This window comes from Nicotiana sylvestris, chromosome 1, assembly GCF_000393655.2.
Source record: "Nicotiana sylvestris chromosome 1, ASM39365v2, whole genome shotgun sequence".
NCBI classification, from domain to species: Eukaryota; Viridiplantae; Streptophyta; class Magnoliopsida; order Solanales; family Solanaceae; genus Nicotiana; species Nicotiana sylvestris.
The window spans coordinates 37927974-38000062 of NC_091057.1; the positions used below are offsets into that span (position 1 = coordinate 37927974).

Consider the following 72089-nt stretch of genomic DNA (forward strand, 5'->3'; position numbering starts at 1 on the left):
CTCGAGTTATATTACCAAGTGTGAAAGTATATGAAATGATTGAACCCTTTGGAGCGTTGGCTCAAGTGGTAAAGTGAGTTAAGAAGTAAAAGTGAAAGAAAGAGAAAGAGTTATTAAATTGCTCCCTTGTCGGGATGATTGTTGCTTTGTTGACTATCTCCCTTGTCGGGATTTAACTGTTTAATTGTGTTCCCTTGCCGGGATTTCTATTATTATTTGTTTACTCCCATGCCCCTTTATTTGTGATTGTTGTTTGGGTGAGGAAGAGTGTTAAAGCACGAAGGGTGATGTCGTGCATTGTTTGCTGTTGTGAGGAAAGAGTGTAAAACATGGAGGGTGATGCCGTGTCGTACGATGTACCATTCCGTACCGATTATCATTGACAATATGGTGAGGAAAGAGAGTAAAAGCACGAAGAGTGATGTCGTGCATTGTTTGTTGTTGTGAGGAAAGAGTATAAAGCACGGAGGGTGATGTCGTGACGTACGATGTACCATTCCGTACTGATTATCATTGACTATATGGTGAGAAAAGAGAGTAAAAACACAAAGGGTGATGCCGTGCATTGTTTGCTATTGTGAGGAAAGAGTGTAAAGCACGAAGGGTGATGCCGTGCACATTGTTATTATATGATTGATTTGGTGAGGACGAGAGTGAAAGCACGAAGGGTGATGCCGTGCAAATTGTTGATTTCTGATTCATGATGATATTTTAGTTATGTTGTTACTTTTATTACTTGATGCTTTCTATTCGGAACAGTTATTTCCCCTTCCCACATTTACTGGTTATTTCTATATTTTTCCTTTCTGCTGTATATAAATAAATTGCACAGGTTTATTTGGTAGTTTGTTCCTAGCCTCGTCACTACTTCGCCGAAGTTAGGCTAGACGCTTACCATCACATGGGGTCGGTTGTGCTGATACTACACTCTGCACTGTGTGCAGATCCCACAGCAGCTTACGGACAGTAGTTGGAGGGCTTCCTTCAGTCCACCTGAAGACCCAAGATAGACCTGCAGGCGTTCGCGGGCCCTGGCGTCTCCCTCTATCTCTATTCCATGTTTTATTTTCTTTCGTTTAGAAACAGTTTATTGTATTTTCTTCAGGCCTTGTTTGTAGTGACTCTTAGACAGTCTGTGACACTATGACACCAGGTTTTGGGTATTGAGGTTTTGAAAGTTGTAAGATACGTAGTCTTGAGTTATAAAAATGGCAAAATACATAAGTTGCCACCTGATCTATGGCCCAAATCCCCCTTACACACTTTCTGTGGACGATAATAATATTACACACGCAACCTTTCTAAAGTGTATCTAGTACACACCACATTTGACAGATGGCGCGTGCGTATTTTACACGTAAACAAGGCGGATGAATGTAAAACTTTTGGGTCTTAATCATTACTTAAACGCCATATGTCCAGCCTTTTTTACTTTTAAACTTTTTTTGAGTCAATTCTTATTTTTCTATTTTTAACTATTTCATCTCCAAATAATTTGGTCCCTTTTCCATACCCTACCACCCCACACGTTTTCCTCTTCCCCTGGCCACCCACTTTGTCTTCTCCATAGATTAAACTCTAAAACACAATAATAATTGTAGAGCTAGATCCAAGTTCTAAATTATTAGTCATCTCCTCCAAGATTTAACCCTCTCAGATCTGCTAATGAAATCAATGACTAGTTTCTCTATATTTTTTCATAATTTTATTTTTAGATCTGCTGATTCTTTCTTTGACTTCAATTTTTTTTAATTGAATGGGTTTGAAAAGGGGGTTTATAGTATTTGTGGATTTTGCTCTAAAAATTAATGGCGGTAGTGGTATTGTTATGACAATGGTGATTTTAATAAAAATCAACTTTTTTGTAGAAGAAGATGGGCATCTTTAGCTCTTATTCATCTTTAAGAGTCAAGCTCCATAGGCAATATTGAGAAAATGGGACACGGTGCTACTAACTATGACGTTAATGGTGGAAAGATTGTGGAGAAGATGATTAAGTGGGTTGGGGCAGGGGGAAGGAATTACTAAAAGCGGGAAAGGGGGATCTTTTTTATTTATTTTTTCTTTTTTTAAAGAAGAAATTTTAATTATGGTGTAAATTAGGTATTTTATTGTATTTTCTTTCTGTTTTGACACGTGTCACGATATTATGGTGCGTGATATTACACATATTTTGAAAAGCTGGTCAACAAAAAGATGGTGTGTACTAGATACACTTTAGAAAGGTTGCGTGTGTAATATTATTATCGTCCACAGAACGTGTGTAAGGGGGATTTGGGCCAAAGGTCAGGTGGCAACTTATGTATTTTGCCTATAAAAATTGTTAACTTTCGCTTATTTATTTAATTCCGTTGTTTTTCATGTTATCGCTGGTAATTGAAAAAAAAAATTATTAATAAGGGTTAGCTTGCCTATCTCTCATTAGTAGGTGTCATCACGATTTCCGAGGGTGGAAAATTCGGGTCGTAACAAATCTCCTACAAACTCTTTAAGATTGCCAAGTGACTTTATTGTAGCTTGCCACTTGGCTTAACCACAATACAAACTTTCTTGCTTTAATATATATATATATATAGAGAGAGATTTTTATTTTAATTTCATTTTCAAGGACCTTGTACCTCCTAATTGATCGGATTATTTCCTTCATCTCCTGCTTTGATATGGTGGGTCAACCATTATTTCTATTATGTAATTTTATACAAAATGTTAATTCTTCGATTCGGTCGACTTTCTATTAATAATTTTGGGAATCCTAAATGGTATAAACAATCGTGACCTTTCGATTAAAAAAACATGTACTTCGAAAGCTTGGTTCATTTGCATCTGTTAGGAATATGTAGCACATAGATTATTGTAGCTCAGAATAGATTATATTAGATAGACTTCCGATCCCCTCCTATTATCTAACTCATGATTATGTTTAATTTCAATTAACATCTTAACAAATTAAATTTCTTCTTCATTATATTTTAGCCTATATAAGAAATCAAACTCCAAAGTTTTGACCAACAGTCACCAAAAGAAATACACCAACGTACGCTAAGGAAAATATGCCTTTTTCACTCAAACTGCAAATGCCCATGTTAGTTTACCTCTTTTTCCTATCATCATTTTCCTATTATGCAACAGCAAACTTCTTCAATATAAATGTCATTAGTGAGCTGATCGATCCATTATACATCGATTGTATTGTTTAACAAAAAATCTGAGTCTTTGGTCAAAACTAGAAATAAAGAGAAATTCTGGTTATTGATAATCAGGAGACGGAAATAATAGAAGACTTCTGAGAATAATAAAGTAATAAGTAGTTTTGCATTTCAGTGTAATCTCAATAATATTTCGTGTACCTACAGATGTTGATTCCTTCTCCTTTTATAGTTGATTCTAGGAGAAGGTGTAATGTCTTTGTCTTAATGAGGCAATTATGAGCAATAAATGACATTAAAAGAAACGTTACACAATCATTTTTATTTAATTCAAATTTTCTAACGTATTTGATATTTAATGCTATATTTAAACTCTTTTACGTCATCAGATTCGTATCTTCAACTTCTTCCGATCTTCGGTCTTTAAATGACTCGAATAGGTACGAGACTCGTGTCATTTGAGTAACGGTCCACACCTATGTTGCTTTTCTTCTCCCCATATCTGTTGTCGCCCGTGCCTCTTGGCTATTTATTGCGTTTTGACCTTTTGACCAGTCCATGTGTCATGACACATCATCTTCAATATTTAGACTCAGTTTATTCCCAATACAGATAGTCCCCCCACTTTCCATTTATTTATCAATTAAATATTTGGGAAGTGGATCTTCACAAAAAAGGAATTTTTCCCGTAATCAATGCTATGACAGTACTGACGCTTCAGTTGTCTTTTCTATTTAATGCTCTGCACACGTGTCACCTTCTTATTGGCTCCGTAATTCTGCAGCCTTTTTTCAAGGCTTCTTCATCCCCTCTATTCACGAAGTGATAGTTGCCTTTATTATAGGCTTTCCATCATTACACTTCTTTATTTGACGGGTGCTATTATATACATATTTAACCTTTTTTCCTTTGGTTTATCCTTTCTCTGCAATGGCATCTCCGAATCCTAACCCTAAGAGAATCCCAATTCTTGATAGCTTCCCCAACGCCCCTGTAAGACATAGAAGGGGTAGAGGTGGCAGGCTTCATAGCCTAGGATCCGTTCGTGGTGGTTCCTCTGGTTCCATCACTCCTTCTAGTTTTGGCATTATTTCTAGAGGTTCTATCACTAAGAAATCCTCTCTAAAGGTAAAGAACTTTCTGAGCCTCTTCAAGAGCCTTTAGTTGAGGAAATAATACCCAATGACTTATCCTTTGAGAATGATAGAAAATCTCTTCGTGAACAAGTTGTTAATTTAGAGAAAGCTGACACTTTTCCTTCTCTAATCACTGAACCTTTGGTTTCTATTGTTCGTAAAGATTGCAACTGGAGAAGTGATCTTCGTATAGTGATCCCTAATCCAAATCAAAGAATATCTTCTTTTAGGATTGAATTTTCTTTTGTTTATACTTACCCCTTTACTTTGGGATTTTTTCCTACTATTGACCCAGTTATACTTGATTTCTGTCGTTTTTTCAAAATTTGTTTGGGACAAATTGGCCCCCTTGTATGGAGAGCAGTGACTTGTTTGAGGTATTTGTCCATAAAAGCTAATGTTAGCTTTACCATTCCCCACTTTATTCATCTTTACCACCCCAAATTATTCCGCCATGGGGTTTTTACTTTAACTGCAAAAAGTAAAAAGGTCTTGGTAAGCCCTGAAGATGACAAGGATCGTGGGTGGTACACTCGTTATGTTGCTGTAAGCACAGTTGATTTGGTAGATGAAACAAATATCCCCTTCCCTGAGAAGTGGAACTTTGCACGTACGTGTTTTTTTACTTACCGTACCTATCTTTAAGAATTTCAATTTCTTTTCTGATTTCGTCTCTTTTTGCTTTTCTGTAGCAACTATGAGAGATGTGGAACCCGTTCCTAATTTCCGTGGTTGGGTAGATTCAATCATGAAAGTCGTGCCTATGGAGGCGAGAACTTGGAAATCCATTTCCAATTTACATTGTTGGAAAGTGAAAACTCACGGTATGCATCTCTTTATGCTTTTTCGTATGTTAAGTCCTTTCTTGTTTTTAACTTTTTTCATCCTTCTTTTTGTCAGGATTTGCTATTCGAGGAATGAAAGCTGAAGTAGTTATTGCCCTTCGAGCCTCTTCTGGTACTTCACTCTATTTGAAGAGAGCTCAAGCTACGCTATCAAAGAGGAAAGTTGTAGAAGAGGATTTTGAGGATGATGAAGATGAAGACACCTCTTTGATAGCTAGACCAAGAGTTAGGAGACGCATCGTTTCCGAGGATGAAGCTGAAGTTACCCCTGTCCGTGCCTCTCTTACCGAACCTGTTCACATTCCTTCTGATGATGAAACCACTCCGAGGGACACCAATAAGTCTATTCAACGTCTCTTCGTTGGTGGTTTTGAAAGTGGAGAACTAGGTCCAGTTTTAGATGAAGTTCCTTTTTCTTCCTCTGTTCCCATTCCTTCTATTCCTCCGTTGGTTTCAAGTGCTTCCTTGCCCATTATATCTGTTCCTACTCCCTTATCTATTTCTGCTCCCTTGCCTGTCTCTGCTCCCTTACCTGCTTCGAGTCCTTTGACTCCTGTTATTTTCACTTCTTCTACCGCTCCTCCTTCTATAGCTCCCCTTCCTCTGTTCAACATGCAGAGGAGGGTTCCAGTAGCAGAAGCTTGGCTATAAAGAGCATTACACTTGAAGTTCCTGCTAATAATAGTCTTTTAAGGAAGTCTGGTGGAGCAGATGCCTGGCTTGGGCCTTTGATTGGAGATATTGAGAAGAAGAAGATGAGCAGTCACAGTTGCTTAACTCTGATGAATGACATAGCTCATTCTACTTTGAAGGTATTTTTTCTTTACTTACTAACAAGTTTTATTTTATCTCTAAATTCTTATTTCTATGAGTTGTCACTGTAGGCTAACCTCATTGGCACAAAATTAATGGGAAGAATTTCCCTTCTGGAAAAGAAAACTCGTGAGTCTGAAAAGTCTATCCACGAGGCTGAGGAAATAGCCAAGGGAGCCCAGCTAGAAGCAGCTAATTGGAAAGAGTAGTTTGAGAATGCTCAGAGAACTATAGAAGAATTGCAAGAAAGTAGAAATCACCTGGAGCAGCAAAAGCGAGGTCTGACTTCTGAGTTAGCAGTTGCCAAAGCTTCTTCAAGTCAATTTGAAAAGGACAAGGAGCGCCTTGAATGTTGCTTTTCAGAACAGTTATCAAAGTCAAGTGAAGAAATCAGAGAACTTAAGGCACTCTTGGACAAGAAAGAAGAATATGCAGGAGAATTAGTGCAGAACTTGACTCAAGTTCAAGCTGATTTAAAGATCTCCTCTGACAAAGTACGTGCCGTAGAGAGTTCACATGCCTCCCTTGATTCTCATTTAGCTCAACATCAAGTGTTAAAGAATGATCTTGCTATGTGGGAAAGGGAGTATGAACTTCTTGATGAGAAGTTTGATTTAGAGGTAAGTTGGGCTTTCTTAAACTCTCGTCGTGATGCTTTAATGGAGGCCAGTCAAGAAAGCTTTGACTTAAACTCAGAGTTGGCCAAAGTTTTAGAAACCATTGAAAGAGCCCAACAATCATTTGACTTTCCTTCTCCGGCAATTGAAGCTCCCGTGTCTAAGGAACCTGTAAATGACGAAGCCATTGCTGTGGCAGTTGAAGTTGAAGATGTTGCAATTCTAGCTCCCGAGGCTGAAATTTCTACGACTCAGTCTATGGAAGCTGAAACTTCCGTGACTCTTGCTCCACTTGTTGAACCTAACACTTCAAGCCAAGCTAAAACCGCTCCTGTTGCTGCTTCTTCAAAAGTTGCCACCGTGCCTATGGCTGTTTCTGGAAGTGAAATTAATATTGCAACTTCTGATGTGCCAACCCCTTCAGTGACCAGTTAAATTTCCAGACTTTGTTTTTACTTTCTTTGTTGGATGATGGTTTTATCCCTTAGTTATTTTTTAAGGGATTTTTTGGTGAAAGTCCCCAGTTATTATAATGGGGAATTTGTATAAACTTTTTGTTGACTAAGTTTCTACTTAGTCTTTTTAATTATATCAAGAAGTTTGTTAGTACTTCAATGTATTCTATTCTTGCCTTTTCCTTATCTATTTAGGACTTATAGAATAGTTTAGCATTTTTATCCTTTGAAAATGCTTTATGATTCTTCTCATGACTTATTAACATGAGGTTTATAAAATAGGGTCCTTTTATATATATCGACACTTAATGAAGAAGACGTCTCAACTTCATAATGGTGTTACAATACGATGAAAGAAATAGGAATACACATGTTTTGTTTGAAACAACTTTGACAAGTTTGTATTCATGGACTTGGACAAGCTTTTGAATATTACATGTATTAAAATACATCTATAACTTTCTCGTAACTGTTTTTCTTATAACAGATTTTTACAAAATAAATATGAAATAAACAAGGTTTTTCCTCATAACCCGTTTCAGTACATAGTCATGACCCTATCTTTATGTATTAAGAAGGGTTTTAGAGGTGACTCCGTTGTTCTCATGAGTGTGAGATGTGACTCTATTGTTCTCATGGGAAAAAACACTATGATGAATGCTGAAAACTCCATAACCTTTGCTCAACACTTGTCACTTTGTAGCTTGATTTTTCTCTTAAATCTTGCTCAATCTTGTTCGATTTTCGTATCTATTTTTTTTTTCCACGTACACGTATCTGTGTATATGTAGTCCCCAAGTGTTTGAGCGGTGAAGTATTATGCCTCGAGCACTTGTTTGTTTCTCTCAATTTGGTCCTTTTCCTGAAAACAGAAAAACATACGGGACTCGGAGGTGCGATTAAAGATGAAGACTGCCTAACCCGTGTGTATTTCCATCAGATTAATTGTAACCCTGGGCTTGAAATTTTAGAATATTCCATTTTGTCGTGCAGGTCGTGACTCATCATTTGGAACGGGTAAGGGTTTCTGCCTAGCATCTAAATTCGTTAGTAAAATTTTAACAATTCAAAGAAAAATTGTAACATAGAAAAACCTGACCGTGAGTACTTTCTCAAAAGTAGTATCTCTTTAGGTGGACAACATTCCAATGTGAGGGTAGAATCTTTCCATCCATTGTCTCCAACTCGTATGCTTCTTTCCTGTAATGTCACGAACTCTGTAGCGTCCTTCCCATGTTGGACTTAGCTTTCCTGAATTAGCAGCTTTTGTAGATTGGAACACCTTTTTAAGCACGAAGTCCCCAATTTTAAAGAATCTGAGGCGCGCTTTCCTATTATAATACCGTTCAATTACTTGCTTTTGTGCTGCCATCCTTATTAACGCAGCTTCTCTTCTTCCTTCGAGCAAATCAAGGTTCACCCGCATCTCTTCATCATTTGATTCCTCCGTTGCTTGAACGTACCGTGTGCTTGGTTCTCCTATTTCAACTGGAATTAAGGCCTCCGCACCATAAACCATTGAAAATGGTGTTTCTCCCGTGCTTGTTTTTGTCGTTGTACGATAAGCCCATAATACTCCAGGTAATACCTCAGGCCAATTACCTTTTGAATCCTGTAACCTTTTCTTCAAGTTGTTGATAATGACCTTGTTTGTGGATTCCGCTTGTCCATTACCCACTGGATGGTATGGTGTAGATGTTATCCTTTTTAATTTGCCAACTTTGAAAAAATTCTGTGATTTGAGCTCCTATGAATTGCGGACCATTATCACACACGATTTCCTTTGGTACTCCAAAGTGGCATATTATATTCCTCCAAATGAAGTTTTTAACTTCTTTCTCTCGTACCTATTTAAATGCTCCTGCTTCTACCCATTTAGTGAAATAATCAGTAAGTACAAGTAGAAACTTCACCTGACCTTTTGCTTGTGGTAATGGACCTACGATATCCATTCCCCATTTCATGAAGGGCCACGGAGCTATGACAGGATGCAGTAGCTCAGCTGGTCTATGCATATTATTGTCGTATCTTTGACATTTATCACACTTGGACATGAAACCGTTTGCTTTTTCTTCCATTTTAGGCCAATAATACCCTGCCCGAATCAGCGTTTTTACCAGCGACCTTCCTCCTGCGTGATTTCCACAATGTCCTTCACGTACTTCGCTCATCACATATTCTGTTTGGGAAGGTCCGAGACACCTTGCTAATGGTCCACCGAATATCTTTCGATAAAGATTTCCTTGATGTAAACAATAACGAGCAGCTTTTTTGCAAAGTGCATAAGCTTTTCTTTTGCCAGCAGGCACAGTTCCGCGCTGTAAAAAATCAATAATGTCGTTTCTCCAATCCCATGTTAAATGATTAAAATTTACCTCGTTCTTATCAGGTTCGAGAACGGAATGAAATAAATTTACGACTGAAGCATTTGCGTCGTTTGCTACGTCTGCTGCAGATGCGAGATTAGCTAAAGCATCTGCCTCCACATTCTCATCTCTTGGGATCTGCATTACTTTCCAAGTTTGGAATTGCTTTATTAGTTCCCGTACCTTTTCGAGATATTCTTGCATTCGTGTCTCCCTGGCTGTATAAGTCCCCAACATTTGATTGACCACGAGTTGAGAATCACTCTTGATTATAATCTGTGTTATGTCGAGTTCTCGTGCCAATTCTAGACCTGCAATTACAGCCTCATACTCTGCTTCATTGTTAGTTATAGAATAACATTTTATAGCCTGTCTAATAGTCTCACCCGTAGGTGGTATGAGAACTATCCCTAGGCCTGCTCCTTTTACATTAGACGAACCATTAGTGAATAAAATCCAAGTCCCCGGGTTTGCACCATAAAAAACTTGTAATTCTTTTTCTGCTTCTAAATGCATCCCCTGGCTAAAATCAGCTACGAAATCGGCTAATACTTGAGATTTTATAGCAGTCCTAGGTTGATAAATGATTTTGTATTCACTTAATTCTATAGCTCATTTTGCTAACCTCCCTAATAATTCATGTTTATGCAAAATGTTTCTTAACGGAAAAGCAGTAACTACAACAATGGGATGACATTGAAAATAAGGTCTTAATTTTCTAGATGTCATGATCAAAGCTAATGCTAATTTTTCTAGTTGTGGATATCGTGTTTCAGCATCTAGTAAAGACTTGCTTACATAATAGATAGGAGATTGTTTACCTTGGTCCTCACGGACTAAGACAGCACTTACCGCAACTTCTGACACGGCCAAATATATGAGTAGCTTTCTCCTTCCTTTGGTTTTGCCAATAGTGGTGGATTTGACAAATAAGCTTTTAAATTTCTAAGGGCTTGTTAGCAATCTTCGTTCCATTCAAAATGATCTTGCTTTTTGAGTGCGGAGAAAAATATAAAATATTTTTCTGAAGATTTGGGAATAAATCTCCCCAAGGCTGCAATTCTTCCCGTTAGCCTTTGGACTTCTTTTTTACTCGTAAGGATATCAAGGATCTCCTCTATTGCTTTGATCTAAGAAGTATTTATCTCAATACCACGGTTAGAAACGAGAAAACCCAAAAATTTGCCTGAGGCAACCCCAAATGCACATTTTTTTGGATTGAGTTTCATATTAAATTTTCGTAAAATTTCAAATGTAACAGATAAATGAGAAATATGATCATGAGAATGCTGGGTTTTGACGAGCATATCGTCTATATATACCTCCATGGTTTTTCCTAAATGTTCTTGGAACATTTTGGTGACCAACCTTTGATAGGTTGCTCCAGCATTTTTGAGACCAAAGGGCATTACTTTATAACAGTAAGTCCCCCTGTCTGTGATGAAAGAAGTTTTTTCTTCATCACTGGGGTCCATTTTAATTTGGTTGTACCCCGAATATGCATCTAAAAAACTCAAAAGTTCATGTCCTGCAGTTGCATCAATTAACTGATCTATATGCGGTAAAGGGAAAGAATCTTTTGGGCAGGCTTTGTTAAGATCTGTATAATCCATGCAAACCTGCCACTTACAATTTTTATTAGGTATAACAACTGTGTTTGCTAACCAATTAGGATACTTTACCTCGCGGATTGACCCAATTTTCAATAGCTTTTGGACCTCATCTTGAATCACCTGATTTTTGGTAGCTACTTGCTTTCTTTTCTTTTGCTTTGCTGGTGTGAAGGATGGGTCTTCATTTAGTTTGTGAGTCATCACATCCGGTGGTATCCTTGTCATATCAGCATGGGACCAAGCAAAACAGTCCACGTTAGCTTTTAAAAATTCAATCAACATACCTCGCATGTCTGAGCTTAAATTGGCTCCAACATAAACCTTCCGTTCAGGCCATTGCTCAAATAATATCACAGCCTCAAGCTCTTCAATTGTTGTTTTGATATTTTCATTCTCTTCAGGTTCTTGAATTGTATCAGGTCTCGAGTCTAAATCTGTCTTTTCTTGTTCAGTTGGGGTTTGATCCTTGATACCTTTAACTGTTTCCTGTAATTGCTATTTTTCTTTATTTACAGTGCTCGTATCTGTTACAGCGTTGATACTCCTGGCTGTCTGCTGATCCCCACGAATTTGGCAAATTCCCCACGGTGATGGGAATTTAATAACTTGATATAGAGTTGATGGGACATCATCCATATCATGGATCCAAGGTCTCCCTATGATCATATTGTAAGCCATTTCCATATCTACTACTTGAAATTTAGTTTCTTTAACAACACTTGCAGCAAAAGTTGTTAGAATTACCTCTCATTTTGTTACCACACTTGAATTGTCGAACCCGGATAAGGTATGCGCCTTAGGTATCATTTTGTCTTCAGCTTGCATTTCACGTAATACCCTTAACAGTATAATATTTACGGAACTTTCTGGATCAATCAAAACTCGTTTTATATTAGTATCATGTACAAGTAAAGATATTACCAGTGCGTCATTATGTGGGGTCATTACTCCTTCGGTATCTGTATCATCGAAAGAAATACTTTCGTTTTCTAAAATCTGCCGTACCCGTTTCCCTGTGTTATCGTTACTTTAGAAACCTTGTTGGAAGCCATATATGTTACACCGTGAAAATCATTTCCCCCACTTATAACATTCATGGTTCTCTTGGGTGAAGGGGGCTTTGGTGGCTCTTGCCTATTTTTCATATATGCTTGCTTACCTTTCTCACTAAATAACTCGGTGAGATACCCTTGTTTCAATAAATGATCCACTTCACTTTGTAAGAATTTACATTCTGAAGTTTTATGCCCGTGATCATTGTGGAATTCGCACCAATGGTCTGGATTGCGTCTATTTGGATTTTACCGCATCTCTTTTGGCCATCGTACCTTATCTCTCATGCTCCTCAAAACAGCTACGAGCTCGGAGGTAGTGACATTAAAGTTATATCCACCGAACCTTGCCTTTATACTTCTGTCATCATCTCGTGACTCTTGTCTATTTCGGTCATTTTTGAACCTTGATGAAGAACCAGATTCCCTGTTCCTCGATTTTTGATCATATCGTTGACTATCCTGCTTTGACCGTGAGTCTTTCCCTGCAGGTCCCATATATGGATCGTACCTGTTTTTACCTGATCTTTTTTCGGTTTCTGATCTTCTAGGATTGCTCCTTTCTTCATGATGAAACTGAGGTATGGTATCTTCCTCAATTCGCAGCTTCGTACTATACCTGTTATAAACGTCATTCCACGTGGTTGCAGGAAACTCTCGAAGGCTTTCTTTAAGTCTTTTCGTGGCTTCTGAACTTTTATCATTTAAGTTGCTTGCAAAAGCTATTGCGGCGCAGTTATCGGGTATACGAGGTAAAGTCATCCTCTCATGTTGGAATCTATCAACAAAATCTCTAAGCAACTCTGAGTCCCCTTGTTTAATTTTGAAAATGTCTTCCATTCTTTTTTCAACCTTTTGAGCTCCTGAGTATGCTTTAATAAAAGAATTTGCAAGCTCAGCAAAAGAGTTTATAGAATTTTCAGGTAAAAGAGAATACCAGGTTAATGCACCCTTAGTGAGTGTTTCTCCAAATTTCTTGACCAATACGGATTCAATTTCTTTCTTGGTCAAGTCGTTGCCTTTTACACCCGTAGTAAATGCAGTTACGTGATCGCGTGGGTCTGTGGTGCCATCATATTTCGAGATGTCAGGCATTTTGAACTTTTTAGGGATTGGAAGGGGAGCAGCACTTGGTTTCCAAGGTTGGTGTGAGTATTTATCCACATCCACTCCTTTGATTACAGGAGGAACTCCAGGGATTTGCTCGATGCGCTCATTCTGTTCCTTAAGCTGTTTCTGCAAAGTTAGTATTAAATTTTGCAAATGAGAATTATTTGAATTACCTGGTTCTTCTTCCTGTGGTTCACTGGGGGTTCCTCCATTTCCAGAATTAATAAGGCCAGAACGAGGATTCTCCAATGTATTATTATTAGGAGTAGGTGTGGGTGGTACAACAGGTAATCGACTAACTAGAGCCTGAAGAGCTTTGCTAACCCGTGCATCAATTACTTTTTGTAAAGCTTCATCTGCCCCTTCAAAATATTCATATTGCTCTTGTTGATCAGCACGAGATTCAGGAGCAGGAGTGCCTTCACGAGATTAACGTGGTGAATTTTGAGGGGAGGGAACCACGTCAATGTTCTGTAAATCTCCTTGATTTTGATGGATTTGATTTTCATGGTTTCCCAAGGTGTCTTCACTGTTATTGTTGTTGTTGTTATTGTTGTTTGACATGATGATAACAACGGATAGAATGTAGCTTAAAAGAAAAGATTATCAGATTCCCGGTAACGGAACCAATTTGTTTAACCAAAAATCTGAGTCTTTGGTCAAAGCTAGAAATAAAGAGAAATTCGGGTTACTGATAATCAGGAGACGAAAATAATAGAAGACTTCTGAGAATAATAAAGTAATAAGTAGTTTTGTATTTCAGTGTAATCTCAATAATATTTCGTGTACCTACAGATGTTGAGTCCTTCTCCTTTTATAGTTGATTCTAGGAGAAGGTGTAATGCCTTTGTCTTAATGAGGCAATTATGAGCAATAAATGACATTAAAAGAAACGTTACACAATCATTTCTATTTAATTCAAATTTTCTAACGTATTTGATATTTAATGCTATATTTAGACTCTTTTACGTCATCAGATTCGTATCTTCAACTTCTTCCGATCTTCGGTCTTTAAATGACTCGAATAGGTACGAGACTGATGCCATTTGAGTAACGGTCCACACCTATGTTGCTTTTCTTCTCCCCATATCTGTTGTCGCCCGTGCCTCTTGGCTATTTATTGCGTTTTGACCTTTTGACCAGTCCACATGTCATGACACGTCATCTTCAATATTCAGGCTCAGTTTTTTCCCAATACATATATAATGAACAATAATATTATCGAAGAAAAAGTTGGCCTTAAAGAATCAAATGTTCATAGATATCCTGTTGATTAGAACCAACTCTTTTATGTAACATGACTGCTGGTCCTAGGTATGGAACCTTTCTTCTTTTTAAATTTTACAGAGATGTACCTAGGTGTGATATTAGGCATAAAAGGTGCACTTGGAATATAATGCAAGATGGTTTATATCTCTATTTTAACTTCGAGCAAAATTTAATTTTCAACTGGTCAATGTCACCTATATCATTCAATGTAGATGTCATTAGTGAGTTGATTGATCCACTATACATCGACTGTAAAATGAACGATGTAATCGTTCCTACGGTCGGCCTTAAACAATCAAATCTTCATAGGTACATAGTTCCAGTTAATAATAGTGGGGCATTAGTACCTAATCTTTTATGTAACATGACCGCTGGTCCGAGGAGTGGAACTTTCCTTCTATTTGACTTGAATAGAGATGGAATAAGGTGTGAGGAATTGAGGTGCACTTGGAACATAATGCAGAATGGTTTATTTCTCTTCTTCAACAACTCAATCAATCTAGTTTACCAGTGGTCTATGGAGAGACTTGTTTAATTTGTAAAAAGATGACATTTTGCTATCAAATGGTTGTTAGGGATATATTAGATGCCCTAGATCCAATGTCATATTTGATGATTTGAACATATTTTTTTTGTGAATTTATTTCATATAAAATATATATATGGCATTTGATATTCTTTTATCATTGTTATTAATTGCTTGATTAATTTGATAAGGTCCTTGATTAAATTTTGAGACTTGACATTGTGATAGAGATCATGATAATGAGAGTGAAGTCTCTTATAATTTAATCTAAATTACGTTCTTGATCATAGGATTATTAATTTGGACATTCATAATCCGGTTAAATCAATATCTACGTGTTCATCTTTATAGGATAAAGATTAATTGATCTCATTAACTAAATCACATAGATAGATGATGCATACAGAGATATGATCATTGAACCGACTCATTGGATAATTCCTAATGGTTAGAATTACCATAAACTGTCAATGAGATATTCTCTGGAAGAATGTGATGTAAGAACTTCCTTTGACCGGATATCATCATAGTAATTGACAAGTTATTTATTGTACTTTGATACTAGACAACTATGGCCTTAGGGCGATAGTTGAAAGGATATTGGGTATGATTAAATACTTGTAGAATTAGTGATTGATCGAGACGTAATCTGTCAACTCTTGGTAATAAATTTAAGCTCCATGTTGTCATGAATTATAACCGACCAAATTAAGACCTTGGCCAGGGCGATTGAATGAAAGAAGAAAAGAGTTTCTTAGGTCATTCAATGGTTGATTATATTTTGACATGAATACATAGTTGGTCGCCTATTAGGATTTGACAGTTGAACCATATCCTAAGGTGACCCAAAGCTATAATGACAAAAGGAATTAATACATTATTCTTCTACATGTTCTTGAGAGTAAATTGTATACTTCATGCTATCCGGTCGTTAAGGAATGTTGCTAGACGCCACCCTTGATTAGTATATTGATGTGATCAATTTACTACCGGCTTAGTATTGAACCTATGGGGTCGCACACTAACGAGTGTTCTGATCTTTGCTAAAGGATTAATTGCTTTATTATTTGATAATTAAATTAAAGAATTTAATTAGTCAAATAAATTTAGTTATTAGTCCAAATGAAATATTATTATATTCTTTGCTAGCACAGAGGATATAATTAATATTGTGAACAAATTAAAATATTCTATTTGGAATAGAAAAATAAAATTATATCTCTTGGTTAATATATATATATATACTATTAAAAAATTAACTCCCATATCAAATAGGTTAAAAATTGTAAACAATACCATAAAACTTTCCATGTTAATTAATCCAATTTAAAATTGAATTTACTAACAAGACTTTATTAATATTTTATATATATATATATAATACCAGACCCCAATAGTACTTAATTATTCTACACCAAATTGATTTTAGCCCCGATTCTCGGGCACGAAAATATATTCAAAAGAAATTTTTTAGTGATAAATGGAGCCAGTTTAAAACGTGGTTTTTCGATGCTTATAGCAAAGATGATTTGAATAGTATTTCTCAAGAATTTTATGAAACTTGTGCTTTGCATAATCAAATTATGTATTTTGTTCCTTGGTTTATAACAACATATTTGCCTCTTTATATAAAGGTATTAGAAAGATCTCTTATATATATATATATATATATATATATATATATATATATATTTATATTTATATTTATATATAGAATATAATCGATTATATATATATAAATAGATGACCACATGCAGGTTTGGTTTGTATTTTAGTTCTTCTTTCTTACTATTTATAATCGATTATTAGATAATTTTAACCAAAATGATATTTAATCGATCAAAATACTGACTTTGAGTATACAATTGATTTAATAAGTATATTTGATATTCCCTTCGAATTCACCCTCAATCTAATTCTCTTGCTACTGACATTCTCCGTTTTTTAAAAATTCTTAACCTAATTTCTTAATCTTTATTATACCATGAATATCTTTATTATACCATGTATATAATTACGTATGTGCACATAAATAAACAAATGTGATGTACGTTATACCATTATTATAATGTGTATATAATTATTACACACTTAACTAATAAAATAAAAGTCTACAATATACCCTTAATACATGATATAATATAATTATATATTCATACATAACTAAACAAATACTAATTAATGTATGATATACCATTATTATGTCGTGTATAATTTTCTACGCATACTGAATTAACAATCACAAACCTACAATATACCCATAATATACTAATTTACTTAATTGGAAGTTTAAGGAAATGCCTTCAATAGTGCAGATTACTTTGTGTCTTCCTTTGATGGTATGTCTAGTTTTTCTTGTTCGGCAAATAGAGCGAAAATCTTCTAGGAAACTCTGAATCCAAATCCGAATATACGCCCTAGTATGAAATCATCGTACAAACCTATTGGGATTATCAGTTCACCAATCCGGCGCTTGGACTTCCACGGCCGCGCAAAAGCAAGCGTGAACCGCGGTTCTTCTTTTATGAACTTGGTCTAAACTTGAGTCCGCTGGGAGCGGAAAATCACCCGCCTCAACGCTACCTTCAACTGCGGCCGCGAAATATGTTTGCGGACCGCGCTTCTCAATTTGAGCTCCAAACTATAGTTCTTTGATTCTTAATTCCGCTGAGGGCGAGAATTGGATGGCGGTCACGTTAGATGATTCTGCTGCCGCACAATTTCACCGCGGGCAGCGGTGACTATTAAAACCAAAAATGAATATATGAACCTCAATCCGCTGAGAGCGTAATTACTAATGCCTCAGCGGTGGACCTTCCGCATCCGCTCTAATTCTTTGTTGTCAGCGCCTTTGACTCAGCTTTGACCTTGTGCAGGTTTCACTCCTTTATGAGCTAGTTATGACTTTCTTATCTCTTTTTGACCAAACACTGCAAACAGATATAATAAGTTAGCTTTTGGAAATACTTGTACACACTTTTAATCCTAAACCTAAGCAAAAAGGAGCATAAATTAGGCTGGAATCCCTAGTTATCAGTAATCTATTGCTACAAATCTGGTTGTTGGAACACTTTCAATGGGGAGAGTACCGTCAAGAGTTTCTGCGAAGGCGGTTGAATGACCACATAGCCAACCATCACCCAAAGAAAATGACATTTCTTCCATACAGGTTTGCAAAGCCTGGAAATGATGTAGGTTTGGTGCGTTTCTTTAGCAATCTAACAGACGAGCAGGTACATTGGATGTTCAAATGGTTTCCCAGTAGGGAGTTCATCATCAGATCAAAGGGGACTACCCATTTGGTACTAATCGGGCTGCGAGGTATTTACCCTTACACTCCTACAAGGGTAATGAGACAAGCTGGAAGAAAATAAGTCATACCTTGGGTTTCCAATATGGCCTAGTACAAAGTAGATTTCAAGGGAGATTTGATTCTGTTGGCCCAAGAACAGGTGAAGTTTTGAAGACTGACAAAAGAACTCGGACATGGATCAGGTCCATCTTGTGAAGCACAGTCATGATCAACTTGTACATGTAAAATGCACGTGAAGGAGATAAATCTAACTTATCAAGAAGCAATATCTTCTGATCTAATCGAAAAGGTTGCATATTGGATAAGGAGAGAAAGACTCCTTACATGAAGAGAACACAGTTTAGGAAGAAGATAGTGTTATAGTTTGAGATCACCTTGAACTCTTCTACGATAGAAGAGTAACATTTGAATCCCAGTCAATCTCTAATTACTAGCCTATTAAATATTAGTGTTGTTCTCTTTTACAGGTAATGCGCATAAGCAGAAGTTAAACTTAAATTGAGAGCAAAAGAGCAAGGCGATTTTCCAAGTAATTTATGTGTGATTCAAGCGTGCAATCCTGAAGCTACTTGAACAAGATAGAAGAACCAGTTCAAAGTGTCTATCTTTTATTCTAGTTCAATTATAGTAGGTGATTTTACATTGTAACTTTCAGCTTTCATAGAAACAATTGTATTAGGTACCTAGAGTGTTCAAGTTAGAGTTAACTTGAAGTTATCGAAACAGTTGAGGTTGTGTGCCACAACAGGATTAGAGTTAATCCTTAGGTTTACAAATAGTTTTGTAAATGCTGTTTTGGCTTAGTGATTTTAGTGGAAGTTTGGGAAAATCCTACTGATTAGTACGTCGTGGTTTTTTCACCTTTTGAGCTAGGTGTTTCCCACGTAAAAATCTCTGTGTTCTTTATTTTCTTTACTTATTATTCCGCAAACAGTAGTAGTTGGAACACGTAGAAGAACCAGGTCCTTCTATAGTTTAGTTAAGCAAAAATTGGGTACCACACAAATCACCCCTCCCCCTCTTGTGTGGTATTGACATTTAAAACATCAATTGGTATCAGAGCGGGTTATCCTTGAAAAGGTTAACACCTTAGGAAAGGATCAAGATGAGTGCACCACCTAGAAACTGGGAAGGGCAATCCACTGCTAGGCCTCCACTCTTTAATGGTCAGCACTATTCTTGGTGGAAGAACATGATGAGAGATCACATCATAGGAGAAGACTATGAACTCTGGGACATAGTCATTGATGGTCCCCTGGCGACTACAAAGAAGAATGCTGAAGGAGTGGACGTGTCAAAGACAAGAGCTGATTGCATTGCTGAAGATTTGAAGAAATGGGAAAAGAATGACAAGTCCAAGAAATGGCTTGTGTGTGGACTGGGTCCAGATGACTACAACATGATTCAAAGTTGTACTATTGCTAAGGAGATATGGGACACTTTACAAGTGGCTCATGAAGGAACTCCTCAAGTAAAAAGATCAAGAGGAACACTACTATATTCTCAATATGAGAATTTCACTATAAAGGAAGGAGAAACTATCCAGGAGATGTACACAAGGTTTACAACACTAACAAACAAACTTAAATATCTAGGGAGAATTACCCTTGAAGAAGACAAGGTTGATAAAATCTTGACAAGGGTCTTACCAGTGACTTGGGAAAGCAAAATCACTGTTATTCAGGAATCAAAGAATATTGCTACTCTCAAGTTGGATGAACTGATTGGAAACCTCACTACCTATGAACTGAGAAGGCAAACCATGAAAATGGATGTACCCAAAAAGAAAAGGAGTCTGACTCTCAGAATAGCTGAAGGTGCAGATCTGGAGGATGATGAAATGGCCATGATCACAAGGGATTTCAAAAATTACCTAATGAGAGGAAAGGGTCCTTCAAAAGGTACAACCTTCAACAAACCAAGGGCTCCTGAGAAACAGACCAACGATGGTTGCTACAAATGTGGCAAAACTGATCACATGATCAAGAACTGTCCTTAGTGGGAAATTGAATGGAAGAAGGAAAGGGTTGAACGAAAGAACTGGAAGAAGGAATAGGTTCAACCCAAAAGGAACAAAGGATCAACAAAGGCTATAGTTGCTACTTGGGGAGAAACATCAGATGAGGATTCAGAAGATGAAGCTGGAGATGAACAAGCACTTATGGCCATCGAAGAATCAGATGATGAACAGGAGGTAAGTGTGCTTCATCTCAAAGGCAAGATTAAATTTTTGTCTAAAGAAAGGTTATCTAAACTATTGCTAGACTTCATCGATGAGTCTGCGATAATTAACAATGAGAAGGAACAACTGTCTAGGGAGTGTGTGATCTTAAAAGCCAAGTGCAAAAATATATAATCTAGGGCTAATGCGAGTGATAGTAAAAATGCTGAGTTGAAGAACCAGATTCTTGAAATCGACACCAGTATCCTAGAACTTAGGTTTGAAAATTCAAAACTAAAATTAGGAACAGGTAATAAGAAAACTGATCACACACGTCTCACCTTAGAAGAAAACCTAGGAAAATGAAGGATGAGATGTACAAGAAAGATGAGCTAGACAAAACTTGCAAGTGGAATAAGGTTTCTGATGCACTATCCTGGCTACAAGAACATCACAGTAGCAATATGAGAGGACTTGGCTATGGGACCCAAGCACCTAAGTGGGACCCCAAAAGCAAGTACATCACTCTTCCTGAAAACAAAATCTGCATACACTTTGGCAAGACTGGTCATTACAAAATGAATGTAATGCAAAAGAAAATGCCAGTCAAAAGAACAAAACCTTTGTTCAAGAGAAAAATAGGCTGCCTGGGTGGGCTAAAAGGAATTTAATTTACCACTTTGACTATAGAAAGGGACCCAAACTAGTTTGGGTTCCTAAGTCTAACCCCTGATTTCTTTTTGCGGGTCCAAGTGAAGGGAAGTAGCCAAATATGGTACATGGATAGTGGCTGCTCAAAACATATGACTGGAAGCAAGAACCGGTTCCTTTCACTTGAGGACTTAAAAGGAGGTAATGTCTCCTTTACAAATGGGAAGAAAGGTGTGATTATTGGGGTTGGAAAGGTAGGTAAGACAGACTCAAATTCCATTGAGAATATCTGCTTAATAGATGGCTTGAAATATAGCCTAATCAGTGTATCACAACTGTGTGACAAAGGTAACCTTGTAGCATTTACCTCTACCAAATGCTTTATGATTAATCTTACCACTAAAAAGATTGTTTTTAAGGGAACAATATTTACATTGTAGGTTTGTCCGTTCTTTCAGAAAATAAACTCACTTGCCTGGGTATGTTGGACAATGATCCCGTCTTGTGGTACAAAAGACTTGGTCATGAAAGTCTGAATCAACTCAACAAATTAGTCTCCAAGGACCAGGTGATAGGGTTACCTAACATCAAGTCCAAGGAAGACAAAGTTTGTGAGGCCTGTGCAAGGGGGAAGCAGGTAAGATCAACCTTTAAAAGCAAGAAATGGTAAGCACAACCAGGGCGATGGAACTGGTTCATATGGATCTCTGTGGTCCAATGAGTACTTTGAGAAGAGGTGGTAAGAAATATGTGATGGTACTTATTGATGATTACTCTAGGTTTACCCGGGTACTGTTCTTAACATCTAAGGATGAAGGATTTGACATGTTTACTGCCTTTGTTAGAAAAACGCAGAAATAACTATGTAATCAACTTGCATCAACCAGGTCTGATCATGGAACTGAATTTGAAAATGTTAAGTTTGATGAATTTTGTGATTAACATGGTATAGATCATAATTTTTCTGCCCCTAGGACTCCTCAACAAAATGGAGTAGTTGAAAGAAAGAATAGGACTCTTGAAGATATGGCTAGGACTATGCTTCTTTCTAGTAAACTGCCCCATAGCTTCTGGGCAGAGGCTATAAATACTGCATGTTACATCATTAATAGATGCATGACTAGACCTCTTGTATAGAAGACTCCCTATGAGTTACTTAAAGGGAGAAAACCAAACATATCCTATCTTAGGGCATTTGGATGCAAGTGCTTTGTGCACAATAATGGAAAGGACTCTCTAGGTAAGTTTGATCCCAGAAGTGATGAGGGAGTATTCTTGAGATATACTTCACATAGAAAAGCTTATAAAGTGTTCAATAAAAGAACTTTGTGTGTAGAAGAAAGTGTACATGTAGTTTTTGATGAAACTAACATTCTTTCTGATAGACAGGAACATGAAGATGAAGCTATTGAGATGGTTAAAGATTTGAGTGAAGTCTCAGCTCAAGCTAAAGTTGCACCAAAAGAAGGAACAGGTTCTTCCATCCAGGGCAACCTGACAAGGGGAACAGAACAAAGAGGAACTAAAACCAATTCCCTAAAGGAACCTGTTCATGAACCTGTTCCTCAGTAACAAAACATGGGAGAAACATCAAGCAGAAATCAGTTGGTTGTAAAACCTCACAAGTATCAAAGTTCTCAACTCATTGAGAACATAATTACTGATCCAACCTCTGATGTTAAAACTAGATCACAATTAAAGAATATGTGTGCTTTTGATGCTTTCCTATCTCTTGTTGAACCTAAATATGTTGTTGAGGCTTTGCATGATGCAGATTAGGTAAATACAATGCAAGATGAACTCAATCAATTCAAGAGAAGTCAAGTTTGGCATCTAGTTCCAAGACCCAATGACAGATCTGTAATAGGCACAAAATGAGTCTTCAGAAACAAGCTTGATGAAGATGGAATTGTTACAAGAAATAAGGCAAGACTGGTGGTCCAAGATTATAGCCAAGAGGAGGGTATGGATTATGATGAGACTTTTGCTCCAGTTGCAATACTGGAGGCAATAAGACTCCTCATAGCCTTTGCAGCACAAATGGAATTCACTCATCATCAGATGGATGTCAAAAGTACCTTCTTGAATGGCTACCTAAAAGAAGAAGTGTTTGTTAAACAACCTCCATGGTTTGAGAGCAAGGAATGTCCTGAAGATGTGTACAAATTAGACAAGGCTCTCTATGGACTCAAGCAGGCTCCTAGAGCATGGTATGAACGATTGTCCAAATTCTTACTTGAACATGGCTACAAAAGAGGTAAAATTGACAGTACTCTATTCTTGAGGGAAAAATCTAAGGATCTTCTTGTGGTACAAATATATGTTGATAACATAATTTTTGGGGCAACCACTGAAAAACTAAGTAAGGATTTTGAAAATTAATGGGAGTGAGTTTGAAATGATTATGATGGGTGAGCTTAGCTTTTCCTTAGGCTCACAGATCAAACAAAACCCGTATGGAACCATTATCCATCATCAGAAATATGCAAAAGAGTTGATCAAAAAGCTTAAAATGGATGAATCAGAGGAAATAGACACCCCCATTGCAACTGCCACTAAATTAGACATAGATGAACCTGGTTCATCTGTTGATCAGAAGTTGTATAGGGGTATGATTGGTTCACTTTTGTATCTTACTTCCAGCAGACCTGACATAGTTTTCAATGTAGGGTTATGTGCTCGTTTTTAGGTTAATCCAAAGGAATCTCACTTGACTGTTGTCAAGAGGATACTGAGATATTTGAAAGTCACTACTAATATGTGTCTTTGGTACCCTAAAGATAGTAATTTCAATCTAGTATGGTATATTGATGCTGACTATGCAGGTTTCCTTGTGGATAGAAAGAGCACCTCAGGTATGGCTCATTTTCTTGGTTCATGTCTTCTATCATGGGCCACTAAAAAGTAGAATTCAATGGCCTTATCCACTATTGAGGCTGAATATGTTGATGCGGCCTCATGTTGTGCTCAATTGCTGTGGATCAAACAACAGTTGATAGATTTTGGCATTAAAGTTGGTTGCATTCCTATCTTATGTGATAAAACTAGTACTATAAGTATGACAAAGAACATTTTTCATCATAAGAGGACTAAGCACATAGATATTAGATACCACTTCTTAAGAGATAACTATGAGAAAGGATTGATCTCCATAGAATTCTATGCTACTGATAAATAAATTGCTGACATCCTGAGTAGAGAAAACATTGAGAGGAACAGGTTGGAATTAGGGATGATTAAGATCACCTAATAGGACCAGCTCAGAATGCACAATGAAAATAAATTGAAAAAAAAATTGGCTAGGATATCTAAACTTGTGTAAATATCTAGATTAATTTTTACTCAACTTTATACTGTAATTAGTATACTCCTGTAATATGTGTTAATATGACTCATTAATATCTTACAAAATTCTCTATTATGGTAAATCGAGGCATGGTCAAGAGAATTCTAAATGAAGAACCTGGTTCATCAGTATTGGTTCATCTGAATGCTAAGGTATGTTTTTTATATTCTGCACAATTAGAAATATAAATATTTAAATCATGAGCAGAAGTCCTATAATTGTTCAACTCCTTAGAAAATTCTATTAGTTTGTTTTTGAACCAGTTCCGTCGGCTTTAGAACTCTAAATCAAAAAATTGCCTAAAATCTAGGGAAGCCTAATCGTTCATTCAAACCTAAAATTTCAAGTTGATTAGACCTCTAATTGACCACTGCAAAAGCTGCCGTTATACATTAAATGTGTATTTCTCTTTAAATATGCATCATTACCTCTAGCCATTTTCATAATTCTCAACCGTCAAAAAACCCCTCTTCACTTTCAATTGCTTTCTTCTCCCAAGTTCTAACTCACAAATTCTCTCAAAGAATCAGCAATAATGACAAACCTACAAGACAAACCTAGAACTCCTCCTCCACCCACTCCTTCTAATTCATCTACCCCTCCTCCACCTAGCACATCTCCCAAACCCAAGCTGAGAAAGGTAAAAATGCTTGCTCGAAAAATAGTAGCTTCTGGAGCTCTTTCAAAGAAATTGAATGAGAAATTAAAGGCAAGCCAGGTCCAAGACTCTGATTCCAACTCTGATTCTGAGTCGTACAAATCTTCTAGTGAGGGGGAAGGACTTGGGTCTTCTAACTCTGAGAAGACTCAAGAATCCCCTTCTAAGGTAAGTTCTTCTTTGACTGAGAATTTAGAAAATAGGTTTGTTTTGGTTGGGCCTATCAGGGATGTGGAATTACCTGAGGTAAGAAGGAGTGGAGGTAAAAAGAAATCTAAAAAAGAAAAAGAGAGAGAGGGTGACTGTGGTGACGAGAGGGGAAAAGCAAAAAGAGTGGTTAATCATTCACCCACTGCTGATTTGTCTGTACCTACTATCAGTGGGGTTGAACAAGAAAATGTTGAAAAGAGTATCAAGAAGTTAGGGGGAAGTGGTTCTGGTGAAGTTGTTGAAGGGTTAGTTAATCTAAGCGCACAAGGAGATGAACCTGGTTCATCAACTGAAAAGATCCCTAGCAGACCTGATGAAAAAGGTTGGGGCAAGTTATGATCCAAAGAAAAGAAGAACTCCCACACCAAAAGCCCCCAATGCTCCTAAACCCTCCAAGAAAAGAAAGGCTTCATCCCTAACAACTACTGAAACTTCCTTGCCAAAGGGAAGAGCCACAAGAAGCAAGGTGAAAACAGAGTGAGAGTGATCTACAAAAGGCTCTAGCTGAGAGTAAGAATAAAAGGATGGATAAAGGAAAAAGGGAAGGTTGCGGAGTCCTCAGAAGCTGTGGAAGTTGAGGAGATGAAACAGGTCCATCAGGAGAAAGTTACAACAGTGGAGGTCCAGACCCTTAAGCCCAAAAAGCCCAAGACTTCTTCCAAGAAGTCTTCCTTTGTGTTTGAGGCTGCTAAACCTTCATGAGCCAAGAGGACAAGGTCTACAGTGAAAAGTAAACAAGTTAGAATTTCTGAAGATGAGGAATAGAGTGGTGAAGAAGAAGAAGATGATGAGTCTGATGGTGAATAAGACAAGCTTGCCATGTTTGGAAAAAGAAATTTTTTGAAAGGCAGATTGCTGAAAGACCTCGTGGAACTAGGAATGATGAGACTGGTGGATACCTTAGCTGCTCAGGGCTGGAAGGACATGGTCCTTTAGATGGATGGAAGCCTAGCCAGGAATGAGATCATTGAGTTCATGGAAAATGCAGAGGTTAAATATGGCAAGGTTAGCAGCCCGGTGAAAGGAGTTCAAGTGACATTTTATGCAAAGAAGCTAGGAAAGATTCTTGACATACCCTCTAAAGGGTTTGATGACTATACAAGACAAAAGTGGTCATGTATGGACTCCATTCCTACTGCCCTTGAAATTACGAGGAGGTTCTGTGATGCTGCAGATGTGAATGAGGCTAGGGTTGTTCAGAAGAGTGAAATGAGGCCACAACACAAAGTCATTTTTGAGTTTGTCAACAAGTGCCTATTGCCCAGGCAAGAGAGAAGGCATATTGCAAATTATATGGACTTAGTTCTGATGGAGTGCATGGAAAGTGGAAGGCAAATTAATTGGCCTACATTCTTCATTAAGATACTGGACAGGGTCATCAATGGCTCCAAGGCTTATGCTACCCCCTATGGCTTTATTCTAACTACAGTTCAGGATAGGTGCAATGTGCCTCTAAAGAAATGGGAAATGGCCTCAACCAAGGACCACTTTGGCATTAATACTCTGCTTGCTTGTGACTATTTAGTCAATGCCATCCCAAATGAACCTAGTTCATCCAAGAACACTCCTATCAACAGTAAAGTCAGGGCTATTGTTCAGGAAAGTGAAGCCAAGGATGCTAAGATAGCTAGGCTCAAGGCTCGTGTGGCAGAAGTGGAATCTGAGAGGGATGCTCTCAGAATTGAGCTTACCAAGGAAAAGGAGAAGAATGATAGAATTCTTCACAATATGTTGAATCTTCTCCAAGCCCAAGACCAACCCTATAGCTCCCCCGTGCCTTAGGAATTCTAGCCTTTGTCTCCTGAACCTGTCTAGTACCTTCAGTGACCCGGATTATGGATTTTTCTTTCTTTTTGCTCATGGTTTAAATGGTTTTTTGCTTTTTGCTTGTGGATTGTGGTAGTAACATATCTTCTATCAATGATATCTACTGTGTTTGCTCTTGTTCAATGTTAATCTTTCCTTGATAGTTTAAATATGTTAGCTTGATTACTGATGATTAAACCATGATTGCACTTGCAGTTGTCCGAGTGGCCATGAGTACTTATTAAAATCTGGGACTCACACTTTATATGCAACTTTTCGATGATTCCAAAAGGGGGAAGAGATATTGTGCTTTACACATTCTGAATAAGTGATATTTATAACCTAATTAACCTGGTACTTGATGATAAGTGAATTTTCTAAACTTTGTATTGATGGTTAAGCTGAGTTCGTACAGGATCCAAGTAAGTAAAAAACACAGAGTTTGTCATCATTAAAAAGGGGGAATTTGTTGGCCCAAGAACAGGTGAAGGTTTGAAGACTGACAAAAGAACTCAGACATGAACCAGGACCATCTTGTGAAGCACAATCATGATCAACTTGTACATGTGAGATGCACGTGAAGGAGATAAATCTACCTTATCGAGAAGCAATATCTACTGATATGATCGAAAAGGTTTCATATTGGATAAGGAGAGAAAGACTCCTTACATGAAGAGAACACAGTTTGGGAAGAAGATAGTGTTAGAGTTTGAGATCACCTTGAACTCTTCTATGATAGAAGAGTAGCATTTGAATCCCAGTCAATCTCTAATTACTAACCTATTAAATATTAGTGTTGTTCTCTTTTACAGGTAATGCACATAAGCAGAAGTTAAGCTTAAATTGAGAGCAAAAGAGAAAGGGAATTTTGCAAGCAATTTATGTGTGATTCAAACGTGCAATCCTGAAGCTACTTGAACAAGATAGAAGAACCAGTTCCAAGTGTCTATATTTTATTCTAGTTCAATTATAGTATGTGATTTTACATTGTACCTTTTAGATTTCATAGAAGCAATTGTATTAGGTACTTAGAGTGTTCAAGTAAGATTTAACTTGAAGTTGTCGCAACAGTTGAGGCTGTGTACCACAACGGGATTAGAGTTAATCCTTAGGTTTACAAAGAGTTTTGTAAATGCTGTTTTGGCTCAGTGATTTTAGTGGAAGTTTGGGAAAATCCTACTGAGTAGTAGGTTGTAATTTTTTCACCTTTTAAGCTAGGTATTTTCCACGTAAAAATCTTTGTGTTCCTTATTTTCTTTACTTATTATTCCGCAAACACTAGTAGTTGGAACACGTAAAAGAACCAGGTCCTTCTATAGTTCAGTTAAGCGAAAATTGGGTACCACACAAATCACCCCTCCCCCTCCCCTTATGTGGTATTGACGTTTAAAACATCAGATTCTGTTCAAGTTTAAGGCACAACATATGTGGAACCAAAAGATAATTGTGGAAAGAGAAATTATCAATCCAGACAGGTATCACGTCGGTCGTATGTACTTTTATCTATCATGGTTAGAAGACGACGTAGCAGGGGATGTCAAGCCAGGAGTCAATCTGAAGGATAGGATCATAGATGAAGTGGCTAAGACACAAGTTAAGTACAAGAGGCTACGCAAAAGAGTGTTTGAGTTTGAAGCTAAACATATAGAGGAGCACAAAGTGAGTATGGAAGCAATAAGGGAATGGACAGATATTGCCACTAAGTCAACAGAAAGATTGGAATACTTGGAACAAGGACTGATGGAGCTAAAAGGGAATATGAGAAAAAGACTCTCGGATTGTCAAGGCATGGACGACGGCGAAGGGGGGAAGTCTAGAAAAAGCTTACTTGCTGTTGGATATGAGCGATCTGGGAAATTTTATTGATGGGGTCAAAAGAGAAAAGCATGGAAAAAGTCCTTCGGGGACCTAGTAGATTAGGAGATAATGTTCTTTACTACTTTCTAGCTTAGATTTTAATGTAATAAGGCTTAATGTCATTAGTGACTTTATTATTATTGTCGATTTAGTGACAGATTGTTTTAGCCTATTTTTGCTTTAATGAAATGAAGCAAAGTTGGCGTCAATTTTCTCCAAGTCTATGTGTCGCTTAGGCCTACTCAGGCACAATGAGGTCCCCAAATTAGGACGCGAATTGTTGCATAACTTTGTGAAATATAGTTTAAATACTACAAACATTCTTTTATTTTCACCTTACTAACTTGGTTACCTTTTGCTTTTTCTTTTCTTATTGATTATTCCCATTCCCAAACATTGGTTTGTGCATAATGACATCATCATCATACCACACTAGATCCAGAGGTCCTCCACCTTCTCTTCCACCTAGTGACCCGAAAAGAAAAAGTAAGGGAAAAGGGAAGAGGGATGATTTAAGTATCAGGAAAGACAATGCTACTGTGGCAGAAAACGTTGAAACTTCAGATGGTAGAAGTACTCTGGGGCAGAATGAGCTGGTCTTACTTTGGAGTAGAAAATCCTGAAACTACAGGGCGATCTTGAGCAAGTCCAAAATTTGGCAAACCTCTCCTTCACTCTTAATGTTCCCGACATCAACCAATAAAACCCGACTACCTAGGACCAAACACCACCAAAAAACCCATAAAACCAAAATCTGCCACCAAAATCCTCTTATACCACACCAGTATCATAATCCCGCACCTTCCCAGAACCTTAATCCGCCACCAGTGCCGACCCCTCAATAATACCACCATCATCCGATCCAATACCCGTAAACCACTACTTATCACCCCCTCCCCAAATGCACGAACCTACTCTTGATCCCCAAAACTTGTCCAATGACTAACCATATACCCAAGTTCCGGGAACTCATCAAAGCAACCCAATATATGTGGAAACCTTACCCCACACCATGTAGCAAACTATATACATACCTGAATTAAATGAGAAGGACCTGCTCATTAAAAACATGGCGGAGGAATTCAAAATGCTCACAGTTAGAGTCTAGAGTGTTGAAGGTGGGAAAGGAATTGAAGGTCTAAACTATGATAACATTTGTATTCAGCTAGATGTGGAATTGCCGGAGGGTTAAAAACCTCACAAGTTCAAAATATTTGATGGTATGGGGGATCCAAAGGTGCATCTGAGAACATACTGTGACAAGCTCATAGGAGTGGGTAAGAACGAACAAATATACATGAAATTGTTCATGCGAAGCCTTATATTAGATGTTTTGTCTTGGTATATTAGTCAAAACCCAAAGAAGTGGGTTAATTGGATGAGTATGGTATCATATTTCATGGATAGATTCGAGTTCAACATGGAAAACGTGCTAGATGTTTTCTACATTTAAAACCTCAAGAAGAAGCCGACAAAAACCTTCGGCGAGTATGCTACTCGTTGGAGATCAGAGGCCGCAAAGGTAAGGTCAGCACTTGAAGAATAACAAATGAACAAGTTCTTTGTTAGAGCTCAAGATCAGCAGTATTACGAAAGGTTGATGGTCATTGAAAATCACAAGTTCTCCGACATCATCAAGCTAGGAGATAGAATAGAAGAAGGAATTAAGAATGGAATGGTAACCAATTTCGAGGCACTGTTAGCCACGAATAAAGCTTTGCAATCAGGAAGTATTTCAAAGAAGAAAGAAGTGGGTACCGTGATAGTAGCCCAAGGCTCTAAGTCTCCCCTCACATACAAAACACCTCCATACACATATCAACCCTCACCCTTGAAATACCAGTACCCTTCCACCTACCATACCTATAACGCTCAACCTTCATATTTCCATTCACCTCCACCCGCCTGCCAAACTACCCAAATCCATGTCCAAATTTCGAACAGGCCTCCTAGACAATACACCCCAATTGTTGAACCCATAGACCAACTGTATAAGAGACTTGAAGGTTGCTGGTTATGCTACCCCTATTCTTATCATTCAAGGATGAAGGGTCATACCATTGAGGAATGTCGCACGTTGAAAGATAAGATTCAGACGCTGATCGATATTAAGGTACAAGCAAAGGAAGCTACACCAAATGTTAGCAAAAATCCTCTCCTGGATCATAGAGGTGAGGGAGTGAATGTGATAAAAACTGATGAGGAATGGGTCAAGAAGGGTCCATCGGACTCATCCGAGAGGGAGACGCTCCTAAAACATCTCCAGTCACCCTTACGCTAGTTGTGGTACAAACCCAGATGCCATTTGAAGTTGAGGTAGCTACACCTTTCACTGTGATAATAGATCCCACACCATCTTAAAGTCTGATGTCGTCTCATGGGATTATGTTGCGGAAGCAAGGAGAAAGGGAAAATCCAAAGTGGAAGAAGCAGATGTCACACAAGGTATGACTAGAACTGGCAGATTTTACACACCTGAGAATCTGGGAGGAACGAGTAAGGAAGTTGCACCTAAGCTGCCTGTTGTCGAGATTGGCATTAACAATCTTTGGAGGAAGATACAAGCAAGGTAGTACTCTGTTGTTGACCACTTGAACAAAACTCCTGCTTAGTTATCCATCTTATCACTGTTTCAAAACTCAGAAGCACACAGGAATACTTTGATGAAGGTGTTAATTGAAGCTTATGTACCCGCTAGCATCACCAGAGATGGCTAACATGGTTGGACAGGTAATGGAGAGCCACAAAATCACTTTCCACGAAGATGAATTACCACCCGAAGGACTAAGTCACAACAGGGCGTTACATATCATGGTGCAATTTGAAGATAATTTCATCGCCAGGGTCTTGATAGATAGAGGTTTGAGTCTTAACATATGTCCACTGACCACTCCAAAGAGATTGGGTAAAGGCATGCACGAGATACGAATGGGAAGCATGAATATAAATGTGTTCGATGGATTTAAAAGAGCCACCATCGGAGAAATAAAACTCAATCTATAGATGGGTCCGACTTGGTTTGTTGTCGAGTTCTAAGTGCTATATATATATATGCTACTTAGAATCTATTGTTGGGGCTGCCATGGATACATGCAGCCGGGGCAGTGGCTTCAAATCTGCACCAGGCTGAAGTTCGAGTGGAATCATCACGAGGTGATCATCCATGGAGATGGGATCAATCCCATCTACAATAACAAAGACTGTTCCAGTCGTCGTAAATAGAAGGAAGCTAGGTGGAGAAACATATCATCGCATTGAATGGGTTAAAGTCATCGAAAAGGACCGATAGTGTGGCAACAAGATATAAAGCATATTGTTGTGGACGGGGTAGAACTAGGCAAGGGGCTCGGCAAAAAACTTCAGGGGATCACCAAACCTGTACCCACGGTACCATGGCACCACTTTTGGCAAGAATATCAAGATTGGACCCCTCCATGGCGTGCTCCTTACTATCCGCTAGAGCAACCCATACCACCTCTGCACCAGACATTCCATCAAGCTGACATGATGTAGGGCTCTAAGAAAGATGAAATTTTGGCTAGCATGAGGAAGCTATTTCTAGATGTAAATGACATTGAACTGCAGTGCAAATGTTGAGGAGGAGGAGGAGGAGAAGGAAGACCTTACCATTAAAACCATGGAAGAAGAAGTTGTTCTCAAGAACAGGACTGCTGCACCATCTCGGGCTCGCCGAGTTCCTGGGTAGCCTAGCAAATTAGCATGAATTATTTTTAAATAGTTTTGAGCATTTAAGATATTTTTTAGTATTTTGTTTTGAAATAATTACTCGAGCTATCGAGTCGTACTTGTTGACATTTTTAAAGTTTTATTAATGCATTACTGCTTTTCATATTTATTATTATCTTATACATTCTTTTCAGTATAATTATTACATATCCTGATGAACCCACGACTGTGCATGTAATGAGACAACGCAACATAAGGACAGTGATTTAGAGGATCCGGAAGATGATATAATACTTGAGGAAATCGCCAGAGAAGTAGAGACCTTTGAAAACAAACTGAAGTCTAATCTGGAGGAAACTAAGGCCGTTAACTTAGGAGATTCCGAAATGGTAAAAGAAATGCATATAAGCATTCATCTATCACCGTCAGAGAAAGAAGAGTATATCATATTCCTAAAAGAATATAAGGACATCTTTGCATGGTCCTACGACGATATGACTGGTTTAAGCATATTCATAGTAGCTCAAAAGCTACCATCCAATCCCATGTGTCCACCGGTAAAGCAAAAGCTCAGAAAGTTCAAGCCAAATATGAGTTTGATGATAAAAGAGGAGGTCACCAAGCAAATCAAAGCCAAGGTTCTCTAAATGGTCGAATACCCGACCTGGTTGGCCAACATTGTGCTGTTTTGACGAAAGATGGGAAAGTTAGAGTATGTGTTGATTCTCGGGATCTGAACAAAGCAAGTCTTAGGGATGATTTCCCGCTGTCCAACATATACATACTTAACGGTTCCAAGCATACACTCCAGTCCTTTATGGATTGCTTCATAGGATACCATCAGATTTGGATGGATGAAAAGGATGCCGAAAAGACCGCCTTTATCATACCATGGAGAATATCTTCCATGAGGGACATGACGACTATCTTCCATGATATGATACTAAGGAAATAGAGGTGTACGTGGATGATGTTATAGTAAAATCTAAAAGGAGTTCGGATCACATAGCAAACCTGAAGAAATCTTTCGATCGGCTTCGAGAATACAATTTGAAGCTGAATCCTGCAAAATGTGCCTTCGGAGTCCCTGCTGGAAAATTGTTAGGTTTCATTGTCAGCCGCCGAGGTTTTGAGCTAGACCCGTCAAAAATTAAAGCTATCCAGTACTTGCCACCTCTAAAGAATAAGAAATATGTGATAAATTTTCTTGGGCGCCTCAATTACATCAGCCTCTTTATAGCACAATCAACCATGATATGGGAGCCAATCTTCAGAATGCTGAGGAAAGATGCTGCAACAAGTTGTACCGAAGATTGCCAAAAATCCTTCGACAAAATCAAGGAGTATTTATCTAAACCACCTGCGTTGGTCCCACCAGAACCAGGAAGACCTCTGCTACTTTATCTATCTGTATTGGATGGGGCTTATGGTTGCGATCTACGACAACATGATCAGACAGGAAGGGCGAAGCAGGTGATACATTATCTGAGCAAGAAGTTTATGCCTTACGAAGCTTGGTACTCTTTGTTGGAATGCACTTGTTGTGTTTTGACATAGATAGCCCCAGAAGTTGACAATCTCTTATCAAGGATGGATCCACTAAAATACATCTTTCAGAAACCCATGCCTAAGGGTAAATTAGCAAAGTGGCAAATATTGTTGAGTGAGTTCGACATAGTCTATGTAACTCAGAAGGCAGTCAACGGGCAAGCATTGGCAGATCACTTGGAAGAAAATCCCGTAGATGAAGAATACAAACCATTGAAAACGTATTTTCCCGATGAGGATGTATCATTTGTTGGAGAAGATATTACTGAGGTGTATGATGGTTGGAGGATGTTCTTCGATAGAGAGCAAACTTCAAAGGAGTGGGGATAGGAGCTGCCTTAGTATCGAAAATCGTCCAACACTATCAGGTACCCATAAAACTCAGGTTTCCGTGCACCAACGATATGGCGGAACATGAGGCCTACATCTTGGGACTTAGGTTAGCCATTGACATGAACGTTCAGGAGTTGCTGGTTATCAGAGATTCAGATCTGTTAGTGCACTAGGTTCTATTAGAATGAGCTACAAAGAATACCAAAATATTGCCATATTTGCACTGTGTACAAGAGCTAATCAAAAGGTTCACAAAGAGAGAATTCAAACATGTTTCAAGGATTCAAAATAAGTTTACCGATGCATTAGCCACTTTGTCTTCCATGATACAACACCTAGACAAGAAATTCATCGACCCTAGTCCAATAGGAATCCATAAACAACCATTTTATTATGCTCATATTGAAGAAGAGTTAGACGGAAATCCCTGGTTCCACGACATCAAGGAATACTTGGAAAAAGGAGAATATCCAGAGAGTGCTACCCATACTCAGAAGTACACGCTTCGAAGACTGGCCAACCATCTCTTTTAAAATGGAGAAGTTCTGTATAGAAGGACTCTTGATTTGGGATTGTTGCGATGCGTCGATGATAAAGAGGCGTCTAGATTGCTCGAGGAAATACATGCCGGAACGTGTGGACCCCACATAAATGGTTTCGTACTGGCTAAGAAGATATTAAGAGTAGGGTATTTCTGGATGACTATGGAAATAGACTGTATCAAATATGTTCAAAAGTGTCACCAATGTCGGATACATGCTGATATGATACGAGTACCACTTGGCCCTTCTCTGGTTGGGGTAAAGATGTTTTCGGACCGATCAAACCCGCTGCTTCAAATGGACATAGGTTCATTCTGATGGCTATAGACTACTTCACAAAATAGGTTGAAGTCGCATCCTATAAGGCTGTAACTAAGAAGGTTGTAGCAGATTTTGTGCGAGACCGCATTGGTTGTCGATTTGGAGTACCTAAGTCAATCATTACTGACAATGCTGCCAATCTCAACAGCGACTTGATAAAAGCCATATGCGAAACATTTAAGATCAAGTATCGGAACTCTACAGCATACAGGCCACAAATGAACGGAGCCGTAGAAGCCTCCAACAAGAACATCAAGAAGATATTAAGGAAAATGGTAGATAATTACAAACAATGGCATGAGAAGTTACCGTTTGCTTAGCTCGGGTATCGCACCACAGTTTGTACCTCAACTGGAGTAACACCCCATCTACTGGTCTGTGGTACTAAAGTTGTTATCCTTACCAAAGTGGAAATCCCTTCCATAAGAACCATACAAGAAGCTGAGTTCAACGACGCAGAATAGGTACAGAGACGGTATGAACAACTAGCTCTCATTGATGGAAAACAAAATGAATGCAGTATGTCACAGTCAACTCTACCAGAATAGAATGGCAAGAGCTTTCAATAAAAAGGTCAGGTCGAGGCAATTCACACCAGGGTAATTGGTACTGAAGCAGATCTTCCTACAACTGGATGATGCAAAGGGGAAATTTTCACCCAACTAGAAAGGCCCTTACATGGTTCACCGGGTATTAATAGGAGGAGCACTTATACTTACAGAGATAGATGGAGAGATCTGGCCAAAACCCAACAATCCTAACGCATTCAAGAGATACTATATTTAAGATTATGTTTACACTTTCTATATGATGTAACTAAACTATGCTTCACCTGATTCCCATTTAAGAGGGGATGCGTAGGCAACCCTATGGGTTCGGTCACATCATAATAAAATCTCCGTTCCCCCTATGGTAAAAACTGGGGAAAGATCTTGAGTTTTCCCGATCTCATCATGTTTGGAACCGCCAAGGAATGTATCTCTAGAAGTATGCATTTAAACTGGGGTAGAATTTTGAGGAGGATCCTCGAAATTCCGAGTTAAGAAGGTTGCAATGTCTCAAAAATGTGTCACAATCATCAGTTCATCAAAATTATTTTACTCTCATGCATTATCACATATTTCAAACAACTACATCTTTTATATTAAACAATTTATCACCAATGATTGTTTTTCAAAAATTTCTTTTTTATAGTAGCCAGATGTTACCCGGGGTGACTCAAGCAGGACCTTAAGACAAGAGCAAAGGCAAAGAAAAGAATCGAAAGAACCAATTTTTCCCCCTCTCCAAAACTCATGATTTTTCTTTGGATGCAGGTGTGATGGACATACAAAGAACGTCCGCAAATATATACATACAACAAGATCACTATCTTCATGCTGACAGAAGTCGCCAAACACAAACGCGTCAAGCTAAGAAATACTATTCCCTCTCGCATTTAATCATCACTCCTCTTGCATAGGGCTAAGCATTGATCTCATCATTGCATAAGGCTAAAAATTGCCTTCCTTTGCATGAGACTAAGCATTGTCTCCATTCCTTGCATGAGATCAAGCACTGCCCCCATATTGCATAAGACTAAACACTGCCTTTATTTTCGTGAGACTAAGCACTGTCTTCATTCGTTGTATGAAACTAAGCACTATCTCCATTCGTTGCAAGAGACAAAGTACTGTCTCCATATTGCATAAGGCGAAATACTGCCTTTCTTTGCATGAGACTAAGCATTGTCTCCATTCGTTACATGAGACTAAGAACTGTCTCCACTCATTGGATGAGAATGAACACTGCCCTCGACATTGCATAAGCCTAAGAACTGCCTCTCCATGCACGAGACTAAGCACTATCTCCATTCCTTGCATGTGGCTAAGCATTGCCTTCATTATTGCATAAGGCTAAGCGATGCCTTTCCCTTGCATAATAATAAGCATTGTCTCCACTCATTGCATAGGGCTAAACACTGCCCTCATCATTGTGTAAGGCTAAGCACTTCCTTTCCTTGCATGAGACTAAGCATTGTATCCACTCTTTGTGTCGGGCTAAGAACTGCCCTCATCTCATACAAGGCTAAGCTTTGTCTCGTCTCGTTCTCACATATGACTAAGTATTACCTGTTTCCTTTATCAAGCGATCGATATTACCACATACTTGCATTTCATGGACTGAAACATCACCACATATCCGAAGGCATCATAGTCCAAAGGCATCATCCTCATAGCCTGAAGACACCATGCCATGGTCTGAGGATCTCTCGAAATTGCATATTATTATTCAGAGGCGTCATAGTCCGGAGGTACCATCCTCATGGCCCGAGGACACCATTCTATGACATGTGAATCCCTTATCATACATTTCATGGCCATGACACCATAGTCTAAAGACATCATCCTCATCGTCCAAAGACGACCCTCATGGTCCAAAGGGATTTTGCATCATGTTTAAATTACGCAATGACCCTATATATTCGTGTGCATTGTGTTTTAAGTTTTACAGGTAACTTGGGAGGTAACCGTTCTACAAGCAGGAGCAATTCTTTCTTCGGTTTTCGTTCATCACATTCACATCCTTTGACTATCTCAAACATAGCCGGCAATTCAGCAATTGTTTACTCTTCGTCCCGTAACCGCCCAAACATTTACCTCAAATATTAACAATGTTCAAATTTGCACTCATAGCTCAACCTAAAATTATCTGTACCTATGACACTATCCTACCCAAATGATCCTTGTCAAAACATATGACCACTCGTGTAACAACTTCATCGGTTTCGTTCGCCGTTGGATCCAAAACTACACACGGCCTGATTTCCGTAACACCATGGATATGTAGGCAACTCAAGAACCAGGGTTCGGACCCATTTTTTCAAAATACATCATTCCTTACTCACTTCGGACAAAATTGATCTTCATTTTCTTTACCTGACAACTCTTTCATCATTCTCGGGTAAAGAGGGGTAGTTGTTGATACCTAATTTTACCCTCATATTTTTTCAAATAGTATATATACTTTCAAAATATCATTTTTGCACTATTACTTAATTTACAAGAGTTATAAAAGTATTTTCTATAAATTTTAAAGCTTTAAAATCGATTTTCTTGCATTTAAATTACTCTAATATTTATTAATTACCCCTTAAAATTATTTTGTTATGACTTAGTCATCCAAATTTAATATTTGTATCCATATATATACTTCATTATATTTTACTTTATTTTATATAATTATATTTTGTATTTTAAAGATATTTTACATAATTTTATGATAATAGCCTATATTCTCACAGTCATTACATTTCATTATATTATTTATGTCAAAATAGCATATTTATACTTTTATAACTTTGAATTGCTGTTTTTAAGCAATAAATATCTTAAATAATATTTTTATTTATTTATTTTTAATGAATTTCGTGTATTTTAAATTATAGCCCAATATAGGACTAATTTTCGAACCAATTAAGGTCCAAATGAACAGGCCCATCCCCAATTGACCCCCAAGAAGCCCAAAACCAAACGACCCAACAAGTCTGCCCCATAGTGACCCGCTTTACCCGATGCTAGAACCCTCTAATCTCGACCATTGATTTCAAATGATCAACGGCCCATGATAAACCCCTCACTCACATTATATCCTTCACCCGTAAACCCTAGAGACATTTCCCTTAAACAGCCGCCCCCAAATCCTCCTCTTCTTTCTTCTCTGAATCCCTAGTAGCTGCCTTCCTTATTTTTCTCCAATTCCTTTCCCAAAATGGAATCAATCCATGATTCCCTTACCTTATACATTCTGTCATCTTGTTACTTAAATGATTTTGACATCACCTAGTACTTGCCTTTCTTTGGCAAGTACCAGGCCCTGAGTTATGAACTATCATCCTTAATCTTCGATACTTAGATGGTATTTCATCTATATACACTTACCACGAGGTTATATGGGTCCGATTTACCAAGATCCTCGGCCAATCATTGATTTTTGTCGAACTAGGTTTGAAATTTTAATTTTTTCCTTTGCTGGTTCTATTATCGATTGCATGTGATTTTCTTTCCTTATTTTGTGTTTGACTAATATTTTTTCACATTTACTTGCTCTATTCTACCACTATATAACCCCTCCCTAATTTCCCCTTTGGACGGACCTCATTACTATTGTTATTGCTACTATTCTTCCACTCTCACTCATTCTATATCATTCCTAGACTTTGATTTTTGGCCGGCTAAAAGCCAAAACCATCGGATTCTGTTTATTAGCCTCCTCCGCTGCAAGCACTACTTGGAGCCCACTTCGAGGCTCTTGTGAACTCTGAAGAACTGGGCATTCGGGGCTTCATCGTTCTCCAGTAATCGCAGTTCCTCATATTTTGATTTCCTCATTCTTTATTTACTTTATTCCCAACTGGCCTAGTATGTTGGGCTTGCCTTTGGTTTTGAGGGTTCGAAGTATACTGTCTGTACTTGGAGTTTGGGCCTGTTGTCCGCATGAAGTCCTAAGCCTATTTGAAGGCCCATATGTATTGTTGGGATATTCTATATTTGTATTTGGGCCTGTAATTATTTAAAGTGACATGTAATAGCTTGTATAACTTAATGATGGGCGAAATTAGTAAAAAGAAGAAATTGGGATACTTTATCTTTTGCATGAATGGGTAGAAATTATGCCTATAGGATCTTAATTGTTTGTTTTCTCATCATGCCTCATTCTATAGAATTATATGCACACAATGTTACGACTCGAATGGCTAGAGAGCATGCCTATAGGGTCTAAATTGGACTTCTTGCACCTAGATATCATGCCTATATGAGGTCAATACAAATAATTAAAATGCATGTTTTGGCTACTTCTTTGAATTGTGTAACTCACCTAGATATCATGACTGTAGGCTATCAACTTGAGTAACCACGATGTTATTACAACTATTCTCTCGCTCTATCATTTCTAGATAGCATGCCTATAGGATATAATAACTCATGTTTCACTAATGTCCACCTAGATACCATGTGTATAGGGTCTTAACTAATTAATTAATCAACTGCTCCATGCTGCTTTTGTACTGCCTCACTTAGATAGCATGCCTATAGGGATAAAGTGTTATAAAATCAAGTCTAATTGTAAATTGTTAAAAATCCTGCTTATAGGGTGTTTATTGAAGTTACTATGCCTATTTTTTCAAGCGACTTCACTGCCTAATTATACGACAATTAGAAATCATGTCTATAGGATTTTTAACGCTCTATTCTACTTATATGTTAGTCCAAAATTTACAGAACTACCTGTATAATACTGGAATCATATAGAATTCATGCCTATAGGACTTAGTGATTCTAATACGTCTTAATTTTGTCTACTGCCTAACCAGAAATCTGTTTGCGTGCTTTCATGCTTATGTGTGGAGGTTAACTTGAGCCTTTTATTGCTATTGTATGCAGTCCTATTATTTTTTGAATGTTGCCTAGTTTTATCATTTTGAGCAACCTATGTAAAGTCTAGAACCACTTAATAGTAGGTCCAAAGCCTCCTGGACCATAGGCATGAGACGGGTAATGCACGATAGGGTATGACTTAGAATTGAATTAGAAGGCCTTTAAGTAAACAACTTCAACATTGTAATTGGGTAGCAACAGATGAAGGTCTGTGCCCGCTGAATAATATGAGCAAACCCCTATCTTAAGGGAGTTGCGAGGTTTTTTTATGTTGCACGGATGATCCTTTAGGCTAAAAAACATAGGACCCCCTTTTCCTTTATGTACTTGTTATCTATATTTAGTTGTTTAATATAGACCAATGTAGTTGTATCCTTGTAGTCATTAAGATTTGTACCGATTCTCATGTAGTATAATAAGACTCTTTGACTTCTGAACTTCCTTTCTATTTATTTGATCACCTAGCATAACTATATAATCCACATAGTCTAAAGTTCGACCGGGACCTATAGTTGTGGATCTCGAAGAGTGCCTAATACCTTCTCTTTAAAGAATTTAAGCCCTTACCTGATCCCTAGTGGTGTTGACTAGTCAAATAGAGTTATTTGCAAACAGGTGCCCTATCGCACCTTAATAATTGTTAGGTGGCAACTCTTCTCTTTTAATACCTCCTTTAAAAGAGTTGTCACACGTCGAAACCCGCTTTCGCGAGAAAATGGGGCGCGACAGAAGGTAACTCAGAACACCCAGGAGCTTAACACCGGGAAGCTGGGTCCAACGTGGGAGGGCCCCAACTGGGTTTTAGCTGTCGCCAGAAAGGGGTCATACGAATTGGAAAATCAAGACGGAGTAAAGTTGCCGAGCAACTAGAATGTGGCACACCTCAAAAGATACTATTATTGATGAGCCTTGCCTATACAGAAAGTATGTGCTGCACTCTTTTTCCCTTTGCCCAGTTTTTGTCCCAATTGGATTTTTCTAACAAGGTTTTTAATGAGGCAGTAATGGAAAGCATACTACGAAGAAAGCTTCATCAGCAGAAATAAGACCTTTAAATGACAAGGCATGCAAGTAACGATCCACTACGGATCAGTTAGATAGTCTTTTGCTCGATAGCAAAGTTCCTACCGAGAAACAAAGTTTGATGTCGGACAAAGATTACCTGTCTGTTAACAAATGTAGTCCACTAGGGGATTGTTAGATAATCTTTGGCTTGATAGCAAAAGTTCCTAAAGGGAGTGGAGTTTTCTATCGAATTGAATGTTATCTAACCATTCGCTAGTGGAATCTTCAAAGGTGCAAAACTTCTAGTGTTCAAATTCTCATTGTTCTCATTCGAACACTAGGGGGAATGATATGAGAATACAGTAACAATGACTTCCACGTCGACCAGCACTATGAAATCCGAAAACCTATCATCGGGACCAGGGACTGCGCGGCCAGCCCTGTAGAAATGAGTTGTAAAAGTTAGCCACAAGTAATAGCAGTTTCTTTTTAGCATAATGAATGCTTATGTACTTCTGAAAATGAAAGGAACAAAGTAAAGTCCTTTTATTTTTATCTTGTTTCTTGTCCGATCGATGAACTAATTTTATTATTTGAATGTTAAACAAGTACTTGAAATGTTATTGCCCTAATAAACAGGATATGTCCTCTTCAAGAGTATCGTAAACATAAGGGGGCCCCATTTTATGAACCCTCACCATAAAGAGTTGATTCTGGAAGAAATTATGCCCAGAATACAAATGCTATTGGGGAAAAATACACCTGAAGCCTTGCATAGTTCGACTCAAAGAGAAAAACTTGCGCAATACTTAAACAAAAAGTACACAAAGAGAAAAACATGCACAATACTTAAATGGAGAAATACTTCTAGTCACAGCAAACGTGCCAAGCAGCAAAAATACAAAAGTATGAAAAAGAAAATAAAAGTGAAAAGAAAGCAAAGGACAAGCTACTGCACTCTCGGAATTCAGAGGAAGAGAAGCATCTGCACCCCCAGGAGAAATAGTCGGATCCACTGCCGGCTCAGTATCTTGGCCTTCACCATCGTGGACTTTACCATCTTGGCCTTCAGCATCATCCCCTCCTAGTTATTCTTTAGTTCCTGAGAATTCAAAACCGGAATCAGAAGAGTCAATAGCATTAGGTTAGACCGAAAGACCCCTTCGGGTAGTTGACTCTAGCTCATCGGCCTTAGAGATTTCGCCATCAAAGTTAATGACGCCCGCTTTGGCCTCTTCCAAGATTTTCTCCTCATATTATACATAGAATATATTTTATCAACAATGAGAGAAGCCGCTCAGCGCTTAAGCCCTTCCTTAAGACGGTCAACCTCGGTCCAAAGGTTATTCCGCTCAGATCTAGCAGCCTAGAGGCTGACATCAAGGTTACAGATAGTGGAGTTAAAAACTCTATTGTGCTCCATGACTCTCCTATGCCTCTCTTCCAACTGGGCATACTTCTTCCCGGTAGCAGCAACGTCTTCAGCTTTGGAGTTCAAGGCCGCCTCCAAATTATTCAATATTTCAGTAGAGGCAGCCTCGCAATCGGATGCAGCAAGAACGGTATTGTAGACCTCAACCCATTTTTCCCTAGCTTCTTCAACTTGTACCCTTAACAGGGCAGCCTCTTGGTAAGGGTCACTACATCGTGCTTCTCTGCTGCAATTGAGCCTCCAATTCAACAGCCTCAGCAGCTCGTGCTTCCAGTTCCGAGAGGCGGGCAGCAATCTGATCCTGATCGGCAAACAATTTATCTCGTGCGAAGTTAAGCTTTTCTTTGTCAAGGATCAATCTTTGAAGGCCCTCAGAAGCAAGGAAGTTAGCCTGCAAAATAGAAGTACAAATTAAAAACCCTGCCACAACAAAGATAGAAGGAACAAAGATTGTACCTCCGCCGCGTTATGCATGGCATTGTTCATCAAACACACTCCCGAGAGAGACTATACTTTTTTCATGTCCCTTTTTGAAGCAGAGGCTTCAGATAATTAGCAAGTTCCATAGGACGGGACAACAGATGATATCTGGTAGAAATCGAGAGGGTAACACTTCTCCTCCTTTGAGGATTGTCGGAGGGGGCATAATAGTTATATCCCAAATTCCCATGAACTGGGGACTGGGGAAGGGGGACATCCTCCTCTCGAATGACAGTGGTCGGTAGAGATGATATAACAGTTGTTGGTGGCGAAGGCAGTGTTGGCAAGGAAGGTGATAAAGCTGATGGCGTTGTAGGTTGTGAAGTAGCAACGACAAAAGTAGTTCTAGTAGTTAGTTTCTCAGCAATAGAAGATGGGAGAGACCCGGTACCCAGCCTCATGGTACCAAGAACAATGGCTGGGGATCGAAAGCAAGATTTAGCATCTTAAACCATATTATATTCTCCCTAGAGCGTCGGGACGTCATCCTTGATTGGCGTAACTAGCTCAACAGATTGAGCATTCTCTTGAGCTGATGAAGGTCGTCATTTTCTTTGTAGGGAAGCCCCCTCATCACTGGCTCTACCATCATCATCAATCACCATAATGTCTATGGCTGGCTAGGGTGCGGTGCTTCTCATCACAACATCCGCAGAGGGCTCTGGTGCGGCACTATTCACCTTCTTATTTTTGCCTCCGACCGAAAAGGAGTGTCACCTTTTTGGTTGCTTTTTCGGTGTCTAGGGACTCCATGCACTTGTACCGAAAGTAGGTCCAACAATACTAGTTCGGGAAAAGGCCTCCTATAACAACCTCGTCACATCCGAGGGATCAGAAAAAACATCCTTCTCGGGGATGGAAACAAAGCCCTGGAGTAGACCTGAATTTGGCAGAAAAAGAGTGTCGCCTTTTTGGTTGCTTTTTCGGTGTCCAGGGACTCCATGCACTTGTACCGAAAGTAGGTCCAACAATACTAGTTCGAGAAAAGGCCTCCTATAACAACCTCATCGCATCTGAGGGATCGGACAAAACATCCTCCTCGGGGATGGAAACAAAGCCCTGGAGTAGATCTGAATTTGGCAGAAAAAGAGTGTCGCCTGGTTGCTTTTTCGGTGTCCAGGGACTCCATGCACTTGTACCGAAAGTAGGCCCAACAATACTAGTTGGGGAAAAAGCCTCCTATAACAACATCATCGCATCCGAGGGATCGGAGAAAACATCCTCCTCGTGGATGGAAACAAAGCCCTGGAGTAGACCTGAATTTGGCAGAAAAAGAGTGTCGCCTTTTTGGTTGCTTTTTTGGTGTCGAGGGACTCCATGCACTTGTACCGAAAGTAGGTCCAACAATACTAGTTCGGTAAAAGGCCTCCTATAACAACCTCATCGCATCCGAGGGATCGGACAAAACATCCTCCTCGGGGATGGAAACAAAGCCCTGGAGTAGACCTGAATTTGGCAGAAAAAGAAGTTAGCCAAAACTTCTTTTGCAGAAAATAGAGAAAAGGTTAGTTCGGGAATAAGTTTACCATAATGTTTGGCCTTCCACCTATATTTGAAGGCCAGTTCTTTCTATCGGTAGGTCTCACGGTAATATCCAGAATCTTCTGGAACCACTGGTCTAAGCCTTCGACCCTTGGAGGTGTCCATCGAGTTGCTCAGATAACAAAATCGAAGAGTTAGAAACAGCATGAACAATTCTTAATTGTAGAAACGGGTGGATATCGAACTTACATGTGTGTCACGACCCGGATTTCCCACCCTCGGGAGTCGTGAGGGCACCTATTAATGAGAGCTAGGCAAGCCTAACGTTAACTGCTTACTTCATTTTTCATATTACTTTTTATTAGCAAACATAAGGCGATAACATGATAACAGCGGAACTTTAGATAATTAAGCAGAAGTTAACAATTAAGTATCTGAAATCTACATCAATTACAACTTTTAAAACCTCAAATACCCAAAACCTGGTGTCAAAGTGTCACAGACTATCTACGATTATTGCATACAAGCTCTGAAGAAATAATAGTACACTGTTTCTGAATAAAAGGGAAAATGAAACAGGAAATAGAGATAGAGGGAGACGCCAGGGCTTGCGGATGCCTGCAGGTCTACCTTGGGTCTCCGGGTGGACTGAAAAAAGAACTCCAACTACTGTCTGAAAGCTGCTCCAGGACTGCACAAAGTGCAGAGTGTAGTATCAGCACAACCGACCCCATGTACTGGTAAGTGCCTAGCCTAAACTCGGCGAAGTAGTGACGAGTCTAGGACCAGACTACCAAATAAACCTGTGCAGTTTAAATATATACAGCGGAAAAGAAATACAGAAATAACTAGTCAATATGGGAGGGGGAAACATGTTGCGGGGGAGATAACAGTTCCGAATAGAAAGGCATCAAGTAAGAAAAGAAACAACATAACTCGAATATCAACAAATAATTAGAAATGAATAATTGCACGGCATCACCCTTTATGCTTATACTCTCGTCCTCACCAAAGCTATTATATAATAAAAGTGTGCACGGCGTCACCCTTCGTGATTTTACTCTTGTCCTCACCAAAACAATCATATAATAAAGATGTGCACAGCATCACCCTTCGTGTTTTTACTCTCTTTCCTCATCATATAAACAATAAAATCGGCACGGAATGGTACATCATGCGGCATGACATCACCCTTCGTGCTTTACACTCTTTCCTCACAATAACAAATAATGCACGGCATCACCCTTCGTGCTTTGACACTCTTCCTCACCCAAACAACAATCACAAACAAAGGGGGCAACGTAATAAACAAGATCATAATAGAAATCCCGGCAAGGAAACAACAATTAAACAATTAAATCCCGGCAAGGGAACAATATCAATAATAGCAACATACCGGCAAGGGAGATAACCGACAAAGCAACAATATCCCGGCAAGGGAACAATTTAATAGCACTTTCTCTTTCTTTCACCTTTACTTCATAAGTCACTTTACCACTTGAGCCAATGCTCCAAAGGGTTCAATCATCTCATATACTTTCACAATTCGTAATATAACTTGAGCCAATGCTCCTTGATGTTCAAAGGTCACAATTCCTTCCACAAACTTTTCACAACAGTTAGAAATCATCACCAAGGCATGAAAGATACAACGAAATCAAGATATTCACAATATAAAGACTCACAGTCATGCTAGACACCAACATATAGATACTTGTCACCATGCCTTTATGTCGTACTCAACAAATACCACATAGCAAATAGGACTTAACTCCTAATTCCTCAAGCTAAGGTTAGCCAAACACTTACCTCGAACTTCTACGGCCAACTCAAGCCTCAAACACCACTTTTCCTTTCGAATTTGGCTCTAATACTATTGTATCTATACACAATTGACTTAATAACATCAATAAATGCTAAACAATCCAATTCCAATACCTAATTATGGCTTTCTAATCATTCTTCTCAAAAATCCAAAAATTGACCCCGAGCCCGCTTGGTCAAAACACGAGGTTCGGACCAACACCCGATCGCCCATTCACCCACGAGCCCGAATATATAATTAGTTTTGAAATCTGACCCCAAAACGAGATCTAAATCACAATTAATCAAAAAGCCCTAACTCTACCCAAATCCCTAATTCTCTACCCTTAATCTCATGTTTTAGGCCTACAAATCTAGTGGGTGTTGATAAAAATGGAAGAAAACAAGTTAAAGATTACTTACCCAAGAGGTTATGGTGAAGAAATGCTTCAAAAATCGCCTAAGAGCTTTGGAGAAGAAGAGGTTTATGAAATTTTATGAAAATCCCGTAATGTGTTTTGTTTTGGAGACTTAAAATAACTGGGCAAAATTACTCTTCGCGTTCGCGATGAGTCAGGCCTGAAGACCTTCGCATTCGAGACATTGGGCTCGCGTTCGCGGAGTTTTAACCCCTCAAGCCCTCCATTCGCGGGCCAGTGGCCGTGTTCACATAGAATCAATGAGAACTCCCTCCCCAGGGCCATTGCCTTATGCGTTAGCGATTACCTGGACGCGTTCGCGAAGGGTACTCCCCCCAGCCTCGCGTTCGCGTCTCAAGCTTCGCGTTCACGAAGAAGAAAACTGGCACTTGGGATTTTTCCCTTATGCGTTCGCGAGTGGGACCACGCGAACGCAAAGAACAAATTGCCCGTGCATTGAACATCAAAATCTGCAACATTTCTTTAGTTCAAAAACCTTCTGAAACACACCCGAGCATTGGGCTCCTAACCAAACATACACACTAACTCAATGACATCATACGAACTTATCCGTGCGATCAAATCGCCAAAATAACCTCAATAACAATGAATTAAACCTCAAAATCATAGAATTTTCTCAAACTTCTTAAAACATCAGCATTAGCATTTTTGGTCCGAATCACGTCAAATGACATCTATTTTTCACCAAATTTTACAGAAATGTCTTAAATCATATATAAGACCTGTACCGGGCGCCAGAACCAAAATACGGCTCCGATACCATCATGTTTTAAACAAATTTCATTTCAAATTCCTTTAAACAATTTCAGAAACACAATTTCCTTTAAAAATTCATTTCTCGGGCTTGGGACCTCGGAATTCGATTCCGGGCATACGCCGAAGTCCCATATTTTCATATAGGTCCGTTTACCCAAAACGTTGACCGAAGTCAAATTTACTCATTTTATAGCTAAATTTTATCATTTTTCACAAATTTTCATATTCAAGCTTTCCAGCTACACGCCCGGACTGTGCACGCAAATCGAGGTGATGCTAAAAGAGGTTTTTAAGGCTTTAGAACACATAATTTCATTTTAAAACAAGTGATGAACATTTGGGTCACACATTCTCCACCTCTAAAACAACTGTTTGTCCTTGAACTGATAGAAGAAGGAAGTACCTATGTCGGGAAAAAGATGGGGATAACGGCTCCACATATCGGACTCGGACTCCCAGGTTGATGCCTCAGGAGGCTGACCTCTCCACTGAACACGAACAGAAGGAAAACTCTTTGATCTCAATAGACGAACCTGCCGGTCTAGAATAACTACCGGCTCCTCCTCATAAGATAAGTCCTTGTCCAACTGGACAGTGCTGAAATCTAACACGTGGGATAGATCACCGTGATATTTCCGGAGCATGGACACATGCACTGGATGCACAACTGACAAGCTCGGCGGCAATGCAAGTCTATAAGCTACCTCTCCCACTCGATCAAGAATCTCAAATGGACCAATGAGCCTAGGGCTAAGCTTTCCCTTCTCCCCAAATCTCATTACGCCCTTCATAGGTGACACTCGAAGCAATACCCGCTCACCGACCATGAAAGCCACATCTCGAACCTTGCGGTCTGCATAACTCTTTTGCTTGGACTGACTTGTACGAAGCCTATCCTGAATAATCCTGACCTTGTCCAAGGCCTCCTAAACCAGATCCGTACCCAACAACCGAGCCTTCCCCAGCTCAAGCCATCCAACCGGAGATCGACACCGCTTACCGTATAAAGCCTCATAAGGAGCCATCTGGATACTCGAATGGTAGTTGTTGTTGTAGGAAAACTCTGCTAAAGGAAAAAACTTGTCCCACGAGCCTCCAAAGTCAATGACACAAGCTCAAAGCATATCCTCCAAAATCTGAATAGTCTGCTCGGACTGCCCGTCCGTCTGCGGATGAAATGTTGTGCTCAACTCAACCTGAGTGCCCAACTCTTGCTGAACTGCTTTCCAGAACCACGAGGTAAACTGCGTACTTTGGTCCGAAATGATAGACACAGGCACACCATGAAGATGAACAATCTCTCGGATATAGATCTCAGCTAACCTCTCCGAAGAATACGAGACTACTACAGGAATGAAATGTGCTGACTTGATCAGCCTATCAACAATGACCCATACTGCGTCAAACTTCCTCTGAGTCTGCGGGAGTCCAACAACAAAATCCATAGCGATCCACTCCCACTTCCACTCGGGAAGCTCAATCCTTTGAAACAAACCACTAGGCCTCTGATGCTCATACTTAACCTGCTGACAATTCAAACACCGAGCCACATATGCAATAATATCCTTCTTCATTCTATGCCACCAATAATGCTGTCGCAAATCCTGATACATCTTCGTGGCACCCAGATGAATAGAGTACTAGGAGCTATGGGCCACCTCTAAAATCAACTAGTACCAGGAGCTATGGGCCACCTCTAAAATCAACTCTCGAAGCCTATCCACATTAGGCACACAAACTCGACCCTGCAATCTCAAAACTCCATCATCATCTAAGGTAACCTGCTTGGCACCTCCGCGCTGCACCATGTCTCTAAGGACAAACAAATGGGTGTCATCATACTGCCGGTCACAGATATGCTCCAATAATGAAGAACGAGAGACTGTGCAAGCTCACACATGGTTGGGCTCAGAAACATCCAACCTCTCGAATTGATTGGCTAAAGCCTGAACATCCAAAGCAAACGGTCTCTCACCGACCGGAATATAAGCAAGACTGCCCATACTGGCTAACTTCCTAGTCAAAGCGTCAGCCACCACATTGGTCTTTCCCGGATGATATAAGATGGTGATATTATAGTTCTTTAACAGCTCCAACCACCTTCTCTGCCTCAAATTCAACTCCTTTTGCTTGAACAAATACTGAAGACTCTTGTGATCCATGAACACCTCACATGCCACGCCATACAGATAATGCCTCCAAATTTTCAATGCATGAACAATGGCTGCCAACTCCAAATCATGAACCGGATAGTTCTTCTCGTGAATCTTCAACTGTCGCAAAGCATATGCAATGAACTTGCCATCCTGCATCAACACTGCACCAAGTCCAATACGAGATGCATCATAATAAACTGTATAAGGCCCTGAACCTGTGGGCAAAACCAACACTGGTGTCGTAGTTAGAGCTGTCTTGAGCTTTTGAATGCTTGCCCCATGCTCGTCCGACCGTCTGAACTGGGCACCCTTCTGGGTCAATCTGGTCATCGGTGCTGCAATAGATGAAAACCCTTCCACGAACCGACGATAGTAGCCTGCGAATCCCAAGAAACTCCAAATCTCTGTAGCTGATGCTGGTCTAGCCCAGTTCTTGACTGCCTCAATCTTCATTGAATCAACCTGAATACCCTCTACTGATATAACATGACCCAGGAATGCAACTGAACTCAACCAGAACTCACATTTCAAAAATTTAGCATACAGTTGACTATCCCTCAAAGTCTGAAGAATCACTCTGAGATGTTACTCGTGCTCCTCCCGACTACGGGAATATATCAAAATATCATCAATGAAGACTATCACGAACGAATACAAATAAGGCCTGAACACTCGGTTCATCAAATACATAAAAGTTGTTAGGGCATTTGTCAACCCGAATGACATAACCAAGAACTTATAATGCCTATACCGAGTGCGGAAAAGCTGTCTTAGGGACATCAGATGCCCTAATCCTCAGTTGATGGTAACCAGATCTCAAGTCAATCTTTAAAATATCTTGGCACCCTGAAGCCGATCAAACAAATCATCAATCCTCGGTAATAGATACTTATTATTGATTGTAACCTCGTTCAACTGCCGGTAATCAATACACATTCTCATCGACCCATCCTTCTTCTTAACAAACAACACTGGCACACCCCAAGGCGAAACAATGGATCTAATGAAACCCTTCTCAAGTTAGTCTTGCAATTGTTCCTTCAATTATTTCAACTCCGGTGGGGACATACGATACGACGGGATAGAAATGGGCTTAGTGCCCGAAGCCAAATGAATTCAAAAGTCAATATCCCTGTCGGGTGGCATACACGGCAGGTTTGAAGGGAAAACATCAGGAAACTCACGAACAACAGGCACAGAATCAATAGAAGGGACCTCAACACTAGAATCACAAACATATACCAAATAGGCCAAACACCCCTTCTCGACCATACACCGAGCTTTCACATAAGAGATAACACTACGGGTAGAATGACCAGGAGTCCCTCTCCACTCTAAATGAGGCAAAGCCGGTAAAGCTAAAGTCACAGTCTTGGCATGACAGTCCAAGATAGCATGGTAAGGTGATAACCAGTTCATCCCCAATATAACATCGAAATCGACCATGTCCAGAAGCAACAAATCTACTCGAGTCTCAAGACCCCCAATCACGACTACACAAGAGCGATGGACTCGATCTACCACAAAGAGTCACCCACCGGTGTAGACACATAAACAGGAACACTCAATGAATTACTAGGCATGACCAAATACGGTACAAAATAAGATGACACGTACGAGTATGTAGACCCTGGATCAAATAACACTGAATCATCTCTATCACAGAACAGAACCATACCTATAATAACTACATCTGAAGCCTCAACCTCGGGCCTCGCTGGAAGAGCATAACATCAGGGTTGGGCCCCACCACCCTGAACCACATCTCTGGGATGGCCTGCTACTGGCTAGCCTCCACCTCTAGCGGCCTGAGCTCCACCTCTAGTACCTCTACCTCCACCTCTAGCACCTCTACCCCCACCACTTGCTAGCTGAGCGGGCTGTGGAACACCTGGTGCCTGTACCATAGCGCGAGAACCCTGATGCTGAGAGTTACTCGGTGCTCGAGGGCAAAACATGGCAATGTGAACCATATCACCACAAGTGTAACAAGCCCTCGGCTACTGAGACTGCTGGCCCTAACGACCTGAATGACCACCCCGAAAACTCTGAAGCGGTGGTGCACTGATAGGAGCAGGTGGTGCACTGCAAGACTACTGATCAGAATACTGCATCTGGGGACCAAGGCCACCTAAAGTACCGTGAGAAACCTGGAGCACTGACTGAAAGGGCCTAGGAGGATGGCCTCTACCATACGAATCTCTAGCTCCAGATGAGGTACCATTGAATCGGCCTGAATAATGAGGCCTCTTATCTGACCCATGACCACATCCCTATGATAGAACCATCTCAATTCTACGGGCCACATTGGCCGCCTCCTGAAAAGTAATCTCACTCCCAGCCTCCCTAGCCATCTGAAGACGAATCGGCTGAATAAGACCGTCAATAAACTCCACACCCTCTCTCTCTCTCTCTCTCTCTCTCTCTCGGTGGGAAGTATGATGAGAGCATGGCGAGCCAAATCGATGAATCTGGTCTCATACTAGGTAACAGTCATGGAACCCTGCTGGAGATGCTCAAACTGCCTCTGATAGGCCTTTCTCTGAGTAATGGGGAGAAACTTCTCTAGAAATAGCTGTGCAAACTGCTCCCAAGTCAAGGTTGGCGATCCGGCTGGCCTAGCCAAGCAATAATCTCTCCACTAAGTCTTGGCGGATCCAGACAAGCGAAATGTAGCAAAATTGACCCCATTGGTCTCAACAATCCCCATGTTCCTGACAACCTCGTGGCAGCTTTCTAAATAATCCTGGGGATCCTCAGTAAATGCACCGTTGAATGTAGTAGTGAAGAGCTTGGTGAACCTATCCAACCTCCACAAAGCATCAACAGACATAGTTGCTCCATCACCGATCTGAGCAACCACACCCAGCTGAACTGTTCCAACTGGCTAAGCCGCTAGAGTCTGAATCTTGGGAGGTACCTGCTCATGAGTGCGAGTGGCAGGAGTTTGGGCTACTCCTCCAGCCTGAGAGATGGCTGGTGCTACAGGAAGCAAGCCTGCCCAGGTGACACTGGTGCTGCTGCTCGGGGCTGAGCTCTGCCCCTACCTCGGCCTCTAGCACGGCCTCAGCCTCGCCCTCTGCCCCTTGTGGGAGCTGCTGCTAGGGGATCGGGCTGCTGAGCGGTGGATGAGGAAGCACGTGTTCTCGCCATCTGTGAAAGAACAGAGTAGAAGTTCAATTAGCATTAAGAAACAAAGCCGCACGACGAGAAAAAACAAATGTGAAGTTTTCCTAACTCTGTAGCCTATGGGGGATAAATACAGATGTCTCTGTACCAATCCCTCAGACTCTACTAAGCTTGTCTGTGAACTATGAGACCCGTGTAACTTAGAGCTTTGATACCAACTTGTCACGACCCAAATTTCCCACCCTTGGGAGTCATGACGGAGCTTACTAATGAGAGCTAGGTAAGCCAAACCTTAACTGTTTACTTCATTTTTCATATTACTTCTTTTTAGCAAACATAAGGCGATAACATGATAATAGCGGAACTTTAGATAATTAAGCGGAAGTTAACAATTAAGTATCTAAAATCTACGTCTATTACAACTTCTAAAACCTCAAATACCCAAAATCTAGTGTCACAGTGTCACACACTACTACGATTACTACATACAAGGTCTGAAGAAATAACAGTACATTGTTTTTGAATAAAAGGGAAAATAAAACAGGAAATAGAGATAGAGGGAGACGCCAGGGCCTGCGGACGCATGCAGGTCTACCTTGGGTCTCCGGGTGGACTGAAGGAAGCACTCTAACTACTGTCCGAAAGCTGCTCCGGGATCTGCACACAGTGCAGGGTGTAGTATCAGCACAACCGACCCCATGTGTTGGTAAGTGCCTAGACTAACCTCAGCAAAGTAGTGACGAGGCTAAGACCAGACTACCAAATAAACTTGTGCAGTTTAAATATATACAGCGGAAAAGAAATACAGAAATAACCAGTCAATATGGGAGGGGGAAACATGCTGTGGGGGAGATATAGTTCTGAATAGAAAGGCATCAAATAAGAAAAGAAACAACATAACTCGAATATCAACAAAGAATCAGAAATCAACAATTGCACGGCATCACCCTTAATGTTTTTACTCTTGTCCTTACCAAAGCAATTATATAATAAAAGTGTGCACGACATCACCCTTTGTGCTTTTACACTCGTCCTCACCAAAACAATCATATAATAAAGATGTGCACGATATCACCCTTTGTGCTTTTACTCTCTTTCCTCACCATATAATCAATAAAATCGGCACGGAATGGTACATCATGTGGCACGACATCACCCTTCGTGCTTTACACTCTTTCCTCACAATAACAAACAATGCACGGCATCACCCTTCGTGCTTTACACTCTTTCCTCACAATAACAAACAATGCACGGCATCACCCTTCGTGCTTTAACACTCTTCCTCACCCCAACCAACAATCACAAACAAAGGGTGTAAGGGAATAAACAAGATCATAATAGAAATCCCGACAAGGGAATAACAATTAAACAATTAAATTCCGGCAAGGGAACAACATCAATAATATCAACATCCCAGCAAGGGAGATAACCAACAAAGCAACAATATCTCGGCAAGGGAACAATTTAATAACTCTTTCTCTTTCTTTCACTTTTACTTCATAACTCACTTTACCACTTGAGCCAATGCTCCAAAGGGTTCAATCATCTCATATACTTTCACAATTCGTAATATAACTTGAGTCAATGTTCCCCGATGTTCAAAGGTCACAATTCCTTCCACAAACTTTTCACAACAATTAGAAATCATCACCAAGGCATGAAAGATACAACGAAATCAAGATATTCACAATATAAAGACTCACGGCCATGCTAGACACCAATGTATAGATACTCGTCACCATACCTATACGTCGTACTCAACAAATACCACATAGCAAATAGGACTCAACTCCTAATCCCTCAAACTAAGGTCAAACCAAACACTTATCTCGAACTTTCACGGCCAACTGAAGCCTTAAACACCGCTTTTCCTTTCGAATTTGGCTCCAAGACAATCGTATCTATACATAATCGACTTAATAACATCAATAAATGCTAAACAATCCAATTCCAATACCTAATTATGGCTTTCTAATCATTCTTCTCAAAAATTCAAAAATTGACCCCGGGACCGCTTGGTCAAAACGCGAGGTTCGGACTAAAATCCGATCACCCATTCACCCACGAGCCCGAATATATAATTAGTTTTGAAATCTGACCCCAAAAGGAGGTCTAAATCACAATTAATCAAAAAACCCTAACTCTACCCAAATCACTAATTTTCTACCCTTAATCTCATGTTTTAGGCCTAGATATCTAGTGGGTGTTGATAAAAATGGAAGAAAACAAGTTAAAGATTACTTACCCAAGAGGTTATGGTGAAGAAATGCTTCAAAAATCGCCTAAGGGCTTTGGAGAAGAAGAGGTTTATGAAATTTTATGAAAATCCCATAACGTGTTCTGTTTTGGAGATTTAAAATAACTGGGCGAAATTACTCTTCGTCTTCGCGACAGGCTCATCGCGTTCGCGATGAGTCAGGATTGAAGACCTTCGCGTTCGCGACATTGGGCTCGCGTTCACTGAGCTTTGACCCCTCGAGCCCTCGCGTTCGCGGGCCAGTGGTCGCGTTCGCATAGAATAAATGAGAACTCCCTCCCCAGGCCCATTGCCTTACGCGTTCGTGATTACCTGGACGCATTCGTGAAGGGAACTCCCCCGCTTAGCCTCGCGTTCGCAAAGAAGAAAACTGGCACTTGGGATTTTTTCCTTACGCGTTCGTAAGTGGGACCACGCGAACGCGAAGAACAAATTCCCTGTGCACTGAACAGCAAAATCTGCAACATTTCTTAAGTTCAAAAACCTTTCGAAACACACCCGAGCCCTCGGGGCTTCTAACCAAGCATACACACTAACTTAATGACATCATAAGAACTTATCTGTGCGATCAAATTGCCAAAATAACCTCAATAACAACGAATTAAACCTCAAAATCTTAGAATTTTCTCAAACTTCTTAAAACATCAACTTTAGCATTTTAGGTCCGAATCATGTCAAATGACATCCGTTTTTCACCAAATTTTATAAAAATGTCTTAAATCATATATAAGACCTGTACCGAGTTTCGGAACCAAAATACGGCCCCGGTACCATCATGTTCTAATCAAATTTCATTTCAAATTCTTTTAAACAATTTCAAAAAATAATTTCTTTTAAAAATTCATTTCTCGGGCTTGGGACCTCAGAATTTGATTTCGGGCATACGCCCAAGTCCCATATTTTCTTATGGACCCTCCGAGACCGTCAAATTACAGTTCCGGGTCCGGGTCCATTTACCCAAAATGTTGACCGAAGTAAAATTTAGTCATTTTATAGCCAAATTTTATCATTTTCACAGATTTTCATATTCAAGCTTTCTGACTATACGCCCGGATTATGCACGCAAATTGAGGTGATTCTAAAAGAGGTTTTTAAGGCCTCAGAACATAGAATTTCGTTTTAAAACAAGTGATGACCTTTTGGGTCATCACAGTGTGCGATTCCAAGATTCATGAAACGATGGGTTGTGGACGGAATGATATCGCTGGTGGCAACTACAACAAACTGCTACATCCACCCACGGTCGTTGTCATCATCCATGCTGGTGAACAAAGCATGTTGACCACGTTTGCTGAAGTTTATTATTTCCCCATGAAAAAACATGGTGGAATAAAGGTTCATCAGCCGAGCCAAGAAAAGCTCTTCCCCCGTCTCTTGGCATAGACATCGAAGGCATGCTACCGTTTGCCAAACAGAAGGGATCACCTATGCCAAGCAGACTTGATAGCAGAAGCAAAAATCCAAGGTAACGGAATCAAGGCCCCCGCTCAATGAGAACAAGGCCGAAAGTGAAGGGGTATGTGTAAAAATACGTAAAACCTTTCTTGGAGAAGGTTACCCGCTCCGCTAAGTTAGGAGAAATAGTGTCCAAACATTGACAACCACAGTCTTCCTTCACAGCAGGGATGCTAGAAGGACAAATGGAAGAAGGATACACGCCAACGGCCAACGTGCAGGAGTTGGTAGAAGGGAAATTTTCTTCTAAGTCCTTAGTTGTAATAAGTTTTTTGGGAATAATGGTGCCCACAATAGGAGGAGCAATATCATCAGTGTTTTCTTTGCTCTTTGAAGAACTGGAGATTTTGGAAGAAGATGCCATAATTATCAAAAGGAAATAAAGGTTTTTCTCTGAAGATGGAGATTAAAGGAAGTTGAAAATAAGTGTGAGTCGAATAAAGAGATTTGGAGAGAGAGTAGAGAATTATGAAGTGTAAAAGAAGAAGATTGATGCATATAAGTAAAGGAATAGGCGGCTAAAATCGTGGTCATAATTACCTCGATAACCGACAAAGTATTTTTGAATCAAGGGATGACGCGTGTTTAAGGCATTAAAGGTGGAGAGACATGTGTCTAATCAACCGTCAGAAACTTTTCAGAGGGGGTCAAAAAATTTCTTGCCAAGAAAGGATCTTTACCAACTTTCCGGTGACACAAGGTTGTGCCATCGGAAAGTAGGGTGAATCTATATAAGGTAAATAGGTTCATATTAAATGCTCGCATGTTAAAGAGACGCGTGGAGCTAAATACAGAAGGCAATCGAGTCCGAAGGCAACAATCTTATTGGTTCCCGAAAGGAATGGTGTTCATGAAGGCAGAATAAATGTATGTCACCCGGCAGCATTTAATGAAGAATATTATATAGCATTAAGTACATAGTCCATTACAGGGAATATGGAATTAATTATCTACCATTACATATTCTTCAATAGCCCTCATAATTTTCATTTAAGGTCCCTCGGTGCAATTATAAATAGAGGCTCAACAACCATTGTAGAGCGGACGAATTTTCTGTCAAAGCTGATACTATACTTTGTTCAAAAGCTCAATAATATTTTATCTTCTTGCTTATTAATATTGTTGCTACTGCTTACGAAAGCTTTGCTCCCTGAATCAAGATTTTTAATGTTATACCTCGATTTCAACGCTAATTCTTACATTCTTAATTAATTTATTTATCATTTTGGGATCAAATTAATTTACTTCTCTATAAACTACGTACAAATTCAATTGTACCGGTTTATGAGTAAACAACATAAATGAGACAGTATACAAAATTTGACAAAATTTGAAGGCGAATTAGACTATTTTGGAGTCAAAATTCATTATCAATAATTTTATAAAATTTAAAAAAAATAAGGCAAAAAGTTTAATTTCAATGAGTATGGTTGGAATTCGTTGAGAATATATAGATGAGGCAATGTACAAAATTTGAGTAAGACTGAAGGTGATTTGGACTGGTTTGGTATTATTCGTAGATAAAATCGAGTATACAATTCTTCTACAACACATGTATCACGCGTGTATCTCACACATATGTATACATGGATATACATGTGATATACATTTGATATAAATATGATACATATATGATACACAATATGATATACATATAATTTTTTACATATTCATCTTCTACTTCGAATTTTCAATTCAAACCACCTCAAAATTCTATCAAATCATCCCAAACTGAGATTCAAACTCCTTAAGATGTATCAAATATATTCCTACAACATGCACTCAAAAGAAAGCAAAATTTGAACTTTTTTTTGGCTATAAATAGCTAATTAGCTAATATTGATAGTATTTGACTAATATTGATAATATTTTATGAATTAATCTATTTTTGTAATAATTTAGTTATGGGCGGATATAACTAGTAATTTCCCTTAAAATAATTGCACTAAATTGAATTCTAAATTTTAGAATATTAATCACATTTCACGTCATCCATAAAGTAAGCTTAAGTTACAATTTGATTCATATTCTAATTACATTGATTAAGGAAGTACAAAACTTACATACCTATTACTACTAATTATCAATTATTAAATTAACATATGAAATTTCAAATTAATTACTCATTTTAGTTAACAATTGAAGAAATCTATTTTTAAAGTAATGACATAGGCAGACCCACATAGGGTCAAGCGGGTTCAAATTAATCAGCTTCGTTGAAAATTTTAATATTTTATATAGGTTAAATTCTGTAAATTGAAAATATAAAAGTTACTCGAACCCCGTAAGAAAAAGTGGTCTAGCGGATTCAAGGTTAAGTGAAGTCTCCGGAGTTCGAAAGGGGATGACAGCGTTTTTAGTTTTGATCCTGTATCTGCACGTGCATGACCCTTTAATGCCAAAGGGCCTAATAAATAGCTAGCACTGTTAGTTAATTCTTTTTTTAAAATGAATAGCCAGCTAGTTTATTCCCTTAGGGTCGTTTGGCTGGAATACAATTTATACCAGCATAAGTTATGCCGGTATAAATTATATTGGGATAAGTTATACTGGGATTAGTTATGTTGGGATTGTTGTTTATTTATTATTTGGTATGTTGTATTAAGAATGACAATTGCATAATTTCTAAGAAGAAGGTATAAGTTATGCCGGTGCTAACTACCTCACCTACTATAAGGTATAAGTTATCCCAGTGTTAAAATTAACACCAAGATAACTTATACCTGGTTTGTTAACCAAGCAGAGTATTAAGGTGGTATTAAATTCTTATACCACCTTTACTTCTTATACCTCATACCAAACGACCCCTTAGTGTGTTTTTGATTTTTTATCTCTATTTTCTAATTTATATCTATTTTATTTTATATTTGATCTCCTAATGAAATCCTATAAGAATTAATCTATAGTCTATTTAACTTCTGTGATAAAATCTTACAGTACTTTTTGCTAAAATATGCGAGTGCATATCTTGAAATTATTTATAATGTGTTAGTTCATATTAAACTAGGTTATATCCTGAATTTTTTATTTTTGTTACAATTAAATTTTTAGTTCACTTTATAAGCTATCTTCTCTTATAGTTTGTACAAATTTATTTTAAGTTATAACTCTTTATTTTTTGTTGTTCTATTATTTTTGTATATTAATAACTTATTTATTTTTAATTATTAGAGTTTAATAAAACTCTAAAATCTAAATTGAGTAATTAGAATATTTTTTAAATAGAATATTTTTTTTAAGTTTAATAAAAATGTAAAACTAAGAAACGGTTAAAGAAACAGAATATTTTTTTTAGTTAGTAATTGGTTTTTATTAAACGTTTTAAGCCTCGTGCCCTTTTTTTTAAAGAAGAACAAAATTCGGACCTCTATTTTTTTTGTTTTTTTTATTATAAATTCTTCATTTTAAGATACCCTTGTGAACCCAAACAAAAAAAAAGGGCCGGAAAAATCCCTCTTATCAGTACAACCCCTATCATTGGTTAACGTCGTTTTTAGTTGAACCCGATCAGAGACATACTCCGTAGTCTAATCTACGGAAAAGGTCCAAAAATATCTCTAAACTATAGTATATAGCTCATTTTTGTCCTCCGCTAATAAATTGGACCAAAAATATCCTCCCCGTTAGCACAATAGGCCACTAATGTCCTTCAACTAACACCCTTCCACACAAGCTATTTTAATCCTACGTGGCATCCACGTAACTGTGACATGGCCGCCACATAAGCGAGCAGCCTTCTAAACCCGCTCCGAAACCCATTTCCAACAATGTCTTGAAACTCATGGCCGGAGGCGAGTAGCTTTTTGGAGGAGAAAATTGTGGCTTTCATGGCTGTTTTTTCAGCAGCGACACAGCTGTTTCGACGGCTATTTTGGGGATCATTTTTGGTCAAAGAAGAAGGCTGCTTTGATGGTGAAAATGGAGGCGCTAAAATGAGGAAAATGGTGCTTCAAAGTTGCATTTTCATGGCTGAAAAATGGTTGAGTTTCAGGCCATCGTTGAAAATGGGTTTCGGAGCGGGTTTAGAAGACTGCCCGCTTATGTGGCTGCCATGTCACAGCTATGTGGATGCCACACAGGATTAAATGGTTTGTGTGGACGGCTGTTAGGTTGAAGGACATAGTGGCCCATTGTGCTAACAGGGAGGATATTTTTGACCCAGTTTACTAACGAAGGACAAAAATACGGCATATACAATAGTTTAGGGATATTTTTGAACCTTTTCCGTATAATCTAACAAAAAAGGAAATCGAATAAACTAAAATAAAAGCAACTTTAAATGAGAATCTTCAACCTTGATATTCCACGCTCGTTTAAAGCAATAACATAGAAGTTTCATAATTAAAACTTTCCCTAATTGGAAGAAAACAATCCTTTCCAAATTTGACAATGTAAATTCATAGAAACTAATTCATCACAAGGATCGAGAATAATTACTTGCCTCCTAAAATCATGGGAACCATCAGTATTTCTCCCCATAATAATATTTCAGATTCATGAAACTCAAAACCATATACTATATAAAGGACATAATATTCTAAAGAATGAACGAGAAAAACAATAAGAACATATGGCTTCTTCTATACTACTTCACGTTCCAATCCTTGTTCTATTTTTGTTCATAACTTGTTCATTAGTAGCTTCAGCACCAGAGACATACTATATCGACATCATTGATTCAATACCTAATTATAATTTGCACGTCTAGTGTGACTTAAATGGCTTGCAATATCCAGAAGTAAAACTTACAGGTGGTGCGATTCAAACTTACAATGTCGACGTTGACCTACCAAGACGAGGTGGTAATTATGTCTTGTCATGTGATTTGGATTATGGATCTGCTAGAATTATGTCTGGGTTGAATTTTGTTCTGTTTGATTATCAGAGAGATAAAAATAGATGTGCTAATAAAAGGTGCAGTTGGGAGATTAATGAGGATGGAGCTTTCCTTAAGGTTAGGTTATACGAGTTTGAGGAACAATAAGGATTGATGTCATACTTGTTCTTTATTCTATTAGTGGATAATATTTGGTAGTTTTTCCTTAGATGTAAACATATAAAGAGATGATAGATCCATACAATTATTTATTCTATTTGATTTATTAATTAGAACAATCAGCTTTTATTATATTTGTAAGAGTAAATCTCTTATTATAACGATTAATAACAACGGTTCTAGCCGCTACAGAACCTTACATGTTTGTGCGAGTTAATTGTTTGAAATATTCGTGCTTTAATTGCTTAACAATTTGTTTCGATGGTTGTTGTATCGTATAATCCCTCGATACATAACTGACAAAAAATGTCAATTTATGGAATGACTAATTTGGTATGATCACGTCGTTGCATTAATCTTTTTTTTCTCATCTAGTCATTTCTTATTGTTAAATAATCCTATTTTATCTGTTACCATATCTTTTTATATAATAATTCTACCTTTTACCTTACTTTTTCTTTATAATATTGGAAGATTATTCTTCATATTATTGGTGCATGACATCATGAAACAACAACAAACAATATAATTTATCCAAATATTGTATACATCGAAACGATATAGTACAATATAATACAATATTATACGATACATTATGAAACCATACATAACAACCATCCAAACAAGCCGTTATTATAAATACATGTTTATTTTGAGTGTTATTTTAATTAATTTTATTGTATCGTATCGTTAAGTATATTATTACATAGCGATGAAAAGTCCCCGTTTACATAACAACTAATTTGGTTTGGTTTGGTTGTATTGTTGCCTTATTGCCCTTACTATAATTCTATTTTACTTTTCACCCTTCCTTTTTAATAATCACTCTAACTCATACTTTACTTTTTTGTAACATTTGTAGCCTATTTTTCAACTTGCTGATGTGTGACATTATGAAACGACGGAAAATGATAAAATCTATCTAAACATTATATACACTAAAATAATACAATACGATACATTAAGAAACGATATGCAACAACCGTCCAAACAAATTTCTACACTACTAAAAATTAAGAAAAATATACGAATTTCTTGATCTCTAAATAAATGTTCAAAAGAAGACATTATTAATTTGTTAATGTCAAGACCCTAACCCCGAATCCGGTCGTGATGGCGCCTCTTATGAAGACAATGCCAGCCAGACCAAAACAGAACACCTCATTTAAACAATTAAATACCATAAATAGTTCTAAAACATGATATAATAACCATAATTTGCGAAAATAATGAGAACAACAGTAGAAATCATCCCGACACAACCCAAACCGGGGTGTCACAAGTCATGAGCAACTAATAAATCCGGACACCAGTCTACTAGATGCAAAATTCAATAAAGAAGTTCAAGAACATGATAATAGTAAGATAAGGGAGGCACGGGGGCTGCGGACGCCAACAGCTACCTCGTAGTCTCCGAAAAACACTGCATGGACTGGGAGGATCAGCACTCAGGAGCGGACTCTGCGATGTCTGAATCTGCACACACGGTGCAGGGAGTAATGTGAGTACTCCGACTCAGTGAGTAATAACCATAAATAATGGCTGAAAGCAAGAAAACACGTAAAGGCACAAAGCAATTCTATATCAAGCAGTAAAAATCACTTAAAGCAGTAAATCAGTGAGGAAGTCAAATGAAATTCCTTTAAACCAAGTAAAACAAATAATTTAGCAGGTAAATAACAAGTAGAAATATGCCCCTCGGGCACAGTAACAACCGCTCAGAACAGTATCAGCCCCTCGGGCTCACTCTTAGTACAGTATCAGCCCCTCGGGCTCACTCTCAGATCATGATGGGTACCCGCGCTCACTGTGGGTGTGCAGACTCCAGAGGGGCCCCTTACGGCCCAAGCGCTATATCAAGCCACCTCGTGGTATCATCTCTCGGCACTCGGCCTCACATCATTCAAGCCACCTCGTGGCATATAAAGTATCTCAGGCCCTCGGCCTCATATCACTCAGCATATCCTCATATATGGCCCTCAGCCTCACACAGTCCAAAAATCATCACAAGCCCTTCGGGCATTCGTAAAACAGCAGTTCTCAGCCAAAAACATCTTTTTAAAATATCATTTAAGTTTCAAATATGAGTAAAATTGGTTGAGTTTGTAAAACAGTAAATATCAACAGGACTAAGCTTAAGTGATAAATCAATACAGTGAGGAAATAATGATAAAAATCCCCGGAGGGTTCAAATAGTTGGCACGAAGCCCAAATATGGCACGAAACACAAATATGGCAATCAGCCCAAATCATGATGATAACAAACAAGTTTCAGTCAAATACGTGGTAAAATCATCAATCGGGACGGCCCAAGTCACAATCCCCAATAGTAAACGACCCCACGCTCATCATCAAGTGCGTGCCTCACCACAATATAGCACTACGATGTGCAATACGGGGTTTCAAACCCTCAGGATATCATTTACAATCATTACTCACCTCGAACTGGCTACAACTCTAGCTCGCGATGCCTTTGCCCCTCGAATCGGCCTTCACGCGCATCGAATCTATCCAAAAGCAGAACGAATATGTCACAATATGCTAAGGGAACAAAGCCCAAGCGAAAACAACCGAAAAATATCAAAAATTCCGAAATTAGCAAAACCCGAGCCCCGGGCCCACTTCTCAAAACTCAGAAATTTTTACACTAACGGGTTTCTTATCCTTACACGAGTTCATACATATCAAAGGTTCTCCAATCCGACCCCAAATGGTCCTCAAAATCCCAATTCAAAAGCTCAAAATCCCAAGCCCTAGTTCTTCCATTTTTAGCTTAAGTTTCATGATTTTCTAGGTGGATTTCACAATAGATTCGAGTTTTTGGTCCAAAATTCTTACCTCCAATCGTTTCTCCTTGAATCCCTCTTCAATTTCCTTCAAAAAGCTCTCAAAAAGACCAACTATGGAGTAAATGAGCTTAAAAATCGCGGATGAAATGAATTAAAACATTCTGCCTAGGTGTTTTTCCGCATCTGCGACCCCAAAGCGCTCTTCTACGGTACCGCTTCTGCGGTCATTTCTCCGCATCTGCGGAATTCACTTAACGATCCAAAACCGCATCTGCGGTACACTGCCGCATCTGCGACTCCACAGGTGCGGTCCTTATTCCGCATCTGCAGTTCCTGACCTCTCTCCTCAAATCCGCATCTGCGGAAAATCCTTCGCACCTATGATGTTGCACCTACGGTCCCCAAACCGCAGGTGCGAAAACACCAGAAGCAGCAGAAATTCTGCAATCACTCAAGTCCAAAAATCTTCCCGTTAACCATCTGAAATCACCCCGAGGCCCCCGGGACCTCAACCAAAAGCACAAACATAACCCAATACCTTATTCAAACTTGTTCCCATCATCAAAACACCTCAAATAACATCAAATTACCCGAAACACATCGGATTCAAGCCTATTTTTTGAGAAATCTTCCGAAATACGCTTTTGATCAAAAACCCAACCAAACCACATCCGAATGAACTGAAATTTTGCACACACATCCCAAATGACATAATGAAGCTATTGCAACTCTCGGAATTCCATTCCGGCCCCTATATCAAAATCTCGCCTATCAACCGGAAATCGTCAAAATATCAACTTCGCCAATTCAAGCCAAATTCTACTCCAGACCTCCAAAATCCATTCCAATCACACTCCTAAGTCATAAATCACCTCCCGAAGCTAACCGAACCATCGGAACACACATTCGAGCCCTCTAAAACATAAGTCAATATCTGGTTGACTTTTCCAACTTAAACTTTCTTAAAAGAGACTAAGTATCTCATTTCTTACCAAATCCACTCCGAACACCAATTAATCCACTCGATCACATAAAACACAGATAACGGAGCGTAAAGAAGCAGAAATGGGGAAAACGGAGTGGTAACTCATGAGACCTGGTCGGGTCGTCACATCCTCCCCAACTTAAACAAATGTTCGTCCTCGAACGAGTCAAGAAACATACCTGAAGTCTCGAATAGGTGAGGATATCTGCTTCGCATATCCCGCTCGGTCTCCCAAGTAGCCTCCTCCACGGACCGACCTCTCCATTGCACTTTCACTGAAGCTATATCCTTTGACCTCAACTTCCGAACCTGACAACCCAAAATAGCTACTAGCTCCACATCAAAGGTCAAATCATTATCCAACTGAACCGTGCTCCACATCAAAGGTCAAATCATCATCCAACTGAACCGTGCTGAAGTCCAAAACATGAGACGGGTCCCCAATGTACTTCCGGAGAATGGAAACATGAAATACCGGATGCACGCTAGACAAGTTGGGTGGCAAAACAAGCTCATAAGCCACCTCCCCGATCCTCTAAAGCACCTCAAAAGGCCCAATGAACCGCAAACTCAATTTCCCTTTCTTCCCAAATCTCATAACACCCTTCATGGGCAAAACCTTCAGCAAGACCTTCTCACCAACCATGTAGGACACATCTCGAACCTTCCGGTCCGCATAACTCTTCAGATGTGACTGTGTTGTACGAAGCCTCTCCTGAATCACCTTCACCTTCCCTAAGGCATCCTGAACCAAATCTGTCCCCAATAGCCTAGCCTCGTCGGGCTCGAACCAACCGACTGGAGATCTACACCGCCTCCCATACAAAGCTTCATATGGAGCCATCTGAATACTTAACTGATAGTTGTTGTTGTAAGCAAACTCTGCAAGCGGTAGAAACTTATCCCATGAACCTCCGAAATCAATAACACAAGCATGCAATATGTCCTCCAATATCTGAATAGTACGCTCGGACTGCCCGTCCGTCTGAGGATGAAATTCTGTGCTCAACTCCACCTAAGTACCTAACTCTCTCTACACGACTCTCCAAAACTGGGAAGTAAACTGAGTACCCCGATCTGAAATAATAGAAACTGGAACACCATGCAGCCGAACAATCTCCCGAATGTATATCTTTGCTAACCGCTTTGAAGAATAAGTAGTACACATAGGAATAAAGTGCGCGGACTTGGCCAGCCGATAAAATCACCCAAATAGAATCGAACTTCTTCAAAGTCCGTGGAAGTCCAACAACAAAGTCCATAGTAATCCTCTCCCACTTCCACTCGGGAATAACCATCTACTGAAGCAAGCCACCCAGTCTCTAATGCTCATATTTTACCTGCTGACAGTTGAGACACCGAGCTACAAATCCCACAATATCTTTTTTCATTCTTCTCCACCAATAGTGTTGCCTCAAATTCTGATACATCTTCGCGGCACCCGGATGAATGGAATACCACGAGCTATGGGCCTCCTCCAGAATTAACTCTCTAAGCCTATCCACATTGGGCACACAAATCCAGCCCTGCATCCTCAACACCCCATCATCACCAATGTTCACATCTCTAGCATCATCATGCCGAACTCTGTCCTTAAGGACAAGCAAATGCAGATCATCATACTGGCGCTCTCTGATGTGATCATACAAGAAAGACCAAAAAACTACACACGCCAACACCCGACTAGGCTCTGAAATATTTAACCTCATGAACCGATTGGCCAAGGCCTGAACATCAACTGCAAGAGGTCTCTACCCAATTGGAATATATGCCAAACTCCCCATGCTCACTGCCTTTCGACTCAAAGCATCGGCCACCACATTGGCCTTTCCTAGATGGTACAATATAGTGATATCATAATCCTTAAGCAACTCCAACCATCTCCGCTGCCTCAAATTAAGATCCTTTTTCTTGAACAAATGTTGAAGACTGCGATGATTGTTGAATACCTCACAAGATACGCCATACAAATAATGCCTCCAAATTTTCAATGCATGAACTATGGTAGCCAACTCCAAATCATGAACAAGGTAGTTCTTCTCTTGGGGCTTCAACTGATGAGAAGCATAAGCAATAACTCTACCCTCCTGCATCAATACACAACCAATCCCAACTCTCGAAGAATCATAATACACGGTATATGAACCTGAAGTCGATGGCAAAATCAACACTGGAGCTGTGGTCAAAACTGTCTTGAGCTTCTGAAAGCTCTCCTCACACTCGTCCGACCATACAAATGAAACACCCTTCTGAGTCAAATTGGTCAAGGGAAATGCAATAGATGAGAATCCCTGAACAAACAGGTGATAATAGCCTGCCAACCCAAGAAAGCTACGAATCTCTATGGCTGAGGACGGTCTAGACCAACTCTGAACCACCTCAATCTTCTTCGGATCAACCTGAATACCCTCGCTGGACACCACGTACCCCAAGAAAGACACTGAACTAAGCCAAAACTCACACTTGGAGAATATTGCATAAAGCTTGTCCTCTCTCAATCTCTGCAACACAACTCTCAAATGCTCTGCGTGCTCCTCCTGGCTACGAGAGTACACCAGAATATCATCAATGAAGACTATAACGAACGAATTAAGATAAGGCCGGAACACGTTGTTCATCAAATGCATGAACGATGATGGGGCATTAGTTAGCCCGAAAGACATCACAAGGAACTCATAATGACCATATCTGGTCCTGAAAGCAGTCTTAAGAATATCTGAATCCCTGATCTTCAACTGGTGATAGCCCGAACAAATATCAATCTTGGAGAACACTTTTGCTCCTTGAAGATGGTCAAACAAATCATCAATTTGAGGAAAATGATACTTGTTCTTAATTGTTACCTTGTTCAATTGCATATAATCAATGCACATTCTCATGGTGCCATCCTTCTTCTTCACAAACAGGACTGGCGCACCCCAAGGTGACACACTAGGCCAAATGAACCCCTTATCTAGGAGTTTATGAAGTTGTTCTTTCAATTCCTCCAACTCTGCTGGTGCCATACAATACGACGGAATAAAAATGGGATGAGTGCCCGACACCAGGTCAATACCAAAATCAATATCCCCGTCTGGTGGCATGCCCGGCAGGTTTGCAGGAAACACATCAGGAAAATCCCTCACAACTGGAACAGAATCAATACTGGGAGTCTCAGCTCCAACTTCTCTCACAAATGCTAGATATGAAAGACAACCCTTCCCAACCATACATTGAGCCTTCAAGAAAGAGACCACTCTACTAGGAATATAATCAGTCACACCACGCCACTCGATCCGCGGCACACCCGACATAGCCAAAGTGACTGTCTTAGCATGACAGTCTAGAATAACACGACACGGAGATAACCAATCCATGCCCCAAATGATATCAAAATCTACCATGATCAATAGCAATAGATCCACTCGGGTCTCCAGACCCCCAATAGTCACCACACATGACCGGTACACACGATCTACAACAACAGTATCGCCCACCGGGGTAGATACATGAACAGGTAAAGCAAGAAACTCACGGGGCATACCCAAATAACGAGCAAAGTATGATCACACATAAGAAAAGGTGGAACCGAGATCAAATAATACAGAGGCATCTCTGTAGCAGACTGAAACAATACCTGTAATGACAGCATCTGAAGCAATGGTGTCGGGTCTGCCTGGGAGTGCATAGAAATGGGCCTAACCGCCCCCTGATCGACCTCCCCCTCTGGGGAGACCCCTGGATGCCTGACCTCCACCCCTAGTTGGCTGGGCAAGTGGTGAAGTAACTAGAGCAGAAGTCGAGGGCTGACCCCTCTGCTGGGATGAACTAGCAATACGACGAGGACACTGTCTCCACACATGCCCAAACTCTCCACACTCAAAACAACTCCCAGGTGTTGGAGAAGGGGACTGAAGGGAACCCCTCGCACTGGAGTGACTAGCTGATGCACTCGGCATAGAAGAACCCTGAGCTGGCAGAGCACAAGATGAACTCTGAGCTGGAAGGGTGCTGAGTGAAGGTTGGCCCTATTGAGACCCATGGTAACCACGACCTGAAGATGCCCCACGATACTCTGGACGGGCTGACTGAGCAGGCCTAAAAGAACGACCTCTAACATGCTGGAACTGGCCCCTCGAAGGAGCACCACTGTAACTGACTGATCCTCGAGGCCTTTTGGCCTCCCTCTCCTCTTGCTCCTGACGGCGAATAGTCTCAATCTCGCGAGCGATATCAACCACTTCCTCGAATGTAGCACGCAACATCCTCTCTCTGGTCATAAGAATACAAAGATGATAGTTAAGGCCATCAATAAATCTCTTGATCCTCTCACGATCTATTGGAACCATCCAAACGGCATGACAAGACAACTCAGAAAACCTCGACTCATACTGTGACACGGTCATATCCCCATGCCTCAACCACTCAAACTGTCTGCGCAGCTCTTCTCTGTGAGACTGTGGCACATACTTCTCCAGGAAGAGAACGAAGAACTCCTGCAAAGTGTGGGGCGCTACTCCAACAGGCCTACGCCTCTCATACGCCTCCCACCAAGTAAAGGCAATCCCAGAAAACTTAAAGGTGGTAAATTCCACACCGCTAGACTCAAGAATCCCTATTATACAGAGCATCCGCTGGAACTTATCTAGAAAACCCTGGGCATCCTCGCCCTCAGCACCACTGAATGACGGAGGCTGGAGTCTACCAAACCTCTCAAGACGAGGCTACTCATCATCCGGCATAACTGGTACCATGAACTCCTGAGCTGGTGTAATCGGTTGGGTTAGAGGTGCCCCTAGTGTCTGAAGTCCCTGCACTACCTGCTCAGGTGTGCGAGCAGCGGGGGTCTAATTGCCTCCCCCGACCTTTAAAGTAGCTGCTGTTGTAGTGGCTGAAACTGCCTAAGCCAGGCCAGTGTAAACTGATAAGTTCTATGCCAAGGCCTCCTAAAGACCCGAAATCACGATGGGCACAGCTGATGTTTGAACTGGTGCTGTTGGAGCATCCATAGCTGGAGCTTGATCTGGAGCTAGGGCAGCTGGTGGATCTACAGGTGCTGCCCTCGCTGCTCTGCCTCTGCCACGACCACGACCGCGTCCACAGCCTCTAGTGGTCTCAGCTGGTGGCACTAGTGGTCGTCCACCTCATCTAGTAGCTCGCGTCCTCACCATCTGTGAGAGAATAGAATAACAGAAGGTCAGTACTCGGAATACCAAGTTCGCACAATAAGGATTTCAAGAATGTGAAGTTTTTGCTAAAGGTTCTGCAGCCTCTCGAGGATAAATATAGACGTCTCCGTACCGATCCACGAGACTCTACTAAACCTGCTCATGACTCGTGAGACCTAAGTAACCTAGGCTCTGATACTAACTTGTCACGACCCTAACCCTGAACCCGGTCGTGATGGCACCTCTCGTGAAGACAAGGCCAGCCAGACCAAAACAGAACACCTCATTTAAATAGTTAAATACCATAAATAGTTCTAGAACATGATAGAATAACCATAATTTGCGGAAATAACAATAACAACAGTAGAAACCATCCCGACACAGCCCAAACGGGGGTGTCACAAGTCATGAGCAACTAATAAATCTGGATACCAGTCTACTAGATACAAAATCCGATACAGAAGTTCAAGAACATGATAATAGTAAGATAAGGGAGGCACGGGGGCTGCGGACACCAACAGCTACCTCGTAGTCTGTGAAAAACACTGCCTGGACTAGGAGGATCAACACTCAGGAGCGGACTCTGTGATGCCTGAATCTGCACACACGGTGCAGGGAGTAATGTGGGTACTCCGACTCAGTGAGTAATAACCATAAATAATGGCTGAAAGCAAGAAAACACGTTAAGGCACAAAGCAATTCTATATCAAACAGTAAAAATCACTTAAAGCAGTAAATCAGTGAGGAAGTCAAATGAAATTCCTTTAAACCAAGTAAAACAGGTAATTTAGCAGGTAATTAATAAGTAGAAATACGCCCCTCGGGCACAGTAACAACCGCTCAAAACAGTATCAGCCCCTCGGTCTCACTCTTAGTACAATATCAGTCCCTCGGGCTCACTCTCAAATCATAATGGGTACCCGCACTCACTGTGGGTGTACAGACTACGGAGGGGCCCCTTACGGCACAAGCGCTATAT

At 39.6% G+C, this 72089-nt stretch overlaps 1 protein-coding gene across 1 annotated transcript; it reads left to right on the top strand.

The window, feature by feature from the left end:
* Positions 1-24954: 24954 nt before the first annotated feature.
* Positions 24955-25626, top strand: LOC104244184 (uncharacterized). Its single transcript, XM_009799545.2, has one exon. The coding sequence runs from the start codon at positions 24955-24957 to the stop codon at positions 25624-25626; it is 672 nt and encodes a 223-aa protein (XP_009797847.2).
* Positions 25627-72089: the final 46463 nt, after the last annotated feature.

Bases quoted from the DNA above. Each gene is read 5' to 3' on its own strand.
- LOC104244184 (XM_009799545.2), top strand. From the start codon at position 24,955: ATGACAAACCTACAAGACAAACCTAGAACTCCTCCTCCACCCACTCCT.